We start from the raw sequence: 72089 nt of genomic DNA, 5'->3' as shown, positions 1-72089 counted from the left end.
CACTAGGGTCCTCTTGCTTCCATGAGGCCCAGCAATGTCACAGTAGTGTCCATGAATCCATGAGGACTCACAGTATCCCAATGGTCCCTTGATCTCACATGGTCCCACAGTGTCCCAATGGTCCCTTGGTCTCACAAGGCCCCACAGTGTCCCAATGGTCACTTCTTCTCACATGGCCCCACAGTGTAACAATGGTCCCTTGGTTCCATGGTTCCTGGTCTGGTGCATTCCCCTTTCCCCTTCTCAGGCCGCCCTGCCAGCTGAGAAATGCTCACTGGGCCAGGGCCTTGGCCAGCAGCCCCTGGGCTCAGCTCCTCTGGAGCTCATCACAGACACTGTCTGCTCCAGGCTCAACCCTTCATCCCCTGGGGAGATGCCAAAGCCTCCACAGGGAGCATTTCCCTTTGCTCAGGGGAATTTCTCACAGGTGCCTTGTAGTGACTCTTTGTGTCTGTGTGCACACAGGAGTGCCTGTGCTCAGGGAAAGGTGGCAGAAATGCTGCTCTCTGAGGGCTTTGATTGCCTTGGATAGCTGAGCCAGTCAGGCCTGGAAGTAAGGTTAAGTCATGTCACCCTGATTCTTAAGATTTTCTAAAGCCTTCTGAGTTTCCATTCTGTTGGAGAACCTTCCCACACAATTTCTGTCAACAACATATTGTTTACAATCTTTTATGGGGCTGGACAAACTTGATGTACTAGTGCTTTGTCCAATGTCTTTGGACAGGTGGCCCATTCACTCTCCAATCCAATGTCACCTTTGGGAAAGTATAAAAGTTGGAGTCGGAGAATAAACTTTTCTCTTTACCTTGAAAATAGCAGGTGGCTCGCGTCGTGCTTTCACGTGTCTTATAGCGACAAAGTCACAAGCTGTAAGCAAAGTTAAATGCTGCTAAGAGTTGTTCTTTTGCTAATTTGTGAAGCTTAATAGAAGTTATAAGCGAAGTTGAATATTGTTAAGTGTTATTCCACAGCTCTGTTTAGCTTTTAGGCTGTATTCCTTTTATCCTTGCCCTCACTGTCCTTTCGTCACACACACACACACACACAAACACACAGAGACACACAGACACCGGGACAGTTCTTGACTCCTTTTTGGTTTGATTGCCTGGATTTTGTTTGGTTTTGTTGTTGCTTTGTTTCCTTGGTGTGCCTGAAGTGTCCAGTCAGGAGCAGAGTGACTCTTGCCAAGGAACTCTGTGGTGCTGTCACTTAATATTAAAGCTGTTTTATGCTACTCCCCTGCTGGGGATTTTTAAAGTGCTCTCAAGCCCTCCTTCATAAGAGGGTGAAGGAGCCCTGGCCAAGCTCTGGCCCTGGGGGCACAGGGATGCTGCTAGGGGGTCCCTGTCTCCCTGTTCCAACTGTGACGGCCCTGAGCCCCTGTCCCCGTGTCAGGCTCTGGGCTTGATCTCCTCGAACATCCTCAGCGGGAGGCTGCAGCGCCAGGGGCAGGGGGACCCAGAGGGACACGGGATGCCACCGGGCACGAGCAGCTTTGGACTTCTCTGGGAGGAACTGTGAGTGGGAGCTGGCTTGAAGTGACCTCCCCAGTAAGGTCACAGAGCCCCTGAGATGTCACACTGCCTCCTGGGATGTCACAGCCCACCCTGAGATCTCACAAATCCCCCTTGTGATGTCACAGAGCCAGTGCTGCTCCATCACTCTGGGATGTCATACAGTTGCGCTGTGATGGCACAGAAGACTGGCATCACAAAGTCAGCCCGTGTCACAATCCTCTAGTGCAAGCAGGAATCATGACAGTTCATTTTCCCCATCTCAGAATTAGCAGAAGTAGATAGGCTTATCATGAGAAACCGAATGTGATAAACATCTTAGAAATGCAAGGCTCCAAGTTATTAATTTTTAATTTAATAAAAGTTATTAAGTGTACCAAATATAAACTTTGAGAAAAATTAAAAAAAGCCACTATAAAAAATGGTCATTGTGGAGCCCGGGATTGCCACCGGGTGAGACACAGGTTTGACAGCTGCAGCAGAGGGTCCTCTATGCTTCACACCGACCGTCCTGTCTGACCCATTTTTATACGATTTTCCTTGCCTGAGCCAGAGTCCCCTTTCTTCCTTTTCAAAGTGCATGTATTCATGTGGAGTTCTTTTCTCTGTGGCAAGTTGAACAATACGTGTCCGGAGAGTGATGAACACCTGTGTTTGCAGTCCCGGAATTCGGATTTGAGATGTACCTCCCTGATGGCTCTGACTATCTCGGTCTCGGATATTTATCGTGTATTTATCGTCCGGGTGTTTCTCGGACAACCTTGATGCATGATCCCTCTCTGGGCTGGCCACTTTCGTTCGCTTGTAAATAAAGTCCTCCCTCTCTCGTCCAGGTGGCTTTGACATGGTGTTGCAGTCGCTGTTGCTGGCTTGTGCGATTTAAAAACTTCTTATAAGAGTATAATTTAACAGCACATAACTATAAAAGAGACGACAATTTTATTTGCACGAATTATCCTATAGACATATAACAGTCCTAATGATTCCTTGAGGCCTTGCAGTGTCACAATGTTCTCCATGGTTCCACAGGCCCCACAGTGTCATGTGACTCCTCTGTTCCATGAGTCCTGCAATGTCACAATGGACCTTTGGACCAATGGACCATGGGGCTTTGCAGTGTCACAACGCTCTCCTTTGGCTCCACAGGGTCACAATGGAGCACTGATTACAGGCAGCCTCTCTGTGTTACCCTGGAGCTTTGTTTCCGTGGGGTCTCGCAGTGTCCCAATGGAGCCTTGGCTGGATGGGGCCTCACAGTGTCACAATGATGCCTACATTCCACTGAGGCACATGGCGTCACTAGGGTCCCCTTGCTTCCATGAGGCCCAGCAATGTCACAGTGGTGTCCATGAATCCATGAGGACTCACAGTATCCCAATGGTCCCTTGATCTCACATGGTCCCACAGTGTCCCAATGGTCCCTTGGTCTCACAAGGCCCCACAGTGTCCCAATGGTCACTTCTTCTCACATGGCCCCACAGTGTAACAATGGTCCCTTGGTTCCATGGTTCCTGGTCTGGTGCATTCCCCTTTCCCCTTCTCAGGCCGCCCTGCCAGCTGAGAAATGCTCACTGGGCCTGGGCCTTGGCCAGCAGCCCCTGGGCTCAGCTCCTCTGGAGCTCATCACAGACACTGTCTGCTCCAGGCTCAACCCTTCATCCCCTGGGGAGATGCCAAAGCCTCCACAGGGAGCATTTCCCTTTGCTCAGGGGAATTTCTCACAGGTGCCTTGTAGTGACTCTTTGTGTCTGTGTGCACACAGGAGTGCCTGTGCTCAGGGAAATGTGGCAGAAATGCTGCTCTCTGAGGGCTTTGATTGCCTTGGATAGCTGAGCCAGTCAGGCCTGCAAGTAAGGTTAAGTCATGTCACCCTGATTCTTAAGATTTTCTAAAGCCTTCTGAGTTTCCATTCTGTTGGAGAACCTTCCCACAGAATTTCTGTCAACAACATATTGTTTACAATCTTTTATGGGGCTGGACAAACTTGATGTACTAGTGCTTTGTCCAATGTCTTTGGACAGGTGGCCCATTCACTCTCCAATCCAATGTCACCTTTGGGAAAGTATAAAAGTTGGAGTCGGAGAATAAACTTTTCTCTTTACCTTGAAAATAGCAGGTGGCTCGCGTCGTGCTTTCACGTGTCTTATAGCGACAAAGTCACAAGCTGTAAGCAAAGTTAAATGCTGCTAAGAGTTGTTCTTTTGCTAATTTGTGAAGCTTAATAGAAGTTATAAGCGAAGTTGAATATTGTTAAGTGTTATTCCACAGCTCTCTTTAGCTTTTAGGCTGTATTCCTTTTATCCTTGCCCTCACTGTCCTTTCGTCACACACACACACACACACAAACACACAGAGACACACAGACACCGGGACAGTTCTTGACTCCTTTTTGGTTTGATTGCCTGGATTTTGTTTGGTTTTGTTGTTGCTTTGTTTCCTTGGTGTGCCTGAAGTGTCCAGTCAGGAGCAGAGTGACTCTTGCCAAGGAACTCTGTGGTGCTGTCACTTAATCTTAAAGCTGTTTTATGCTACTCCCCTGCTGGGGATTTTTAAAGTGCTCTCAAGCCCTCCTTCATAAGAGGGTGAAGGAGCCCTGGCCAAGCTCTGGCCCTGGGGGCACAGGGATGCTGCTAGGGGGTCCCTGTCTCCCTGTTCCAACTGTGACGGCCCTGAGCCCCTGTCCCCGTGTCAGGCTCTGGGCTTGATCTCCTCGAACATCCTCAGCGGGAGGCTGCAGCGCCAGGGGCAGGGGGACCCAGAGGGACACGGGATGCCACCGGGCACGAGCAGCTTTGGACTTCTCTGGGAGGAACTGTGAGTGGGAGCTGGCTTGAATTGACCTCCCCAGTAAGGTCACAGAGCCCCTGAGATGTCACACTGCCTCCTGGGATGTCACAGCCCACCCTGAGATCTCACAAATCCCCTTTGTGATGTCACAGAGCCAGTGCTGCTCTATCACTCTGGGATGTCATACAGTTGCGCTGTGATGGCACAGAAGACTCTGGCATCACAAAGTCAGCCCGTGTCACAATCCTTTAGTGCCAGCGGGAATCATGACAGTTCATTTTCCCCATCTCAGAATTAGCAGAAGTAGATAGGCTTATCATGAGAAACCGAATGTGATAAACATCTTAGAAATGCAAGGCTCCAAGTTATTAATTTTTAATTTAATAAAAGTTATTAAGTGTACCAAATATAAACTTTGAGAAAAATGAAAAAAAGCCACTATAAAAAAAGGTCAATGTGGAGCCCGGGATTGCCACCGGGTGAGACACAGGTTTGACAGCTGCAGCAGAGGGTCCTCTATGCTTCACACCGACCGTCCTGTCTGACCCATTTTTATACGATTTTCCTTGCCTGAGCCAGAGTCCCCTTTCTTCCTTTTCAAAGTGCATGTATTCATGTGGAGTTCTTTTCTCTGTGCCAAGTTGAACAATACGTGTCCGGAGAGTGATGAACACCTGTGTTTGCAGTCCCGGAATTCGGATTTGAGATGTACCTCCCTGATGGCTCTGACTATCTCGGTCTCGGATATTTATCGTGTATTTATCGTCCGGGTGTTTCTCGGACAACCTTGATGCATGATCCCTCTCTGGGCTGGCCACTTTCGTTCGCTTGTAAATAAAGTCCTCCCTCTCTCGTCCAGGTGGCTTTGACATGGTGTTGCAGTCGCTGTTGCTGGCTTGTGCGATTTAAAAACTTCTTATAAGAGTATAATTTAACAGCACATAACTATAAAATAGACGACAATTTTATTTGCACGAATTATCCTATAGACATATAACAGTCCTAATGATTCCTTGAGGCCTTGCAGTGTCACAATGATCTCCATGGTTCCACAGGCCCCACAGTGTCATATGACTCCTCTGTTCCATGAGTCCTGCAATGTCACAATGGACCTTTGGACCAATGGACCATGGGGCTTTGCAGTGTCACAACGCTCTCCTTTGGCTCCACAGGGTCACAATGGAGCACTGATTACAGGCAGCCTCTCTGTGTTACCCTGGAGCTTTGTTTCCGTGGGGTCTCGCAGTGTCCCAATGGAGCCTTGGCTGGATGGGGCCTCACAGTGTCACAATGATGCCTACATTCCACTGAGGCACACGGCATCACTAGGGTCCCCTTGCTTCCATGAGGCCCAGCAATGTCACAGTGGTGTCCATGAATCCATGAGGACTCACAGTATCCCAATGGTCCCTTGATCTCACATGGTCCCACAGTGTCCCAATGGTCCCTTGGTCTCACAAGGCCCCACAGTGTCCCAATGGTCACTTCTTCTCACATGGCCCCACAGTGTAACAATGGTCCCTTGGTTCCATGGTTCCTGGTCTGGTGCATTCCCCTTTCCCCTTCTCAGGCCGCCCTGCCAGCTGAGAAATGCTCACTGGGCCTGGGCCTTGGCCAGCAGCCCCTGGGCTCAGCTCCTCTGGAGCTCATCACAGACACTGTCTGCTCCAGGCTCAACCCTTCATCCCCTGGGGAGATGCCAAAGCCTCCACAGGGAGCATTTCCCTTTGCTCAGGGGAATTTCTCACAGGTGCCTTGTAGTGACTCTTTGTGTCTGTGTGCACACAGGAGTGCCTGTGCTCAGGGAAATGTGGCAGAAATGCTGCTCTCTGAGGGCTTTGATTGCCTTGGATAGCTGAGCCAGTCAGGCCTGGAAGTAAGGTTAAGTCATGTCACCCTGATTCTTAAGATTTTCTAAAGCCTTCTGAGTTTCCATTCTGTTGGAGAACCTTCCCACACAATTTCTGTCAACAACATATTGTTTACAATCTTTTATGGGGCTGGACAAACTTGATGTACTAGTGCTTTGTCCAATGTCTTTGGACAGGTGGCCCATTCACTCTCCAATCCAATGTCACCTTTGGGAAAGTATAAAAGTTGGAGTCGGAGAATAAACTTTTCTCTTTACCTTGAAAATAGCAGGTGGCTCGCGTCGTGCTTTCACGTGTCTTATAGCGACAAAGTCACAAGCTGTAAGCAAAGTTAAATGCTGCTAAGAGTTGTTCTTTTGCTAATTTGTGAAGCTTAATAGAAGTTTTAAGCGAAGTTGAATATTGTTAAGTGTTATTCCACAGCTCTCTTTAGCTTTTAGGCTGTATTCCTTTTATCCTTGCCCTCACTGTCCTTTCGTCACACACACACACACACACAAACACACAGAGACACACAGACACCGGGACAGTTCTTGACTCCTTTTTGGTTTGATTGCCTGGATTTTGTTTGGTTTTGTTGTTGCTTTGTTTCCTTGGTGTGCCTGAAGTGTCCAGTCAGGAGCAGAGTGACTCTTGCCAAGGAACTCTGTGGTGCTGTCACTTAATCTTAAAGCTGTTTTATGCTACTCCCCTGCTGGGGATTTTTAAAGTGCTCTCAAGCCCTCCTTCATAAGAGGGTGAAGGAGCCCTGGCCAAGCTCTGGCCCTGGGGGCACAGGGATGCTGCTAGGGGGTCCCTGTCTCCCTGTTCCAACTGTGACGGCCCTGAGCCCCTGTCCCCGTGTCAGGCTCTGGGCTTGATCTCCTCGAACATCCTCAGCGGGAGGCTGCAGCGCCAGGGGCAGGGGGACCCAGAGGGACACGGGATGCCACCGGGCACGAGCAGCTTTGGACTTCTCTGGGAGGAACTGTGAGTGGGAGCTGGCTTGAATTGACCTCCCCAGTAAGGTCACAGAGCCCCTGAGATGTCACACTGCCTCCTGGGATGTCACAGCCCACCCTGAGATCTCACAAATCCCCTTTGTGATGTCACAGAGCCAGTGCTGCTCTATCACTCTGGGATGTCATACAGTTGCGCTGTGATGGCACAGAAGACTCTGGCATCACAAAGTCAGCCCGTGTCACAATCCTTTAGTGCCAGCGGGAATCATGACAGTTCATTTTCCCCATCTCAGAATTAGCAGAAGTAGATAGGCTTATCATGAGAAACCGAATGTGATAAACATCTTAGAAATGCAAGGCTCCAAGTTATTAATTTTTAATTTAATAAAAGTTATTAAGTGTACCAAATATAAACTTTGAGAAAAATGAAAAAAAGCCACTATAAAAAAAGGTCAATGTGGAGCCCGGGATTGCCACCGGGTGAGACACAGGTTTGACAGCTGCAGCAGAGGGTCCTCTATGCTTCACACCGACCGTCCTGTCTGACCCATTTTTATACGATTTTCCTTGCCTGAGCCAGAGTCCCCTTTCTTCCTTTTCAAAGTGCATGTATTCATGTGGAGTTCTTTTCTCTGTGGCAAGTTGAACAATACGTGTCCGGAGAGTGATGAACACCTGTGTTTGCAGTCCCGGAATTCGGATTTGAGATGTACCTCCCTGATGGCTCTGACTATCTCGGTCTCGGATATTTATCGTGTATTTATCGTCCGGGTGTTTCTCGGACAACCTTGATGCATGATCCCTCTCTGGGCTGGCCACTTTCGTTCGCTTGTAAATAAAGTCCTCCCTCTCTCGTCCAGGTGGCTTTGACATGGTGTTGCAGTCGCTGTTGCTGGCTTGTGCGATTTAAAAACTTCTTATAAGAGTATAATTTAACAGCACATAACTATAAAATAGACGACAATTTTATTTGCACGAATTATCCTATAGACATATAACAGTCCTAATGATTCCTTGAGGCCTTGCAGTGTCACAATGTTCTCCATGGTTCCACAGGCCCCACAGTGTCATGTGACTCCTCTGTTCCATGAGTCCTGCAATGTCACAATGGACCTTTGGACCAATGGACCATGGGGCTTTGCAGTGTCACAACGCTCTCCTTTGGCTCCACAGGGTCACAATGGAGCACTGATTACAGGCAGCCTCTCTGTGTTACCCTGGAGCTTTGTTTCCGTGGGGTCTCGCAGTGTCCCAATGGAGCCTTGGCTGGATGGGGCCTCACAGTGTCACAATGATGCCTACATTCCACTGAGGCACACGGCATCACTAGGGTCCCCTTGCTTCCATGAGGCCCAGCAATGTCACAGTGGTGTCCATGAATCCATGAGGACTCACAGTATCCCAATGGTCCCTTGATCTCACATGGTCCCACAGTGTCCCAATGGTCCCTTGGTCTCACAAGGCCCCACAGTGTCCCAATGGTCACTTCTTCTCACATGGCCCCACAGTGTAACAATGGTCCCTTGGTTCCATGGTTCCTGGTCTGGTGCATTCCCCTTTCCCCTTCTCAGGCCGCCCTGCCAGCTGAGAAATGCTCACTGGGCCTGGGCCTTGGCCAGCAGCCCCTGGGCTCAGCTCCTCTGGAGCTCATCACAGACACTGTCTGCTCCAGGCTCAACCCTTCATCCCCTGGGGAGATGCCAAAGCCTCCACAGGGAGCATTTCCCTTTGCTCAGGGGAATTTCTCACAGGTGCCTTGTAGTGACTCTTTGTGTCTGTGTGCACACAGGAGTGCCTGTGCTCAGGGAAATGTGGCAGAAATGCTGCTCTCTGAGGGCTTTGATTGCCTTGGATAGCTGAGCCAGTCAGGCCTGCAAGTAAGGTTAAGTCATGTCACCCTGATTCTTAAGATTTTCTAAAGCCTTCTGAGTTTCCATTCTGTTGGAGAACCTTCCCACAGAATTTCTGTCAACAACATATTGTTTACAATCTTTTATGGGGCTGGACAAACTTGATGTACTAGTGCTTTGTCCAATGTCTTTGGACAGGTGGCCCATTCACTCTCCAATCCAATGTCACCTTTGGGAAAGTATAAAAGTTGGAGTCGGAGAATAAACTTTTCTCTTTACCTTGAAAATAGCAGGTGGCTCGCGTCGTGCTTTCACGTGTCTTATAGCGACAAAGTCACAAGCTGTAAGCAAAGTTAAATGCTGCTAAGAGTTGTTCTTTTGCTAATTTGTGAAGCTTAATAGAAGTTATAAGCGAAGTTGAATATTGTTAAGTGTTATTCCACAGCTCTCTTTAGCTTTTAGGCTGTATTCCTTTTATCCTTGCCCTCACTGTCCTTTCGTCACACACACACACACACACAAACACACAGAGACACACAGACACCGGGACAGTTCTTGACTCCTTTTTGGTTTGATTGCCTGGATTTTGTTTGGTTTTGTTGTTGCTTTGTTTCCTTGGTGTGCCTGAAGTGTCCAGTCAGGAGCAGAGTGACTCTTGCCAAGGAACTCTGTGGTGCTGTCACTTAATCTTAAAGCTGTTTTATGCTACTCCCCTGCTGGGGATTTTTAAAGTGCTCTCAAGCCCTCCTTCATAAGAGGGTGAAGGAGCCCTGGCCAAGCTCTGGCCCTGGGGGCACAGGGATGCTGCTAGGGGGTCCCTGTCTCCCTGTTCCAACTGTGACGGCCCTGAGCCCCTGTCCCCGTGTCAGGCTCTGGGCTTGATCTCCTCGAACATCCTCAGCGGGAGGCTGCAGCGCCAGGGGCAGGGGGACCCAGAGGGACACGGGATGCCACCGGGCACGAGCAGCTTTGGACTTCTCTGGGAGGAACTGTGAGTGGGAGCTGGCTTGAATTGACCTCCCCAGTAAGGTCACAGAGCCCCTGAGATGTCACACTGCCTCCTGGGATGTCACAGCCCACCCTGAGATCTCACAAATCCCCTTTGTGATGTCACAGAGCCAGTGCTGCTCTATCACTCTGGGATGTCATACAGTTGCGCTGTGATGGCACAGAAGACTCTGGCATCACAAAGTCAGCCCGTGTCACAATCCTTTAGTGCCAGCGGGAATCATGACAGTTCATTTTCCCCATCTCAGAATTAGCAGAAGTAGATAGGCTTATCATGAGAAACCGAATGTGATAAACATCTTAGAAATGCAAGGCTCCAAGTTATTAATTTTTAATTTAATAAAAGTTATTAAGTGTACCAAATATAAACTTTGAGAAAAATGAAAAAAAGCCACTATAAAAAAAGGTCAATGTGGAGCCCGGGATTGCCACCGGGTGAGACACAGGTTTGACAGCTGCAGCAGAGGGTCCTCTATGCTTCACACCGACCGTCCTGTCTGACCCATTTTTATACGATTTTCCTTGCCTGAGCCAGAGTCCCCTTTCTTCCTTTTCAAAGTGCATGTATTCATGTGGAGTTCTTTTCTCTGTGCCAAGTTGAACAATACGTGTCCGGAGAGTGATGAACACCTGTGTTTGCAGTCCCGGAATTCGGATTTGAGATGTACCTCCCTGATGGCTCTGACTATCTCGGTCTCGGATATTTATCGTGTATTTATCGTCCGGGTGTTTCTCGGACAACCTTGATGCATGATCCCTCTCTGGGCTGGCCACTTTCGTTCGCTTGTAAATAAAGTCCTCCCTCTCTCGTCCAGGTGGCTTTGACATGGTGTTGCAGTCGCTGTTGCTGGCTTGTGCGATTTAAAAACTTCTTATAAGAGTATAATTTAACAGCACATAACTATAAAATAGACGACAATTTTATTTGCACGAATTATCCTATAGACATATAACAGTCCTAATGATTCCTTGAGGCCTTGCAGTGTCACAATGATCTCCATGGTTCCACAGGCCCCACAGTGTCATATGACTCCTCTGTTCCATGAGTCCTGCAATGTCACAATGGACCTTTGGACCAATGGACCATGGGGCTTTGCAGTGTCACAACGCTCTCCTTTGGCTCCACAGGGTCACAATGGAGCACTGATTACAGGCAGCCTCTCTGTGTTACCCTGGAGCTTTGTTTCCGTGGGGTCTCGCAGTGTCCCAATGGAGCCTTGGCTGGATGGGGCCTCACAGTGTCACAATGATGCCTACATTCCACTGAGGCACACGGCATCACTAGGGTCCCCTTGCTTCCATGAGGCCCAGCAATGTCACAGTGGTGTCCATGAATCCATGAGGACTCACAGTATCCCAATGGTCCCTTGATCTCACATGGTCCCACAGTGTCCCAATGGTCCCTTGGTCTCACAAGGCCCCACAGTGTCCCAATGGTCACTTCTTCTCACATGGCCCCACAGTGTAACAATGGTCCCTTGGTTCCATGGTTCCTGGTCTGGTGCATTCCCCTTTCCCCTTCTCAGGCCGCCCTGCCAGCTGAGAAATGCTCACTGGGCCTGGGCCTTGGCCAGCAGCCCCTGGGCTCAGCTCCTCTGGAGCTCATCACAGACACTGTCTGCTCCAGGCTCAACCCTTCATCCCCTGGGGAGATGCCAAAGCCTCCACAGGGAGCATTTCCCTTTGCTCAGGGGAATTTCTCACAGGTGCCTTGTAGTGACTCTTTGTGTCTGTGTGCACACAGGAGTGCCTGTGCTCAGGGAAATGTGGCAGAAATGCTGCTCTCTGAGGGCTTTGATTGCCTTGGATAGCTGAGCCAGTCAGGCCTGGAAGTAAGGTTAAGTCATGTCACCCTGATTCTTAAGATTTTCTAAAGCCTTCTGAGTTTCCATTCTGTTGGAGAACCTTCCCACACAATTTCTGTCAACAACATATTGTTTACAATCTTTTATGGGGCTGGACAAACTTGATGTACTAGTGCTTTGTCCAATGTCTTTGGACAGGTGGCCCATTCACTCTCCAATCCAATGTCACCTTTGGGAAAGTATAAAAGTTGGAGTCGGAGAATAAACTTTTCTCTTTACCTTGAAAATAGCAGGTGGCTCGCGTCGTGCTTTCACGTGTCTTATAGCGACAAAGTCACAAGCTGTAAGCAAAGTTAAATGCTGCTAAGAGTTGTTCTTTTGCTAATTTGTGAAGCTTAATAGAAGTTTTAAGCGAAGTTGAATATTGTTAAGTGTTATTCCACAGCTCTCTTTAGCTTTTAGGCTGTATTCCTTTTATCCTTGCCCTCACTGTCCTTTCGTCACACACACACACACACACAAACACACAGAGACACACAGACACCGGGACAGTTCTTGACTCCTTTTTGGTTTGATTGCCTGGATTTTGTTTGGTTTTGTTGTTGCTTTGTTTCCTTGGTGTGCCTGAAGTGTCCAGTCAGGAGCAGAGTGACTCTTGCCAAGGAACTCTGTGGTGCTGTCACTTAATCTTAAAGCTGTTTTATGCTACTCCCCTGCTGGGGATTTTTAAAGTGCTCTCAAGCCCTCCTTCATAAGAGGGTGAAGGAGCCCTGGCCAAGCTCTGGCCCTGGGGGCACAGGGATGCTGCTAGGGGGTCCCTGTCTCCCTGTTCCAACTGTGACGGCCCTGAGCCCCTGTCCCCGTGTCAGGCTCTGGGCTTGATCTCCTCGAACATCCTCAGCGGGAGGCTGCAGCGCCAGGGGCAGGGGGACCCAGAGGGACACGGGATGCCACCGGGCACGAGCAGCTTTGGACTTCTCTGGGAGGAACTGTGAGTGGGAGCTGGCTTGAATTGACCTCCCCAGTAAGGTCACAGAGCCCCTGAGATGTCACACTGCCTCCTGGGATGTCACAGCCCACCCTGAGATCTCACAAATCCCCTTTGTGATGTCACAGAGCCAGTGCTGCTCTATCACTCTGGGATGTCATACAGTTGCGCTGTGATGGCACAGAAGACTCTGGCATCACAAAGTCAGCCCGTGTCACAATCCTTTAGTGCCAGCGGGAATCATGACAGTTCATTTTCCCCATCTCAGAATTAGCAGAAGTAGATAGGCTTATCATGAGAAACCGAATGTGATAAACATCTTAGAAATGCAAGGCTCCAAGTTATTAATTTTTAATTTAATAAAAGTTATTAAGTGTACCAAATATAAACTTTGAGAAAAATGAAAAAAAGCCACTATAAAAAAAGGTCAATGTGGAGCCCGGGATTGCCACCGGGTGAGACACAGGTTTGACAGCTGCAGCAGAGGGTCCTCTATGCTTCACACCGACCGTCCTGTCTGACCCATTTTTATACGATTTTCCTTGCCTGAGCCAGAGTCCCCTTTCTTCCTTTTCAAAGTGCATGTATTCATGTGGAGTTCTTTTCTCTGTGCCAAGTTGAACAATACGTGTCCGGAGAGTGATGAACACCTGTGTTTGCAGTCCCGGAATTCGGATTTGAGATGTACCTCCCTGATGGCTCTGACTATCTCGGTCTCGGATATTTATCGTGTATTTATCGTCCGGGTGTTTCTCGGACAACCTTGATGCATGATCCCTCTCTGGGCTGGCCACTTTCGTTCGCTTGTAAATAAAGTCCTCCCTCTCTCGTCCAGGTGGCTTTGACATGGTGTTGCAGTCGCTGTTGCTGGCTTGTGCGATTTAAAAACTTCTTATAAGAGTATAATTTAACAGCACATAACTATAAAATAGACGACAATTTTATTTGCACGAATTATCCTATAGACATATAACAGTCCTAATGATTCCTTGAGGCCTTGCAGTGTCACAATGATCTCCATGGTTCCACAGGCCCCACAGTGTCATATGACTCCTCTGTTCCATGAGTCCTGCAATGTCACAATGGACCTTTGGACCAATGGACCATGGGGCTTTGCAGTGTCACAACGCTCTCCTTTGGCTCCACAGGGTCACAATGGAGCACTGATTACAGGCAGCCTCTCTGTGTTACCCTGGAGCTTTGTTTCCGTGGGGTCTCGCAGTGTCCCAATGGAGCCTTGGCTGGATGGGGCCTCACAGTGTCACAATGATGCCTACATTCCACTGAGGCACACGGCGTCACTAGGGTCCCCTTGCTTCCATGAGGCCCAGCAATGTCACAGTGGTGTCCATGAATCCATGAGGACTCACAGTATCCCAATGGTCCCTTGATCTCACATGGTCCCACAGTGTCCCAATGGTCCCTTGGTCTCACAAGGCCCCACAGTGTCCCAGTGGTCACTTCTTCTCACATGGCCCCACAGTGTAACAATGGTCCCTTGGTTCCATGGTTCCTGGTCTGGTGCATTCCCCTCTCCCCTTCTCAGGCCGCCCTGCCAGCTGAGAAATGCTCACTGGGCCTGGGCCTTGGCCAGCAGCCCCTGGGCTCAGCTCCTCTGGAGCTCATCACAGACACTGTCTGCTCCAGGCTCAACCCTTCATCCCCTGGGGAGATGCCAAAGCCTCCACAGGGAACATTTCCCTTTGCTCAGGGGAATTTCTCACAGGTGCCTTGTAGTGACTCTTTGTGTCTGTGTGCACACAGGGGTGCCTGTGCTCAGGGAAATGTGGCAGAAATGCTGCTCTCTGAGGGCTTTGATTGCCTTGGATAGCTGAGCCAGTCAGGCCTGCAAGTAAGGTTAAGTCATGTCACCCTGATTCTTAAGATTTTCTAAAGCCTTCTGAGTTTCCATTCTGTTGGAGAACCTTCCCACACAATTTCTGTCAACAACATATTGTTTACAATCTTTTATGAGGCTGGACAAACTTGATGTACTAGTGCTTTGTCCAATGTCTTTGGACAGGTGGTCCATTCACTCTCCAATCCAATGTCACCTTTGGGAAAGTATAAAAGTTGGAGTCAGAGAATAAACTTTTCTCTTTACCTTGAAAATAGCAGGTGGCTCGCGTCGTGCTTTCACGTGTCTTATAGCGACAAAGTCACAAGCTGTAAGCAAAGTTAAATGCAGCTAAGAGTTGTTCTTTTGCTAATTTGTGAAGCTTAATAGAAGTTTTAAGCGAAGTTGAATATTGTTAAGTGTTATTCCACAGCTCTGTTTAGTTTTTAGGCTGTATTCCTTTTATCCTTGCCCTCACTGTCCTTTCGTCACACACACACACACACACACACACACACACACACACACACAAACACACAGAGACACACAGACACCGGGACAGTTCTTGACTCCTTTTTGGTTTCATTGCCTGGATTTTGTTTGGTTTTGTTGTTGCTTTGTTTCCTTGGTGTGCCTGAAGTGTCCAGTCAGGAGCAGAGTGACTCTTGCCAAGGAACTCTGTGGTGCTGTCACTTAATCTTAATGCTGTTTTATGCTACTCCCCTGCTGGGGATTTTTAAAGTGCTCTCAAGCCCTCCTTCATAAGAGGGTGAAGGAGCCCTGGCCAAGCTCTGGCCCTGGGGGCACAGGGATGCTGCTAGGGGGTCCCTGTCTCCCTGTTCCAACTGTGACGGCCCTGAGCCCCTGTCCCCATGTCAGGCTCTGGGCTTGATCTCCTCGAACATCCTCAGCGGGAGGCTGCAGCGCCAGGGGCAGGGGGACCCAGAGGGACACGGGATGCCACCGGGCACGAGCAGCTTTGGACTTCTCTGGGAGGAACTGTGAGTGGGAGCTGGCTTGAAGTGACCTCCACAGTAAGGTCACAGAGCCCCTGAGATGTCACACTGCCTCCTGGGATGTCACAGCCCACCCTGAGATCTCACAAATCCCCCTTGTGATGTCACAGAGCCAGTGCTGCTCTATCACTCTGGGATGTCATACAGTTGCGCTGTGATGGCACAGAAGACTCTGGCATCACAAAGTCAGCCCGTGTCACAATCCTTTAGTGCAAGCGGGAATCTTGACAGTTCATTTTCCCCATCTCAGAATTAGCAGAAGTAGATAGGCTTATCATGAGAAACCGAACGTGATAAACATCTTAGAAATGCAAGGCTCCAAGTTATTAATTTTTAATTTAATAAAAGTTATTAAGTGTACCAAATATAAACTTTGAGAAAAATTAAAAAAAGCCACTATAAAAAAAGGTCAATGTGGAGCCCGGGATTGCCACCGGGTGAGACACAGGTTTGACAGCTGCAGCAGAGGGTCCTCTATGCTTCACACCGACCGTCCTGTCTGACCCATTTTTATACGATTTTCCTTGCCTGAGCCAGAGTCCCCTTTCTTCCTTTTCAAAGTGCATGTATTCGTGTGGAGTTCTTTTCTCTGTGGCAAGTTGAACAATACGTGTCCGGAGAGTGATGAACACCTGTGTTTGCAGTCCCGGAATTCGGATTTGAGATGTACCTCCCTGATGGCTCTGACTATCTCGGTCTCGGATATTTATCGTGTATTTATCGTCCGGGTGTTTCTCGGACAACCTTGATGCATGATCCCTCTCTGGGCTGGCCACTTTCGTTCGCTTGTAAATAAAGTCCTCCCTCTCTCGTCCAGGTGGCTTTGACATGGTGTTGCAGTCGCTGTTGCTGGCTTGTGCGATTTAAAAACTTCTTATAAGAGTATAATTTAACAGCACATGACTAAAAAATAGACGACAATTTTATTTGCACGAATTATCCTATAGACATATAACAGTCCTAATGATTCCTTGAGGCCTTGCAGTGTCACAATGATCTCCATGGTTCCACAGGCCCCACAGTGTCATGTGACTCCTCTGTTCCATGAGTCCTGCAATGTCACAATGGACCTTTGGACCAATGGACCATGGGGCTTTGCAGTGTCACAACGCTCTCCTTTGGCTCCACAGGGTCACAATGGAGCACTGATTACAGGCAGCCTCTCTGTGTTACCCTGGAGCTTTGTTTCCGTGGGGTCTCGCAGTGTCCCAATGGAGCCTTGGCTGGATGGGGCCTCACAGTGTCACAATGATGCCTACATTCCACTGAGGCACACGGCGTCACTAGGGTCCTCTTGCTTCCATGAGGCCCAGCAATGTCACAGTAGTGTCCATGAATCCATGAGGACTCACAGTATCCCAATGGTCCCTTGATCTCACATGGTCCCACAGTGTCCCAATGGTCCCTTGGTCTCACAAGGCCCCACAGTGTCCCAATGGTCACTTCTTCTCACATGGCCCCACAGTGTAACAATGGTCCCTTGGTTCCATGGTTCCTGGTCTGGTGCATTCCCCTTTCCCCTTCTCAGGCCGCCCTGCCAGCTGAGAAATGCTCACTGGGCCAGGGCCTTGGCCAGCAGCCCCTGGGCTCAGCTCCTCTGGAGCTCATCACAGACACTGTCTGCTCCAGGCTCAACCCTTCATCCCCTGGGGAGATGCCAAAGCCTCCACAGGGAGCATTTCCCTTTGCTCAGGGGAATTTCTCACAGGTGCCTTGTAGTGACTCTTTGTGTCTGTGTGCACACAGGAGTGCCTGTGCTCAGGGAAAGGTGGCAGAAATGCTGCTCTCTGAGGGCTTTGATTGCCTTGGATAGCTGAGCCAGTCAGGCCTGGAAGTAAGGTTAAGTCATGTCACCCTGATTCTTAAGATTTTCTAAAGCCTTCTGAGTTTCCATTCTGTTGGAGAACCTTCCCACACAATTTCTGTCAACAACATATTGTTTACAATCTTTTATGGGGCTGGACAAACTTGATGTACTAGTGCTTTGTCCAATGTCTTTGGACAGGTGGCCCATTCACTCTCCAATCCAATGTCACCTTTGGGAAAGTATAAAAGTTGGAGTCGGAGAATAAACTTTTCTCTTTACCTTGAAAATAGCAGGTGGCTCGCGTCGTGCTTTCACGTGTCTTATAGCGACAAAGTCACAAGCTGTAAGCAAAGTTAAATGCTGCTAAGAGTTGTTCTTTTGCTAATTTGTGAAGCTTAATAGAAGTTATAAGCGAAGTTGAATATTGTTAAGTGTTATTCCACAGCTCTGTTTAGCTTTTAGGCTGTATTCCTTTTATCCTTGCCCTCACTGTCCTTTCGTCACACACACACACACACACAAACACACAGAGACACACAGACACCGGGACAGTTCTTGACTCCTTTTTGGTTTGATTGCCTGGATTTTGTTTGGTTTTGTTGTTGCTTTGTTTCCTTGGTGTGCCTGAAGTGTCCAGTCAGGAGCAGAGTGACTCTTGCCAAGGAACTCTGTGGTGCTGTCACTTAATATTAAAGCTGTTTTATGCTACTCCCCTGCTGGGGATTTTTAAAGTGCTCTCAAGCCCTCCTTCATAAGAGGGTGAAGGAGCCCTGGCCAAGCTCTGGCCCTGGGGGCACAGGGATGCTGCTAGGGGGTCCCTGTCTCCCTGTTCCAACTGTGACGGCCCTGAGCCCCTGTCCCCGTGTCAGGCTCTGGGCTTGATCTCCTCGAACATCCTCAGCGGGAGGCTGCAGCGCCAGGGGCAGGGGGACCCAGAGGGACACGGGATGCCACCGGGCACGAGCAGCTTTGGACTTCTCTGGGAGGAACTGTGAGTGGGAGCTGGCTTGAAGTGACCTCCACAGTAAGGTCACAGAGCCCCTGAGATGTCACACTGCCTCCTGGGATGTCACAGCCCACCCTGAGATCTCACAAATCCCCCTTGTGATGTCACAGAGCCAGTGCTGCTCCATCACTCTGGGATGTCATACAGTTGCGCTGTGATGGCACAGAAGACTGGCATCACAAAGTCAGCCCGTGTCACAATCCTCTAGTGCAAGCAGGAATCATGACAGTTCATTTTCCCCATCTCAGAATTAGCAGAAGTAGATAGGCTTATCATGAGAAACCGAATGTGATAAACATCTTAGAAATGCAAGGCTCCAAGTTATTAATTTTTAATTTAATAAAAGTTATTAAGTGTACCAAATATAAACTTTGAGAAAAATTAAAAAAAGCCACTATAAAAAATGGTCAATGTGGAGCCCGGGATTGCCACCGGGTGAGACACAGGTTTGACAGCTGCAGCAGAGGGTCCTCTATGCTTCACACCGACCGTCCTGTCTGACCCATTTTTATACGATTTTCCTTGCCTGAGCCAGAGTCCCCTTTCTTCCTTTTCAAAGTGCATGTATTCATGTGGAGTTCTTTTCTCTGTGGCAAGTTGAACAATACGTGTCCGGAGAGTGATGAACACCTGTGTTTGCAGTCCCGGAATTCGGATTTGAGATGTACCTCCCTGATGGCTCTGACTATCTCGGTCTCGGATATTTATCGTGTATTTATCGTCCGGGTGTTTCTCGGACAACCTTGATGCATGATCCCTCTCTGGGCTGGCCACTTTCGTTCGCTTGTAAATAAAGTCCTCCCTCTCTCGTCCAGGTGGCTTTGACATGGTGTTGCAGTCGCTGTTGCTGGCTTGTGCGATTTAAAAACTTCTTATAAGAGTATAATTTAACAGCACATAACTATAAAATAGACGACAATTTTATTTGCACGAATTATCCTATAGACATATAACAGTCCTAATGATTCCTTGAGGCCTTGCAGTGTCACAATGTTCTCCATGGTTCCACAGGCCCCACAGTGTCATGTGACTCCTCTGTTCCATGAGTCCTGCAATGTCACAATGGACCTTTGGACCAATGGACCATGGGGCTTTGCAGTGTCACAACGCTCTCCTTTGGCTCCACAGGGTCACAATGGAGCACTGATTACAGGCAGCCTCTCTGTGTTACCCTGGAGCTTTGTTTCCGTGGGGTCTCGCAGTGTCCCAATGGAGCCTTGGCTGGATGGGGCCTCACAGTGTCACAATGATGCCTACATTCCACTGAGGCACATGGCGTCACTAGGGTCCCCTTGCTTCCATGAGGCCCAGCAATGTCACAGTGGTGTCCATGAATCCATGAGGACTCACAGTATCCCAATGGTCCCTTGATCTCACATGGTCCCACAGTGTCCCAATGGTCCCTTGGTCTCACAAGGCCCCACAGTGTCCCAATGGTCACTTCTTCTCACATGGCCCCACAGTGTAACAATGGTCCCTTGGTTCCATGGTTCCTGGTCTGGTGCATTCCCCTTTCCCCTTCTCAGGCCGCCCTGCCAGCTGAGAAATGCTCACTGGGCCTGGGCCTTGGCCAGCAGCCCCTGGGCTCAGCTCCTCTGGAGCTCATCACAGACACTGTCTGCTCCAGGCTCAACCCTTCATCCCCTGGGGAGATGCCAAAGCCTCCACAGGGAGCATTTCCCTTTGCTCAGGGGAATTTCTCACAGGTGCCTTGTAGTGACTCTTTGTGTCTGTGTGCACACAGGAGTGCCTGTGCTCAGGGAAAGGTGGCAGAAATGCTGCTCTCTGAGGGCTTTGATTGCCTTGGATAGCTGAGCCAGTCAGGCCTGGAAGTAAGGTTAAGTCATGTCACCCTGATTCTTAAGATTTTCTAAAGCCTTCTGAGTTTCCATTCTGTTGGAGAACCTTCCCACACAATTTCTGTCAACAACATATTGTTTACAATCTTTTATGGGGCTGGACAAACTTGATGTACTAGTGCTTTGTCCAATGTCTTTGGACAGGTGGCCCATTCACTCTCCAATCCAATGTCACCTTTGGGAAAGTATAAAAGTTGGAGTCGGAGAATAAACTTTTCTCTTTACCTTGAAAATAGCAGGTGGCTCGCGTCGTGCTTTCATGTGTCTTATAGCGACAAAGTCACAAGCTGTAAGCAAAGTTAAATGCTGCTAAGAGTTGTTCTTTTGCTAATTTGTGAAGCTTAATAGAAGTTATAAGCGAAGTTGAATATTGTTAAGTGTTATTCCACAGCTCTCTTTAGCTTTTAGGCTGTATTCCTTTTATCCTTGCCCTCACTGTCCTTTCGTCACACACACACACACACACAAACACACAGAGACACACAGACACCGGGACAGTTCTTGACTCCTTTTTGGTTTCATTGCCTGGATTTTGTTTGGTTTTGTTGTTGCTTTGTTTCCTTGGTGTGCCTGAAGTGTCCAGTCAGGAGCAGAGTGACTCTTGCCAAGGAACTCTGTGGTGCTGTCACTTAATATTAAAGCTGTTTTATGCTACTCCCCTGCTGGGGATTTTTAAAGTGCTCTCAAGCCCTCCTTCATAAGAGGGTGAAGGAGCCCTGGCCAAGCTCTGGCCCTGGGGGCACAGGGATGCTGCTAGGGGGTCCCTGTCTCCCTGTTCCAACTGTGACGGCCCTGAGCCCCTGTCCCCGTGTCAGGCTCTGGGCTTGATCTCCTCGAACATCCTCAGCGGGAGGCTGCAGCGCCAGGGGCAGGGGGACCCAGAGGGACACGGGATGCCACCGGGCACGAGCAGCTTTGGACTTCTCTGGGAGGAACTGTGAGTGGGAGCTGGCTTGAATTGACCTCCCCAGTAAGGTCACAGAGCCCCTGAGATGTCACACTGCCTCCTGGGATGTCACAGCCCACCCTGAGATCTCACAAATCCCCCTTGTGATGTCACAGAGCCAGTGCTGCTCTATCACTCTGGGATGTCATACAGTTGCGCTGTGATGGCACAGAAGACTCTGGCATCACAAAGTCAGCCCGTGTCACAATCCTTTAGTGCAAGCGGGAATCATGACAGTTCATTTTCCCCATCTCAGAATTAGCAGAAGTAGATAGGCTTATCATGAGAAACCGAATGTGATAAACATCTTAGAAATGCAAGGCTGCAAGTTATTAATTTTTAATTTAATAAAAGTTATTAAGTGTACCAAATATAAACTTTGAGAAAAATGAAAAAAAGCCACTATAAAAAAAGTTCAATGTGGAGCCCGGGATTGCCACCGGGTGAGACACAGGTTTGACAGCTGCAGCAGAGGGTCCTCTATGCTTCACACCGACCGTCCTGTCTGACCCATTTTTATACGATTTTCCTTGCCTGAGCCAGAGTCCCCTTTCTTCCTTTTCAAAGTGCATGTATTCATGTGGAGTTCTTTTCTCTGTGGCAAGTTGAACAATACGTGTCCGGAGAGTGATGAACACCTGTGTTTGCAGTCCCGGAATTCGGATTTGAGATGTACCTCCTTGATGGCTCTGACTATCTCGGTCTCGGATATTTATCGTGTATTTATCGTCCGGGTGTTTCTCGGACAACCTTGATGCATGATCCCTCTCTGGGCTGGCCACTTTCGTTCGCTTGTAAATAAAGTCCTCCCTCTCTCGTCCAGGTGGCTTTGACATGGTGTTGCAGTCGCTGTTGCTGGCTTGTGCGATTTAAAAACTTCTTATAAGAGTATAATTTAACAGCACATAACTATAAAATAGACGACAATTTTATTTGCACGAATTATCCTATAGACATATAACAGTCCTAATGATTCCTTGAGGCCTTGCAGTGTCACAATGATCTCCATGGTTCCACAGGCCCCACAGTGTCATGTGACTCCTCTGTTCCATGAGTCCTGCAATGTCACAATGGACCTTTGGACCAATGGACCATGGGGCTTTGCAGTGTCACAACGCTCTCCTTTGGCTCCACAGGGTCACAATGGAGCACTGATTACAGGCAGCCTCTCTGTGTTACCCTGGAGCTTTGTTTCCGTGGGGTCTCGCAGTGTCCCAATGGAGCCTTGGCTGGATGGGGCCTCACAGTGTCACAATGATGCCTACATTCCACTGAGGCACACGGCATCACTAGGGTCCCCTTGCTTCCATGAGGCCCAGCAATGTCACAGTGGTGTCCATGAATCCATGAGGACTCACAGTATCCCAATGGTCCCTTGATCTCACATGGTCCCACAGTGTCCCAATGGTCCCTTGGTCTCACAAGGCCCCACAGTGTCCCAATGGTCACTTCTTCTCACATGGCCCCACAGTGTAACAATGGTCCCTTGGTTCCATGGTTCCTGGTCTGGTGCATTCCCCTTTCCCCTTCTCAGGCCGCCCTGCCAGCTGAGAAATGCTCACTGGGCCTGGGCCTTGGCCAGCAGCCCCTGGGCTCAGCTCCTCTGGAGCTCATCACAGACACTGTCTGCTCCAGGCTCAACCCTTCATCCCCTGGGGAGATGCCAAAGCCTCCACAGGGAGCATTTCCCTTTGCTCAGGGGAATTTCTCACAGGTGCCTTGTAGTGACTCTTTGTGTCTGTGTGCACACAGGAGTGCCTGTGCTCAGGGAAAGGTGGCAGAAATGCTGCTCTCTGAGGGCTTTGATTGCCTTGGATAGCTGAGCCAGTCAGGCCTGGAAGTAAGGTTAAGTCATGTCACCCTGATTCTTAAGATTTTCTAAAGCCTTCTGAGTTTCCATTCTGTTGGAGAACCTTCCCACACAATTTCTGTCAACAACATATTGTTTACAATCTTTTATGGGGCTGGACAAACTTGATGTACTAGTGCTTTGTCCAATGTCTTTGGACAGGTGGCCCATTCACTCTCCAATCCAATGTCACCTTTGGGAAAGTATAAAAGTTGGAGTCGGAGAATAAACTTTTCTCTTTACCTTGAAAATAGCAGGTGGCTCGCGTCGTGCTTTCACGTGTCTTATAGCGACAAAGTCACAAGCTGTAAGCAAAGTTAAATGCTGCTAAGAGTTGTTCTTTTGCTAATTTGTGAAGCTTAATAGAAGTTATAAGCGAAGTTGAATATTGTTAAGTGTTATTCCACAGCTCTCTTTAGCTTTTAGGCTGTATTCCTTTTATCCTTGCCCTCACTGTCCTTTCGTCACACACACACACACACACAAACACACAGAGACACACAGACACCGGGACAGTTCTTGACTCCTTTTTGGTTTGATTGCCTGGATTTTGTTTGGTTTTGTTGTTGCTTTGTTTCCTTGGTGTGCCTGAAGTGTCCAGTCAGGAGCAGAGTGACTCTTGCCAAGGAACTCTGTGGTGCTGTCACTTAATATTAAAGCTGTTTTATGCTACTCCCCTGCTGGGGATTTTTAAAGTGCTCTCAAGCCCTCCTTCATAAGAGGGTGAAGGAGCCCTGGCCAAGCTCTGGCCCTGGGGGCACAGGGATGCTGCTAGGGGGTCCCTGTCTCCCTGTTCCAACTGTGACGGCCCTGAGCCCCTGTCCCCGTGTCAGGCTCTGGGCTTGATCTCCTCGAACATCCTCAGCGGGAGGCTGCAGCGCCAGGGGCAGGGGGACCCAGAGGGACACGGGATGCCACCGGACACGAGCAGCTTTGGACTTCTCTGGGAGGAACTGTGAGTGGGAGCTGGCTTGAAGTGACCTCCACAGTAAGGTCACAGAGCCCCTGAGATGTCACACTGCCTCCTGGGATGTCACAGCCCACCCTGAGATCTCACAAATCCCCCTTGTGATGTCACAGAGCCAGTGCTGCTCCATCACTCTGGGATGTCATACAGTTGCGCTGTGATGGCACAGAAGACTCTGGCATCACAGTCAGCCCGTGTCACAATCCTTTAGTGCAAGCGGGAATCATGACAGTTCATTTTCCCCATCTCAGAATTAGCAGAAGTAGATAGGCTTATCATGAGAAACCGAATGTGATAAACATCTTAGAAATGCAAGGCTCCAAGTTATTAATTTTTAATTTAATAAAAGTTATTAAGTGTACCAAATATAAACTTTGAGAAAAATGAAAAAAAGCCACTATAAAAAAAGGTCAATGTGGAGCCCGGGATTGCCACCGGGTGAGACACAGGTTGGACAGCTGCAGCAGAGGGTCCTCTATGCTTCACACCGACCGTCCTGTCTGACCCATTTTTATACGATTTTCCTTGCCTGAGCCAGAGTCCCCTTTCTTCCTTTTCAAAGTGCATGTATTCATGTGGAGTTCTTTTCTCTGTGGCAAGTTGAACAATACGTGTCCGGAGAGTGATGAACACCTGTGTTTGCAGTCCCGGAATTCGGATTTGAGATGTACCTCCCTGATGGCTCTGACTATCTCGGTCTCGGATATTTATCGTGTATTTATCGTCCGGGTGTTTCTCGGACAACCTTGATGCATGATCCCTCTCTGGGCTGGCCACTTTCGTTCGCTTGTAAATAAAGTCCTCCCTCTCTCGTCCAGGTGGCTTTGACATGGTGTTGCAGTCGCTGTTGCTGGCTTGTGCAATTTAAAAACTTCTTATAAGAGTATAATTTAACAGCACATAACTATAAAAGAGACGACAATTTTATTTGCACGAATTATCCTATAGACATATAACAGTCCTAATGATTCCTTGAGGCCTTGCAGTGTCACAATGTTCTCCATGGTTCCACAGGCCCCACAGTGTCATGTGACTCCTCTGTTCCATGAGTCCTGCAATGTCACAATGGACCTTTGGACCAATGGACCATGGGGCTTTGCAGTGTCACAACGCTCTCCTTTGGCTCCACAGGGTCACAATGGAGCACTGATTACAGGCAGCCTCTCTGTGTTACCCTGGAGCTTTGTTTCCGTGGGGTCTCGCAGTGTCCCAATGGAGCCTTGGCTGGATGGGGCCTCACAGTGTCACAATGATGCCTACATTCCACTGAGGCACACGGCATCACTAGGGTCCCCTTGCTTCCATGAGGCCCAGCAATGTCACAGTGGTGTCCATGAATCCATGAGGACTCACAGTATCCCAATGGTCCCTTGATCTCACATGGTCCCACAGTGTCCCAATGGTCCCTTGGTCTCACAAGGCCCCACAGTGTCCCAATGGTCACTTCTTCTCACATGGCCCCACAGTGTAACAATGGTCCCTTGGTTCCATGGTTCCTGGTCTGGTGCATTCCCCTTTCCCCTTCTCAGGCCGCCCTGCCAGCTGAGAAATGCTCACTGGGCCTGGGCCTTGGCCAGCAGCCCCTGGGCTCAGCTCCTCTGGAGCTCATCACAGACACTGTCTGCTCCAGGCTCAACCCTTCATCCCCTGGGGAGATGCCAAAGCCTCCACAGGGAGCATTTCCCTTTGCTCAGGGGAATTTCTCACAGGTGCCTTGTAGTGACTCTTTGTGTCTGTGTGCACACAGGAGTGCCTGTGCTCAGGGAAAGGTGGCAGAAATGCTGCTCTCTGAGGGCTTTGATTGCCTTGGATAGCTGAGCCAGTCAGGCCTGGAAGTAAGGTTAAGTCATGTCACCCTGATTCTTAAGATTTTCTAAAGCCTTCTGAGTTTCCATTCTGTTGGAGAACCTTCCCACACAATTTCTGTCAACAACATATTGTTTACAATCTTTTATGGGGCTGGACAAACTTGATGTACTAGTGCTTTGTCCAATGTCTTTGGACAGGTGGCCCATTCACTCTCCAATCCAATGTCACCTTTGGGAAAGTATAAAAGTTGGAGTCGGAGAATAAACTTTTCTCTTTACCTTGAAAATAGCAGGTGGCTCGCGTCGTGCTTTCACGTGTCTTATAGCGACAAAGTCACAAGCTGTAAGCAAAGTTAAATGCTGCTAAGAGTTGTTCTTTTGCTAATTTGTGAAGCTTAATAGAAGTTATAAGCGAAGTTGAATATTGTTAAGTGTTATTCCACAGCTCTCTTTAGCTTTTAGGCTGTATTCCTTTTATCCTTGCCCTCACTGTCCTTTCGTCACACACACACACACACACAAACACACAGAGACACACAGACACCGGGACAGTTCTTGACTCCTTTTTGGTTTCATTGCCTGGATTTTGTTTGGTTTTGTTGTTGCTTTGTTTCCTTGGTGTGCCTGAAATGTCCAGTCAGGAGCAGAGTGACTCTTGCCAAGGAACTCTGTGGTGCTGTCACTTAATATTAAAGCTGTTTTATGCTACTCCCCTGCTGGGGATTTTTAAAGTGCTCTCAAGCCCTCCTTCATAAGAGGGTGAAGGAGCCCTGGCCAAGCTCTGGCCCTGGGGGCACAGGGATGCTGCTAGGGGGTCCCTGTCTCCCTGTTCCAACTGTGACGGCCCTGAGCCCCTGTCCCCGTGTCAGGCTCTGGGCTTGATCTCCTCGAACATCCTCAGCGGGAGGCTGCAGCGCCAGGGGCAGGGGGACCCAGAGGGACACGGGATGCCACCGGGCACGAGCAGCTTTGGACTTCTCTGGGAGGAACTGTGAGTGGGAGCTGGCTTGAAGTGACCTCCACAGTAAGGTCACAGAGCCCCTGAGATGTCACACTGCCTCCTGGGATGTCACAGCCCACCCTGAGATCTCACAAATCCCCCTTGTGATGTCACAGAGCCAGTGCTGCTCTATCACTCTGGGATGTCATACAGTTGCGCTGTGATGGCACAGAAGACTCTGGCATCACAAAGTCAGCCCGTGTCACAATCCTTTAGTGCAAGCGGGAATCATGACAGTTCATTTTCCCCATCTCAGAATTAGCAGAAGTAGATAGGCTTATCATGAGAAACCGAATGTGATAAACATCTTAGAAATGCAAGGCTCCAAGTTATTAATTTTTAATTTAATAAAAGTTATTAAGTGTACCAAATATAAACTTTGAGAAAAATGAAAAAAAGCCACTATAAAAAAAGGTCAATGTGGAGCCCGGGATTGCCACCGGGTGAGACACAGGTTTGACAGCTGCAGCAGAGGGTCCTCTATGCTTCACACCGACCGTCCTGTCTGACCCATTTTTATACGATTTTCCTTGCCTGAGCCAGAGTCCCCTTTCTTCCTTTTCAAAGTGCATGTATTCATGTGGAGTTCTTTTCTCTGTGGCAAGTTGAACAATACGTGTCCGGAGAGTGATGAACACCTGTGTTTGCAGTCCCGGAATTCGGATTTGAGATGTACCTCCTTGATGGCTCTGACTATCTCGGTCTCGGATATTTATCGTGTATTTATCGTCCGGGTGTTTCTCGGACAACCTTGATGCATGATCCCTCTCTGGGCTGGCCACTTTCGTTCGCTTGTAAATAAAGTCCTCCCTCTCTCGTCCAGGTGGCTTTGACATGGTGTTGCAGTCGCTGTTGCTGGCTTGTGCGATTTAAAAACTTCTTATAAGAGTATAATTTAACAGCACATAACTATAAAATAGACGACAATTTTATTTGCACGAATTATCCTATAGACATATAACAGTCCTAATGATTCCTTGAGGCCTTGCAGTGTCACAATGTTCTCCATGGTTCCACAGGCCCCACAGTGTCATGTGACTCCTCTGTTCCATGAGTCCTGCAATGTCACAATGGACCTTTGGACCAATGGACCATGGGGCTTTGCAGTGTCACAACGCTCTCCTTTGGCTCCACAGGGTCACAATGGAGCACTGATTACAGGCAGCCTCTCTGTGTTACCCTGGAGCTTTGTTTCCGTGGGGTCTCGCAGTGTCCCAATGGAGCCTTGGCTGGATGGGGCCTCACAGTGTCACAATGATGCCTACATTCCACTGAGGCACACGGCATCACTAGGGTCCCCTTGCTTCCATGAGGCCCAGCAATGTCACAGTGGTGTCCATGAATCCATGAGGACTCACAGTATCCCAATGGTCCCTTGATCTCACATGGTCCCACAGTGTCCCAATGGTCCCTTGGTCTCACAAGGCCCCACAGTGTCCCAATGGTCACTTCTTCTCACATGGCCCCACAGTGTAACAATGGTCCCTTGGTTCCATGGTTCCTGGTCTGGTGCATTCCCCTTTCCCCTTCTCAGGCCGCCCTGCCAGCTGAGAAATGCTCACTGGGCCTGGGCCTTGGCCAGCAGCCCCTGGGCTCAGCTCCTCTGGAGCTCATCACAGACACTGTCTGCTCCAGGCTCAACCCTTCATCCCCTGGGGAGATGCCAAAGCCTCCACAGGGAGCATTTCCCTTTGCTCAGGGGAATTTCTCACAGGTGCCTTGTAGTGACTCTTTGTGTCTGTGTGCACACAGGAGTGCCTGTGCTCAGGGAAAGGTGGCAGAAATGCTGCTCTCTGAGGGCTTTGATTGCCTTGGATAGCTGAGCCAGTCAGGCCTGGAAGTAAGGTTAAGTCATGTCACCCTGATTCTTAAGATTTTCTAAAGCCTTCTGAGTTTCCATTCTGTTGGAGAACCTTCCCACACAATTTCTGTCAACAACATATTGTTTACAATCTTTTATGGGGCTGGACAAACTTGATGTACTAGTGCTTTGTCCAATGTCTTTGGACAGGTGGCCCATTCACTCTCCAATCCAATGTCACCTTTGGGAAAGTATAAAAGTTGGAGTCGGAGAATAAACTTTTCTCTTTACCTTGAAAATAGCAGGTGGCTCGCGTCGTGCTTTCACGTGTCTTATAGCGACAAAGTCACAAGCTGTAAGCAAAGTTAAATGCTGCTAAGAGTTGTTCTTTTGCTAATTTGTGAAGCTTAATAGAAGTTATAAGCGAAGTTGAATATTGTTAAGTGTTATTCCACAGCTCTCTTTAGCTTTTAGGCTGTATTCCTTTTATCCTTGCCCTCACTGTCCTTTCGTCACACACACACACACACACACACACACACACACACAAACACACAGAGACACACAGACACCGGGACAGTTCTTGACTCCTTTTTGGTTTGATTGCCTGGATTTTGTTTGGTTTTGTTGTTGCTTTGTTTCCTTGGTGTGCCTGAAGTGTCCAGTCAGGAGCAGAGTGACTCTTGCCAAGGAACTCTGTGGTGCTGTCACTTAATCTTAAAGCTGTTTTATGCTACTCCCCTGCTGGGGATTTTTAAAGTGCTCTCAAGCCCTCCTTCATAAGAGGGTGAAGGAGCCCTGGCCAAGCTCTGGTCCTGGGGGCACAGGGATGCTGCTAGGGGGTCCCTGTCTCCCTGTTCCAACTGTGACGGCCCTGAGCCCCTGTCCCCGTGTCAGGCTCTGGGCTTGATCTCCTCGAACATCCTCAGCGGGAGGCTGCAGCGCCAGGGGCAGGGGGACCCAGAGGGACACGGGATGCCACCGGGCACGAGCAGCTTTGGACTTCTCTGGGAGGAACTGTGAGTGGGAGCTGGCTTGAAGTGACCTCCACAGTAAGGTCACAGAGCCCCTGAGATGTCACACTGCCTCCTGGGATGTCACAGCCCACCCTGAGATCTCACAAATCCCCCTTGTGATGTCACAGAGCCAGTGCTGCTCTATCACTCTGGGATGTCATACAGTTGCGCTGTGATGGCACAGAAGACTCTGGCATCACAAAGTCAGCCCGTGTCACAATCCTTTAGTGCAAGCGGGAATCATGACAGTTCATTTTCCCCATCTCAGAATTAGCAGAAGTAGATAGGCTTATCATGAGAAACCGAATGTGATAAACATCTTAGAAATGCAAGGCTCCAAGTTATTAATTTTTAATTTAATAAAAGTTATTAAGTGTACCAAATATAAACTTTGAGAAAAATGAAAAAAAGCCACTATAAAAAAAGGTCAATGTGGAGCCCGGGATTGCCACCGGGTGAGACACAGGTTTGACAGCTGCAGCAGAGGGTCCTCTATGCTTCACACCGACCGTCCTGTCTGACCCATTTTTATACGATTTTCCTTGCCTGAGCCAGAGTCCCCTTTCTTCCTTTTCAAAGTGCATGTATTCATGTGGAGTTCTTTTCTCTGTGGCAAGTTGAACAATACGTGTCCGGAGAGTGATGAACACCTGTGTTTGCAGTCCCGGAATTCGGATTTGAGATGTACCTCCCTGATGGCTCTGACTATCTCGGTCTCGGATATTTATCGTGTATTTATCGTCCGGGTGTTTCTCGGACAACCTTGATGCATGATCCCTCTCTGGGCTGGCCACTTTCGTTCGCTTGTAAATAAAGTCCTCCCTCTCTCGTCCAGGTGGCTTTGACATGGTGTTGCAGTCGCTGTTGCTGGCTTGTGCGATTTAAAAACTTCTTATAAGAGTATAATTTAACAGCACATAACTATAAAAGAGACGACAATTTTATTTGCACGAATTATCCTATAGACATATAACAGTCCTAATGATTCCTTGAGGCCTTGCAGTGTCACAATGTTCTCCATGGTTCCACAGGCCCCACAGTGTCATGTGACTCCTCTGTTCCATGAGTCCTGCAATGTCACAATGGACCTTTGGACCAATGGACCATGGGGCTTTGCAGTGTCACAACGCTCTCCTTTGGCTCCACAGGGTCACAATGGAGCACTGATTACAGGCAGCCTCTCTGTGTTACCCTGGAGCTTTGTTTCCGTGGGGTCTCGCAGTGTCCCAATGGAGCCTTGGCTGGATGGGGCCTCACAGTGTCACAATGATGCCTACATTCCACTGAGGCACACGGCATCACTAGGGTCCCCTTGCTTCCATGAGGCCCAGCAATGTCACAGTGGTGTCCATGAATCCATGAGGACTCACAGTATCCCAATGGTCCCTTGATCTCACATGGTCCCACAGTGTCCCAATGGTCCCTTGGTCTCACAAGGCCCCACAGTGTCCCAATGGTCACTTCTTCTCACATGGCCCCACAGTGTAACAATGGTCCCTTGGTTCCATGGTTCCTGGTCTGGTGCATTCCCCTTTCCCCTTCTCAGGCCGCCCTGCCAGCTGAGAAATGCTCACTGGGCCTGGGCCTTGGCCAGCAGCCCCTGGGCTCAGCTCCTCTGGAGCTCATCACAGACACTGTCTGCTCCAGGCTCAACCCTTCATCCCCTGGGGAGATGCCAAAGCCTCCACAGGGAGCATTTCCCTTTGCTCAGGGGAATTTCTCACAGGTGCCTTGTAGTGACTCTTTGTGTCTGTGTGCACACAGGAGTGCCTGTGCTCAGGGAAAGGTGGCAGAAATGCTGCTCTCTGAGGGCTTTGATTGCCTTGGATAGCTGAGCCAGTCAGGCCTGGAAGTAAGGTTAAGTCATGTCACCCTGATTCTTAAGATTTTCTAAAGCCTTCTGAGTTTCCATTCTGTTGGAGAACCTTCCCACACAATTTCTGTCAACAACATATTGTTTACAATCTTTTATGGGGCTGGACAAACTTGATGTACTAGTGCTTTGTCCAATGTCTTTGGACAGGTGGCCCATTCACTCTCCAATCCAATGTCACCTTTGGGAAAGTATAAAAGTTGGAGTCGGAGAATAAACTTTTCTCTTTACCTTGAAAATAGCAGGTGGCTCGCGTCGTGCTTTCACGTGTCTTATAGCGACAAAGTCACAAGCTGTAAGCAAAGTTAAATGCTGCTAAGAGTTGTTCTTTTGCTAATTTGTGAAGCTTAATAGAAGTTATAAGCGAAGTTGAATATTGTTAAGTGTTATTCCACAGCTCTCTTTAGCTTTTAGGCTGTATTCCTTTTATCCTTGCCCTCACTGTCCTTTCGTCACACACACACACACACACACACACACACACACACACACACACAAACACACAGAGACACACAGACACCGGGACAGTTCTTGACTCCTTTTTGGTTTGATTGCCTGGATTTTGTTTGGTTTTGTTGTTGCTTTGTTTCCTTGGTGTGCCTGAAGTGTCCAGTCAGGAGCAGAGTGACTCTTGCCAAGGAACTCTGTGGTGCTGTCACTTAATATTAAAGCTGTTTTATGCTACTCCCCTGCTGGGGATTTTTAAAGTGCTCTCAAGCCCTCCTTCATAAGAGGGTGAAGGAGCCCTGGCCAAGCTCTGGCCCTGGGGGCACAGGGATGCTGCTAGGGGGTCCCTGTCTCCCTGTTCCAACTGTGACGGCCCTGAGCCCCTGTCCCCGTGTCAGGCTCTGGGCTTGACCTCCTCGAACATCCTCAGCGGGAGGCTGCAGCGCCAGGGGCAGGGGGACCCAGAGGGACACGGGATGCCACCGGGCACGAGCAGCTTTGGACTTCTCTGGGAGGAACTGTGAGTGGGAGCTGGCTTGAAGTGACCTCCACAGTAAGGTCACAGAGCCCCTGAGATGTCACACTGCCTCCTGGGATGTCACAGCCCACCCTGAGATCTCACAAATCCCCCTTGTGATGTCACAGAGCCAGTGCTGCTCTATCACTCTGGGATGTCATACAGTTGCGCTGTGATGGCACAGAAGACTCTGGCATCACAAAGTCAGCCCGTGTCACAATCCTTTAGTGCAAGCGGGAATCATGACAGTTCATTTTCCCCATCTCAGAATTAGCAGAAGTAGATAGGCTTATCATGAGAAACCGAATGTGATAAACATCTTAGAAATGCAAGGCTCCAAGTTATTAATTTTTAATTTAATAAAAGTTATTAAGTGTACCAAATATAAACTTTGAGAAAAATGAAAAAAAGCCACTATAAAAAAAGGTCAATGTGGAGCCCGGGATTGCCACCGGGTGAGACACAGGTTGGACAGCTGCAGCAGAGGGTCCTCTATGCTTCACACCGACCGTCCTGTCTGACCCATTTTTATACGATTTTCCTTGCCTGAGCCAGAGTCCCCTTTCTTCCTTTTCAAAGTGCATGTATTCATGTGGAGTTCTTTTCTCTGTGGCAAGTTGAACAATACGTGTCCGGAGAGTGATGAACACCTGTGTTTGCAGTCCCGGAATTCGGATTTGAGATGTACCTCCCTGATGGCTCTGACTATCTCGGTCTCGGATATTTATCGTGTATTTATCGTCCGGGTGTTTCTCGGACAACCTTGATGCATGATCCCTCTCTGGGCTGGCCACTTTCGTTCGCTTGTAAATAAAGTCCTCCCTCTCTCGTCCAGGTGGCTTTGACATGGTGTTGCAGTCGCTGTTGCTGGCTTGTGCGATTTAAAAACTTCTTATAAGAGTATAATTTAACAGCACATAACTATAAAATAGACGACAATTTTATTTGCACGAATTATCCTATAGACATATAACAGTCCTAATGATTCCTTGAGGCCTTGCAGTGTCACAATGTTCTCCATGGTTCCACAGGCCCCACAGTGTCATGTGACTCCTCTGTTCCATGAGTCCTGCAATGTCACAATGGACCTTTGGACCAATGGACCATGGGGCTTTGCAGTGTCACAACGCTCTCCTTTGGCTCCACAGGGTCACAATGGAGCACTGATTACAGGCAGCCTCTCTGTGTTACCCTGGAGCTTTGTTTCCGTGGGGTCTCGCAGTGTCCCAATGGAGCCTTGGCTGGATGGGGCCTCACAGTGTCACAATGATGCCTACATTCCACTGAGGCACACGGCATCACTAGGGTCCCCTTGCTTCCATGAGGCCCAGCAATGTCACAGTGGTGTCCATGAATCCATGAGGACTCACAGTATCCCAATGGTCCCTTGATCTCACATGGTCCCACAGTGTCCCAATGGTCCCTTGGTCTCACAAGGCCCCACAGTGTCCCAATGGTCACTTCTTCTCACATGGCCCCACAGTGTAACAATGGTCCCTTGGTTCCATGGTTCCTGGTCTGGTGCATTCCCCTTTCCCCTTCTCAGGCCGCCCTGCCAGCTGAGAAATGCTCACTGGGCCTGGGCCTTGGCCAGCAGCCCCTGGGCTCAGCTCCTCTGGAGCTCATCACAGACACTGTCTGCTCCAGGCTCAACCCTTCATCCCCTGGGGAGATGCCAAAGCCTCCACAGGGAGCATTTCCCTTTGCTCAGGGGAATTTCTCACAGGTGCCTTGTAGTGACTCTTTGTGTCTGTGTGCACACAGGAGTGCCTGTGCTCAGGGAAAGGTGGCAGAAATGCTGCTCTCTGAGGGCTTTGATTGCCTTGGATAGCTGAGCCAGTCAGGCCTGGAAGTAAGGTTAAGTCATGTCACCCTGATTCTTAAGATTTTCTAAAGCCTTCTGAGTTTCCATTCTGTTGGAGAACCTTCCCACACAATTTCTGTCAACAACATATTGTTTACAATCTTTTATGGGGCTGGACAAACTTGATGTACTAGTGCTTTGTCCAATGTCTTTGGACAGGTGGCCCATTCACTCTCCAATCCAATGTCACCTTTGGGAAAGTATAAAAGTTGGAGTCAGAGAATAAACTTTTCTCTTTACCTTGAAAATAGCAGGTGGCTCGCGTCGTGCTTTCACGTGTCTTATAGCGACAAAGTCACAAGCTGTAAGCAAAGTTAAATGCTGCTAAGAGTTGTTCTTTTGCTAATTTGTGAAGCTTAATAGAAGTTATAAGCGAAGTTGAATATTATTAAGTGTTATTCCACAGCTCTCTTTAGCTTTTAGGCTGTATTCCTTTTATCCTTGCCCTCACTGTCCTTTCGTCACACACACACACACACACAAACACACAGAGACACACAGACACCGGGACAGTTCTTGACTCCTTTTTGGTTTGATTGCCTGGATTTTGTTTGGTTTTGTTGTTGCTTTGTTTCCTTGGTGTGCCTGAAGTGCCCAGTCAGGAGCAGAGTGACTCTTGCCAAGGAACTCTGTGGTGCTGTCACTTAATATTAAAGCTGTTTTATGCTACTCCCCTGCTGGGGATTTTTAAAGTGCTCTCAAGCCCTCCTTCATAAGAGGGTGAAGGAGCCCTGGCCAAGCTCTGGCCCTGGGGGCACAGGGATGCTGCTAGGGGGTCCCTGTCTCCCTGTTCCAACTGTGACGGCCCTGAGCCCCTGTCCCCATGTCAGGCTCTGGGCTTGATCTCCTCGAACATCCTCAGCGGGAGGCTGCAGCGCCAGGGGCAGGGGGACCCAGAGGGACACGGGATGCCACCGGGCACGAGCAGCTTTGGACTTCTCTGGGAGGAACTGTGAGTGGGAGCTGGCTTGAAGTGACCTCCCCAGTAAGGTCACAGAGCCCCTGAGATGGCACACTGCCTCCTGGGATGTCACAGCCCACCCTGAGATCTCACAAATCTCCCTTGTGATGTCACAGAGCCAGTGCTGCTCTATCACTCTGGGATGTCATACAGTTGCGCTGTGATGGCACAGAAGACTCTGGCATCACAAAGTCAGCCCGTGTCACAATCCTTTAGTGCAAGCGGGAATCATGACAGTTCATTTTCCCCATCTCAGAATTAGCAGAAGTAGATAGGCTTATCATGAGAAACCGAATGTGATAAACATCTTAGAAATGCAAGGCTCCAAGTTATTAATTTTTAATTTAATAAAAGTTGTTAAGTGTACCAAATATAAACTTTGAGAAAAATGAAAAAAAGCCACTATAAAAAAAGTTCAATGTGGAGCCCGGGATTGCCACCGGGTGAGACACAGGTTTGACAGCTGCAGCAGAGGGTCCTCTATGCTTCACACCGACCGTCCTGTCTGACCCATTTTTATACGATTTTCCTTGCCTGAGCCAGAGTCCCCTTTCTTCCTTTTCAAAGTGCATGTATTCATGTGGAGTTCTTTTCTCTGTGGCAAGTTGAACAATACGTGTCCGGAGAGTGATGAACACCTGTGTTTGCAGTCCCGGAATTCGGATTTGAGATGTACCTCCCTGATGGCTCTGACTATCTCGGTCTCGGATATTTATCGTGTATTTATCGTCCGGGTGTTTCTCGGACAACCTTGATGCATGATCCCTCTCTGGGCTGGCCACTTTCGTTCGCTTGTAAATAAAGTCCTCCCTCTCTCGTCCAGGTGGCTTTGACATGGTGTTGCAGTCGCTGTTGCTGGCTTGTGCGATTTAAAAACTTCTTATAAGAGTATAATTTAACAGCACATAACTATAAAATAGACGACAATTTTATTTGCACGAATTATCCTATAGACATATAACAGTCCTAATGATTCCTTGAGGCCTTGCAGTGTCACAATGTTCTCCATGGTTCCACAGGCCCCACAGTGTCATGTGACTCCTCTGTTCCATGAGTCCTGCAATGTCACAATGGACCTTTGGACCAATGGACCATGGGGCTTTGCAGTGTCACAACGCTCTCCTTTGGCTCCACAGGGTCACAATGGAGCACTGATTACAGGCAGCCTCTCTGTGTTACCCTGGAGCTTTGTTTCCGTGGGGTCTCGCAGTGTCCCAATGGAGCCTTGGCTGGATGGGGCCTCACAGTGTCACAATGATGCCTACATTCCACTGAGGCACACGGCATCACTAGGGTCCCCTTGCTTCCATGAGGCCCAGCAATGTCACAGTGGTGTCCATGAATCCATGAGGACTCACAGTATCCCAATGGTCCCTTGATCTCACATGGTCCCACAGTGTCCCAATGGTCCCTTGGTCTCACAAGGCCCCACAGTGTCCCAATGGTCACTTCTTCTCACATGGCCCCACAGTGTAACAATGGTCCCTTGGTTCCATGGTTCCTGGTCTGGTGCATTCCCCTTTCCCCTTCTCAGGCCGCCCTGCCAGCTGAGAAATGCTCACTGGGCCTGGGCCTTGGCCAGCAGCCCCTGGGCTCAGCTCCTCTGGAGCTCATCACAGACACTGTCTGCTCCAGGCTCAACCCTTCATCCCCTGGGGAGATGCCAAAGCCTCCACAGGGAGCATTTCCCTTTGCTCAGGGGAATTTCTCACAGGTGCCTTGTAGTGACTCTTTGTGTCTGTGTGCACACAGGAGTGCCTGTGCTCAGGGAAAGGTGGCAGAAATGCTGCTCTCTGAGGGCTTTGATTGCCTTGGATAGCTGAGCCAGTCAGGCCTGGAAGTAAGGTTAAGTCATGTCACCCTGATTCTTAAGATTTTCTAAAGCCTTCTGAGTTTCCATTCTGTTGGAGAACCTTCCCACACAATTTCTGTCAACAACATATTGTTTACAATCTTTTATGGGGCTGGACAAACTTGATGTACTAGTGCTTTGTCCAATGTCTTTGGACAGGTGGCCCATTCACTCTCCAATCCAATGTCACCTTTGGGAAAGTATAAAAGTTGGAGTCGGAGAATAAACTTTTCTCTTTACCTTGAAAATAGCAGGTGGCTCGCGTCGTGCTTTCACGTGTCTTATAGCGACAAAGTCACAAGCTGTAAGCAAAGTTAAATGCTGCTAAGAGTTGTTCTTTTGCTAATTTGTGAAGCTTAATAGAAGTTATAAGCGAAGTTGAATATTGTTAAGTGTTATTCCACAGCTCTGTTTAGCTTTTAGGCTGTATTCCTTTTATCCTTGCCCTCACTGTCCTTTCGTCACACACACACACACACACACACACACACACACACACACACAAACACACAGAGACACACAGACACCGGGACAGTTCTTGACTCCTTTTTGGTTTGATTGCCTGGATTTTGTTTGGTTTTGTTGTTGCTTTGTTTCCTTGGTGTGCCTGAAGTGTCCAGTCAGGAGCAGAGTGACTCTTGCCAAGGAACTCTGTGGTGCTGTCACTTAATATTAAAGCTGTTTTATGCTACTCCCCTGCTGGGGATTTTTAAAGTGCTCTCAAGCCCTCCTTCATAAGAGGGTGAAGGAGCCCTGGCCAAGCTCTGGCCCTGGGGGCACAGGGATGCTGCTAGGGGGTCCCTGTCTCCCTGTTCCAACTGTGACGGCCCTGAGCCCCTGTCCCCGTGTCAGGCTCTGGGCTTGATCTCCTCGAACATCCTCAGCGGGAGGCTGCAGCGCCAGGGGCAGGGGGACCCAGAGGGACACGGGATGCCACCGGGCACGAGCAGCTTTGGACTTCTCTGGGAGGAACTGTGAGTGGGAGCTGGCTTGAAGTGACCTCCCCAGTAAGGTCACAGAGCCCCTGAGATGTCACACTGCCTCCTGGGATGTCACAGCCCACCCTGAGATCTCACAAATCCCCCTTGTGATGTCACAGAGACAGTGCTGCTCTATCACTCTGGGATGTCATACAGTTGCGCTGTGATGGCACAGAAGACTCTGGCATCACAAAGTCAGCCCGTGTCACAATCCTTTAGTGCAAGCGGGAATCATGACAGTTCATTTTCCCCATCTCAGAATTAGCAGAAGTAGATAGGCTTATCATGAGAAACCGAATGTGATAAACATCTTAGAAATGCAAGGCTCCAAGTTATTAATTTTTAATTTAATAAAAGTTATTAAGTGTACCAAATATAAACTTTGAGAAAAATGAAAAAAAGCCACTATAAAAAAAGGTCAATGTGGAGCCCGGGATTGCCACCGGGTGAGACACAGGTTTGACAGCTGCAGCAGAGGGTCCTCTATGCTTCACACCGACCGTCCTGTCTGACCCATTTTTATACGATTTTCCTTGCCTGAGCCAGAGTCCCCTTTCTTCCTTTTCAAAGTGCATGTATTCATGTGGAGTTCTTTTCTCTGTGGCAAGTTGAACAATACGTGTCCGGAGAGTGATGAACACCTGTGTTTGCAGTCCCGGAATTCGGATTTGAGATGTACCTCCCTGATGGCTCTGACTATCTCGGTCTCGGATATTTATCGTGTATTTATCGTCCGGGTGTTTCTCGGACAACCTTGATGCATGATCCCTCTCTGGGCTGGCCACTTTCGTTCGCTTGTAAATAAAGTCCTCCCTCTCTCGTCCAGGTGGCTTTGACATGGTGTTGCAGTCGCTGTTGCTGGCTTGTGCGATTTAAAAACTTCTTATAAGAGTATAATTTAACAGCACATAACTATAAAATAGACGACAATTTTATTTGCACGAATTATCCTATAGACATATAACAGTCCTAATGATTCCTTGAGGCCTTGCAGTGTCACAATGTTCTCCATGGTTCCACAGGCCCCACAGTGTCATGTGACTCCTCTGTTCCATGAGTCCTGCAATGTCACAATGGACCTTTGGACCAATGGACCATGGGGCTTTGCAGTGTCACAACGCTCTCCTTTGGCTCCACAGGGTCACAATGGAGCACTGATTACAGGCAGCCTCTCTGTGTTACCCTGGAGCTTTGTTTCCGTGGGGTCTCGCAGTGTCCCAATGGAGCCTTGGCTGGATGGGGCCTCACAGTGTCACAATGATGCCTACATTCCACTGAGGCACACGGCATCACTAGGGTCCCCTTGCTTCCATGAGGCCCAGCAATGTCACAGTGGTGTCCATGAATCCATGAGGACTCACAGTATCCCAATGGTCCCTTGATCTCACATGGTCCCACAGTGTCCCAATGGTCCCTTGGTCTCACAAGGCCCCACAGTGTCCCAATGGTCACTTCTTCTCACATGGCCCCACAGTGTAACAATGGTCCCTTGGTTCCATGGTTCCTGGTCTGGTGCATTCCCCTTTCCCCTTCTCAGGCCGCCCTGCCAGCTGAGAAATGCTCACTGGGCCTGGGCCTTGGCCAGCAGCCCCTGGGCTCAGCTCCTCTGGAGCTCATCACAGACACTGTCTGCTCCAGGCTCAACCCTTCATCCCCTGGGGAGATGCCAAAGCCTCCACAGGGAGCATTTCCCTTTGCTCAGGGGAATTTCTCACAGGTGCCTTGTAGTGACTCTTTGTGTCTGTGTGCACACAGGAGTGCCTGTGCTCAGGGAAAGGTGGCAGAAATGCTGCTCTCTGAGGGCTTTGATTGCCTTGGATAGCTGAGCCAGTCAGGCCTGGAAGTAAGGTTAAGTCATGTCACCCTGATTCTTAAGATTTTCTAAAGCCTTCTGAGTTTCCATTCTGTTGGAGAACCTTCCCACACAATTTCTGTCAACAACATATTGTTTACAATCTTTTATGGGGCTGGACAAACTTGATGTACTAGTGCTTTGTCCAATGTCTTTGGACAGGTGGCCCATTCACTCTCCAATCCAATGTCACCTTTGGGAAAGTATAAAAGTTGGAGTCGGAGAATAAACTTTTCTCTTTACCTTGAAAATAGCAGGTGGCTCGCGTCGTGCTTTCACGTGTCTTATAGCGACAAAGTCACAAGCTGTAAGCAAAGTTAAATGCTGCTAAGAGTTGTTCTTTTGCTAATTTGTGAAGCTTAATAGAAGTTATAAGCGAAGTTGAATATTGTTAAGTGTTATTCCACAGCTCTCTTTAGCTTTTAGGCTGTATTCCTTTTATCCTTGCCCTCACTGTCCTTTCGTCACACACACACACACACACACACACACACACACACACACACAAACACACAGAGACACACAGACACCGGGACAGTTCTTGACTCCTTTTTGGTTTGATTGCCTGGATTTTGTTTGGTTTTGTTGTTGCTTTGTTTCCTTGGTGTGCCTGAAGTGTCCAGTCAGGAGCAGAGTGACTCTTGCCAAGGAACTCTGTGGTGCTGTCACTTAATATTAAAGCTGTTTTATGCTACTCCCCTGCTGGGGATTTTTAAAGTGCTCTCAAGCCCTCCTTCATAAGAGGGTGAAGGAGCCCTGGCCAAGCTCTGGCCCTGGGGGCACAGGGATGCTGCTAGGGGGTCCCTGTCTCCCTGTTCCAACTGTGACGGCCCTGAGCCCCTGTCCCCGTGTCAGGCTCTGGGCTTGACCTCCTCGAACATCCTCAGCGGGAGGCTGCAGCGCCAGGGGCAGGGGGACCCAGAGGGACACGGGATGCCACCGGGCACGAGCAGCTTTGGACTTCTCTGGGAGGAACTGTGAGTGGGAGCTGGCTTGAAGTGACCTCCACAGTAAGGTCACAGAGCCCCTGAGATGTCACACTGCCTCCTGGGATGTCACAGCCCACCCTGAGATCTCACAAATCCCCCTTGTGATGTCACAGAGACAGTGCTGCTCTATCACTCTGGGATGTCATACAGTTGCGCTGTGATGGCACAGAAGACTCTGGCATCACAAAGTCAGCCCGTGTCACAATCCTTTAGTGCCAGCGGGAATCATGACAGTTCATTTTCCCCATCTCAGAATTAGCAGAAGTAGATAGGCTTATCATGAGAAACCGAATGTGATAAACATCTTAGAAATGCAAGGCTCCAAGTTATTAATTTTTAATTTAATAAAAGTTATTAAGTGTACCAAATATAAACTTTGAGAAAAATGAAAAAAAGCCACTATAAAAAAAGGTCAATGTGGAGCCCGGGATTGCCACCGGGTGAGACACAGGTTTGACAGCTGCAGCAGAGGGTCCTCTATGCTTCACACCGACCGTCCTGTCTGACCCATTTTTATACGATTTTCCTTGCCTGAGCCAGAGTCCCCTTTCTTCCTTTTCAAAGTGCATGTATTCATGTGGAGTTCTTTTCTCTGTGGCAAGTTGAACAATACGTGTCCGGAGAGTGATGAACACCTGTGTTTGCAGTCCCGGAATTCGGATTTGAGATGTACCTCCCTGATGGCTCTGACTATCTCGGTCTCGGATATTTATCGTGTATTTATCGTCCGGGTGTTTCTCGGACAACCTTGATGCATGATCCCTCTCTGGGCTGGCCACTTTCGTTCGCTTGTAAATAAAGTCCTCCCTCTCTCGTCCAGGTGGCTTTGACATGGTGTTGCAGTCGCTGTTGCTGGCTTGTGCGATTTAAAAACTTCTTATAAGAGTATAATTTAACAGCACATAACTATAAAAGAGACGACAATTTTATTTGCACGAATTATCCTATAGACATATAACAGTCCTAATGATTCCTTGAGGCCTTGCAGTGTCACAATGTTCTCCATGGTTCCACAGGCCCCACAGTGTCATGTGACTCCTCTGTTCCATGAGTCCTGCAATGTCACAATGGACCTTTGGACCAATGGACCATGGGGCTTTGCAGTGTCACAACGCTCTCCTTTGGCTCCACAGGGTGACAATGGAGCACTGATTACAGGCAGCCTCTCTGTGTTACCCTGGAGCTTTGTTTCCGTGGGGTCTCGCAGTGTCCCAATGGAGCCTTGGCTGGATGGGGCCTCACAGTGTCACAATGATGCCTACATTCCACTGAGGCACACGGCGTCACTAGGGTCCCCTTGCTTCCATGAGGCCCAGCAATGTCACAGTGGTGTCCATGAATCCATGAGGACTCACAGTATCCCAATGGTCCCTTGATCTCACATGGTCCCACAGTGTCCCAATGGTCCCTTGGTCTCACAAGGCCCCACAGTGTCCCAATGGTCACTTCTTCTCACATGGCCCCACAGTGTAACAATGGTCCCTTGGTTCCATGGTTCCTGGTCTGGTGCATTCCCCTTTCCCCTTCTCAGGCCGCCCTGCCAGCTGAGAAATGCTCACTGGGCCTGGGCCTTGGCCAGCAGCCCCTGGGCTCAGCTCCTCTGGAGCTCATCACAGACACTGTCTGCTCCAGGCTCAACCCTTCATCCCCTGGGGAGATGCCAAAGCCTGCACAGGGAGCATTTCCCTTTGCTCAGGGGAATTTCTCACAGGTGCCTTGTAGTGACTCTTTGTGTCTGTGTGCACACAGGAGTGCCTGTGCTCAGGGAAAGGTGGCAGAAATGCTGCTCTCTGAGGGCTTTGATTGCCTTGGATAGCTGAGCCAGTCAGGCCTGGAAGTAAGGTTAAGTCATGTCACCCTGATTCTTAAGATTTTCTAAAGCCTTCTGAGTTTCCATTCTGTTGGAGAACCTTCCCACACAATTTCTGTCAACAACATATTGTTTACAATCTTTTATGGGGCTGGACAAACTTGATGTACTAGTGCTTTGTCCAATGTCTTTGGACAGGTGGCCCATTCACTCTCCAATCCAATGTCACCTTTGGGAAAGTATAAAAGTTGGAGTCGGAGAATAAACTTTTCTCTTTACCTTGAAAATAGCAGGTGGCTCGCGTCGTGCTTTCACGTGTCTTATAGCGACAAAGTCACAAGCTGTAAGCAAAGTTAAATGCTGCTAAGAGTTGTTCTTTTGCTAATTTGTGAAGCTTAATAGAAGTTATAAGCGAAGTTGAATATTGTTAAGTGTTATTCCACAGCTCTCTTTAGCTTTTAGGCTGTATTCCTTTTATCCTTGCCCTCACTGTCCTTTCGTCACACACACACACACACACACACACACACACACACACACAAACACACAGAGACACACAGACACCGGGACAGTTCTTGACTCCTTTTTGGTTTGATTGCCTGGATTTTGTTTGGTTTTGTTGTTGCTTTGTTTCCTTGGTGTGCCTGAAGTGTCCAGTCAGGAGCAGAGTGACTCTTGCCAAGGAACTCTGTGGTGCTGTCACTTAATCTTAAAGCTGTTTTATGCTACTCCCCTGCTGGGGATTTTTAAAGTGCTCTCAAGCCCTCCTTCATAAGAGGGTGAAGGAGCCCTGGCCAAGCTCTGGCCCTGGGGGCACAGGGATGCTGCTAGGGGGTCCCTGTCTCCCTGTTCCAACTGTGACGGCCCTGAGCCCCTGTCCCCGTGTCAGGCTCTGGGCTTGATCTCCTCGAACATCCTCAGCGGGAGGCTGCAGCGCCAGGGGCAGGGGGACCCAGAGGGACACGGGATGCCACCGGGCACGAGCAGCTTTGGACTTCTCTGGGAGGAACTGTGAGTGGGAGCTGGCTTGAATTGACCTCCCCAGTAAGGTCACAGAGCCCCTGAGATGTCACACTGCCTCCTGGGATGTCACAGCCCACCCTGAGATCTCACAAATCCCCCTTGTGATGTCACAGAGCCAGTGCTGCTCTATCACTCTGGGATGTCATACAGTTGCGCTGTGATGGCACAGAAGACTCTGGCATCACAAAGTCAGCCCGTGTCACAATCCTTTAGTGCCAGCGGGAATCATGACAGTTCATTTTCCCCATCTCAGAATTAGCAGAAGTAGATAGGCTTATCATGAGAAACCGAATGTGATAAACATCTTAGAAATGCAAGGCTCCAAGTTATTAATTTTTAATTTAATAAAAGTTATTAAGTGTACCAAATATAAACTTTGAGAAAAATGAAAAAAAGCCACTATAAAAAAAGTTCAATGTGGAGCCCGGGATTGCCACCGGGTGAGACACAGGTTTGAAAGCTGCAGCAGAGGGTCCTCTATGCTTCACACCGACCGTCCTGTCTGACCCATTTTTATACGATTTTCCTTGCCTGAGCCAGAGTCCCCTTTCTTCCTTTTCAAAGTGCATGTATTCATGTGGAGTTCTTTTCTCTGTGGCAAGTTGAACAATACGTGTCCGGAGAGTGATGAACACCTGTGTTTGCAGTCCCGGAATTCGGATTTGAGATGTACCTCCCTGATGGCTCTGACTATCTCGGTCTCGGATATTTATCGTGTATTTATCGTCCGGGTGTTTCTCGGACAACCTTGATGCATGATCCCTCTCTGGGCTGGCCACTTTCGTTCGCTTGTAAATAAAGTCCTCCCTCTCTCGTCCAGGTGGCTTTGACATGGTGTTGCAGTCGCTGTTGCTGGCTTGTGCGATTTAAAAACTTCTTATAAGAGTATAATTTAACAGCACATAACTATAAAATAGACGACAATTTTATTTGCACGAATTATCCTATAGACATATAACAGTCCTAATGATTCCTTGAGGCCTTGCAGTGTCACAATGTTCTCCATGGTTCCACAGGCCCCACAGTGTCATGTGACTCCTCTGTTCCATGAGTCCTGCAATGTCACAATGGACCTTTGGACCAATGGACCATGGGGCTTTGCAGTGTCACAACGCTCTCCTTTGGCTCCACAGGGTCACAATGGAGCACTGATTACAGGCAGCCTCTCTGTGTTACCCTGGAGCTTTGTTTCCGTGGGGTCTCGCAGTGTCCCAATGGAGCCTTGGCTGGATGGGGCCTCACAGTGTCACAATGATGCCTACATTCCACTGAGGCACACGGCATCACTAGGGTCCCCTTGCTTCCATGAGGCCCAGCAATGTCACAGTGGTGTCCATGAATCCATGAGGACTCACAGTATCCCAATGGTCCCTTGATCTCACATGGTCCCACAGTGTCCCAATGGTCCCTTGGTCTCACAAGGCCCCACAGTGTCCCAATGGTCACTTCTTCTCACATGGCCCCACAGTGTAACAATGGTCCCTTGGTTCCATGGTTCCTGGTCTGGTGCATTCCCCTTTCCCCTTCTCAGGCCGCCCTGCCAGCTGAGAAATGCTCACTGGGCCTGGGCCTTGGCCAGCAGCCCCTGGGCTCAGCTCCTCTGGAGCTCATCACAGACACTGTCTGCTCCAGGCTCAACCCTTCATCCCCTGGGGAGATGCCAAAGCCTCCACAGGGAGCATTTCCCTTTGCTCAGGGGAATTTCTCACAGGTGCCTTGTAGTGACTCTTTGTGTCTGTGTGCACACAGGAGTGCCTGTGCTCAGGGAAAGGTGGCAGAAATGCTGCTCTCTGAGGGCTTTGATTGCCTTGGATAGCTGAGCCAGTCAGGCCTGGAAGTAAGGTTAAGTCATGTCACCCTGATTCTTAAGATTTTCTAAAGCCTTCTGAGTTTCCATTCTGTTGGAGAACCTTCCCACACAATTTCTGTCAACAACATATTGTTTACAATCTTTTATGGGGCTGGACAAACTTGATGTACTAGTGCTTTGTCCAATGTCTTTGGACAGGTGGCCCATTCACTCTCCAATCCAATGTCACCTTTGGGAAAGTATAAAAGTTGGAGTCGGAGAATAAACTTTTCTCTTTACCTTGAAAATAGCAGGTGGCTCGCGTCGTGCTTTCACGTGTCTTATAGCGACAAAGTCACAAGCTGTAAGCAAAGTTAAATGCTGCTAAGAGTTGTTCTTTTGCTAATTTGTGAAGCTTAATAGAAGTTATAAGCGAAGTTGAATATTGTTAAGTGTTATTCCACAGCTCTCTTTAGCTTTTAGGCTGTATTCCTTTTATCCTTGCCCTCACTGTCCTTTCGTCACACACACACACACACACAAACACACAGAGACACACAGACACCGGGACAGTTCTTGACTCCTTTTTGGTTTGATTGCCTGGATTTTGTTTGGTTTTGTTGTTGCTTTGTTTCCTTGGTGTGCCTGAAGTGTCCAGTCAGGAGCAGAGTGACTCTTGCCAAGGAACTCTGTGGTGCTGTCACTTAATCTTAAAGCTGTTTTATGCTACTCCCCTGCTGGGGATTTTTAAAGTGCTCTCAAGCCCTCCTTCATAAGAGGGTGAAGGAGCCCTGGCCAAGCTCTGGCCCTGGGGGCACAGGGATGCTGCTAGGGGGTCCCTGTCTCCCTGTTCCAACTGTGACGGCCCTGAGCCCCTGTCCCCGTGTCAGGCTCTGGGCTTGATCTCCTCGAACATCCTCAGCGGGAGGCTGCAGCGCCAGGGGCAGGGGGACCCAGAGGGACACGGGATGCCACCGGGCACGAGCAGCTTTGGACTTCTCTGGGAGGAACTGTGAGTGGGAGCTGGCTTGAAGTGACCTCCCCAGTAAGGTCACAGAGCCCCTGAGATGTCACACTGCCTCCTGGGATGTCACAGCCCACCCTGAGATCTCACAAATCCCCCTTGTGATGTCACAGAGCCAGTGCTGCTCCATCACTCTGGGATGTCATACAGTTGCGCTGTGATGGCACAGAAGACTCTGGCATCACAGTCAGCCCGTGTCACAATCCTTTAGTGCAAGCGGGAATCATGACAGTTCATTTTCCCCATCTCGGAATTAGCAGAAGTAGATAGGCTTATCATGAGAAACCGAATGTGATAAACATCTTAGAAATGCAAGGCTCCAAGTTATTAATTTTTAATTTAATAAAAGTTATTAAGTGTACCAAATATAAACTTTGAGAAAAATGAAAAAAAGCCACTATAAAAAAAGGTCAATGTGGAGCCCGGGATTGCCACCGGGTGAGACACAGGTTGGACAGCTGCAGCAGAGGGTCCTCTATGCTTCACACCGACCGTCCTGTCTGACCCATTTTTATACGATTTTCCTTGCCTGAGCCAGAGTCCCCTTTCTTCCTTTTCAAAGTGCATGTATTCATGTGGAGTTCTTTTCTCTGTGGCAAGTTGAACAATACGTGTCCGGAGAGTGATGAACACCTGTGTTTGCAGTCCCGGAATTCGGATTTGAGATGTACCTCCCTGATGGCTCTGACTATCTCGGTCTCGGATATTTATCGTGTATTTATCGTCCGGGTGTTTCTCGGACAACCTTGATGCATGATCCCTCTCTGGGCTGGCCACTTTCGTTCGCTTGTAAATAAAGTCCTCCCTCTCTCGTCCAGGTGGCTTTGACATGGTGTTGCAGTCGCTGTTGCTGGCTTGTGCAATTTAAAAACTTCTTATAAGAGTATAATTTAACAGCACATAACTATAAAAGAGACGACAATTTTATTTGCACGAATTATCCTATAGACATATAACAGTCCTAATGATTCCTTGAGGCCTTGCAGTGTCACAATGTTCTCCATGGTTCCACAGGCCCCACAGTGTCATGTGACTCCTCTGTTCCATGAGTCCTGCAATGTCACAATGGACCTTTGGACCAATGGACCATGGGGCTTTGCAGTGTCACAACGCTCTCCTTTGGCTCCACAGGGTCACAATGGAGCACTGATTACAGGCAGCCTCTCTGTGTTACCCTGGAGCTTTGTTTCCGTGGGGTCTCGCAGTGTCCCAATGGAGCCTTGGCTGGATGGGGCCTCACAGTGTCACAATGATGCCTACATTCCACTGAGGCACACGGCGTCACTAGGGTCCCCTTGCTTCCATGAGGCCCAGCAATGTCACAGTGGTGTCCATGAATCCATGAGGACTCACAGTATCCCAATGGTCCCTTGATCTCACATGGTCCCACAGTGTCCCAATGGTCCCTTGGTCTCACAAGGCCCCACAGTGTCCCAATGGTCACTTCTTCTCACATGGCCCCACAGTGTAACAATGGTCCCTTGGTTCCATGGTTCCTGGTCTGGTGCATTCCCCTTTTCCCTTCTCAGGCCGCCCTGCCAGCTGAGAAATGCTCACTGGGCCTGGGCCTTGGCCAGCAGCCCCTGGGCTCAGCTCCTCTGGAGCTCATCACAGACACTGTCTGCTCCAGGCTCAACCCTTCATCCCCTGGGGAGATGCCAAAGCCTCCACAGGGAGCATTTCCCTTTGCTCAGGGGAATTTCTCACAGGTGCCTTGTAGTGACTCTTTGTGTCTGTGTGCACACAGGAGTGCCTGTGCTCAGGGAAAGGTGGCAGAAATGCTGCTCTCTGAGGGCTTTGATTGCCTTGGATAGCTGAGCCAGTCAGGCCTGGAAGTAAGGTTAAGTCATGTCACCCTGATTCTTAAGATTTTCTAAAGCCTTCTGAGTTTCCATTCTGTTGGAGAACCTTCCCACACAATTTCTGTCAACAACATATTGTTTACAATCTTTTATGGGGCTGGACAAACTTGATGTACTAGTGCTTTGTCCAATGTCTTTGGACAGGTGGCCCATTCACTCTCCAATCCAATGTCACCTTTGGGAAAGTATAAAAGTTGGAGTCGGAGAATAAACTTTTCTCTTTACCTTGAAAATAGCAGGTGGCTCGCGTCGTGCTTTCACGTGTCTTATAGCGACAAAGTCACAAGCTGTAAGCAAAGTTAAATGCTGCTAAGAGTTGTTCTTTTGCTAATTTGTGAAGCTTAATAGAAGTTATAAGCGAAGTTGAATATTGTTAAGTGTTATTCCACAGCTCTCTTTAGCTTTTAGGCTGTATTCCTTTTATCCTTGCCCTCACTGTCCTTTCGTCACACACACACACACACACACACACACACACACACACACACAAACACACAGAGACACACAGACACCGGGACAGTTCTTGACTCCTTTTTGGTTTGATTGCCTGGATTTTGTTTGGTTTTGTTGTTGCTTTGTTTCCTTGGTGTGCCTGAAGTGTCCAGTCAGGAGCAGAGTGACTCTTGCCAAGGAACTCTGTGGTGCTGTCACTTAATATTAAAGCTGTTTTATGCTACTCCCCTGCTGGGGATTTTTAAAGTGCTCTCAAGCCCTCCTTCATAAGAGGGTGAAGGAGCCCTGGCCAAGCTCTGGCCCTGGGGGCACAGGGATGCTGCTAGGGGGTCCCTGTCTCCCTGTTCCAACTGTGACGGCCCTGAGCCCCTGTCCCCGTGTCAGGCTCTGGGCTTGACCTCCTCGAACATCCTCAGCGGGAGGCTGCAGCGCCAGGGGCAGGGGGACCCAGAGGGACACGGGATGCCACCGGGCACGAGCAGCTTTGGACTTCTCTGGGAGGAACTGTGAGTGGGAGCTGGCTTGAAGTGACCTCCACAGTAAGGTCACAGAGCCCCTGAGATGTCACACTGCCTCCTGGGATGTCACAGCCCACCCTGAGATCTCACAAATCCCCCTTGTGATGTCACAGAGCCAGTGCTGCTCTATCACTCTGGGATGTCATACAGTTGCGCTGTGATGGCACAGAAGACTCTGGCATCACAAAGTCAGCCCGTGTCACAATCCTTTAGTGCAAGCGGGAATCATGACAGTTCATTTTCCCCATCTCAGAATTAGCAGAAGTAGATAGGCTTATCATGAGAAACCGAATGTGATAAACATCTTAGAAATGCAAGGCTCCAAGTTATTAATTTTTAATTTAATAAAAGTTATTAAGTGTACCAAATATAAACTTTGAGAAAAATGAAAAAAAGCCACTATAAAAAAAGGTCAATGTGGAGCCCGGGATTGCCACCGGGTGAGACACAGGTTTGACAGCTGCAGCAGAGGGTCCTCTATGCTTCACACCGACCGTCCTGTCTGACCCATTTTTATACGATTTTCCTTGCCTGAGCCAGAGTCCCCTTTCTTCCTTTTCAAAGTGCATGTATTCATGTGGAGTTCTTTTCTCTGTGGCAAGTTGAACAATACGTGTCCGGAGAGTGATGAACACCTGTGTTTGCAGTCCCGGAATTCGGATTTGAGATGTACCTCCCTGATGGCTCTGACTATCTCGGTCTCGGATATTTATCGTGTATTTATCGTCCGGGTGTTTCTCGGACAACCTTGATGCATGATCCCTCTCTGGGCTGGCCACTTTCGTTCGCTTGTAAATAAAGTCCTCCCTCTCTCGTCCAGGTGGCTTTGACATGGTGTTGCAGTCGCTGTTGCTGGCTTGTGCGATTTAAAAACTTCTTATAAGAGTATAATTTAACAGCACATAACTATAAAATAGACGACAATTTTATTTGCACGAATTATCCTATAGACATATAACAGTCCTAATGATTCCTTGAGGCCTTGCAGTGTCACAATGTTCTCCATGGTTCCACAGGCCCCACAGTGTCATGTGACTCCTCTGTTCCATGAGTCCTGCAATGTCACAATGGACCTTTGGACCAATGGACCATGGGGCTTTGCAGTGTCACAACGCTCTCCTTTGGCTCCACAGGGTCACAATGGAGCACTGATTACAGGCAGCCTCTCTGTGTTACCCTGGAGCTTTGTTTCCGTGGGGTCTCGCAGTGTCCCAATGGAGCCTTGGCTGGATGGGGCCTCACAGTGTCACAATGATGCCTACATTCCACTGAGGCACACGGCGTCACTAGGGTCCCCTTGCTTCCATGAGGCCCAGCAATGTCACAGTGGTGTCCATGAATCCATGAGGACTCACAGTATCCCAATGGTCCCTTGATCTCACATGGTCCCACAGTGTCCCAATGGTCCCTTGGTCTCACAAGGCCCCACAGTGTCCCAATGGTCACTTCTTCTCACATGGCCCCACAGTGTAACAATGGTCCCTTGGTTCCATGGTTCCTGGTCTGGTGCATTCCCCTTTCCCCTTCTCAGGCCGCCCTGCCAGCTGAGAAATGCTCACTGGGCCTGGGCCTTGGCCAGCAGCCCCTGGGCTCAGCTCCTCTGGAGCTCATCACAGACACTGTCTGCTCCAGGCTCAACCCTTCATCCCCTGGGGAGATGCCAAAGCCTGCACAGGGAGCATTTCCCTTTGCTCAGGGGAATTTCTCACAGGTGCCTTGTAGTGACTCTTTGTGTCTGTGTGCACACAGGAGTGCCTGTGCTCAGGGAAAGGTGGCAGAAATGCTGCTCTCTGAGGGCTTTGATTGCCTTGGATAGCTGAGCCAGTCAGGCCTGGAAGTAAGGTTAAGTCATGTCACCCTGATTCTTAAGATTTTCTAAAGCCTTCTGAGTTTCCATTCTGTTGGAGAACCTTCCCACACAATTTCTGTCAACAACATATTGTTTACAATCTTTTATGGGGCTGGACAAACTTGATGTACTAGTGCTTTGTCCAATGTCTTTGGACAGGTGGCCCATTCACTCTCCAATCCAATGTCACCTTTGGGAAAGTATAAAAGTTGGAGTCAGAGAATAAACTTTTCTCTTTACCTTGAAAATAGCAGGTGGCTCGCGTCGTGCTTTCACGTGTCTTATAGCGACAAAGTCACAAGCTGTAAGCAAAGTTAAATGCTGCTAAGAGTTGTTCTTTTGCTAATTTGTGAAGCTTAATAGAAGTTATAAGCGAAGTTGAATATTATTAAGTGTTATTCCACAGCTCTCTTTAGCTTTTAGGCTGTATTCCTTTTATCCTTGCCCTCACTGTCCTTTCGTCACACACACACACACACACAAACACACAGAGACACACAGACACCGGGACAGTTCTTGACTCCTTTTTGGTTTGATTGCCTGGATTTTGTTTGGTTTTGTTGTTGCTTTGTTTCCTTGGTGTGCCTGAAGTGCCCAGTCAGGAGCAGAGTGACTCTTGCCAAGGAACTCTGTGGTGCTGTCACTTAATATTAAAGCTGTTTTATGCTACTCCCCTGCTGGGGATTTTTAAAGTGCTCTCAAGCCCTCCTTCATAAGAGGGTGAAGGAGCCCTGGCCAAGCTCTGGCCCTGGGGGCACAGGGATGCTGCTAGGGGGTCCCTGTCTCCCTGTTCCAACTGTTACGGCCCTGAGCCCCTGTCCCCATGTCAGGCTCTGGGCTTGATCTCCTCGAACATCCTCAGCGGGAGGCTGCAGCGCCAGGGGCAGGGGGACCCAGAGGGACACGGGATGCCACCGGGCACGAGCAGCTTTGGACTTCTCTGGGAGGAACTGTGAGTGGGAGCTGGCTTGAAGTGACCTCCCCAGTAAGGTCACAGAGCCCCTGAGATGTCACACTGCCTCCTGGGATGTCACAGCCCACCCTGAGATCTCACAAATCCCCCTTGTGATGTCACAGAGCCAGTGCTGCTCTATCACTCTGGGATGTCATACAGTTGCGCTGTGATGGCACAGAAGACTCTGGCATCACAAAGTCAGCCCGTGTCACAATCCTCTAGTGCAAGCGGGAATCATGACAGTTCATTTTCCCCATCTCAGAATTAGCAGAAGTAGATAGGCTTATCATGAGAAACCGAATGTGATAAACATCTTAGAAATGCAAGGCTCCAAGTTATTAATTTTTAATTTAATAAAAGTTATTAAGTGTACCAAATATAAACTTTGAGAAAAATGAAAAAAAGCCACTATAAAAAAAGGTCAATGTGGAGCCCGGGATTGCCACCGGGTGAGACACAGGTTGGACAGCTGCAGCAGAGGGTCCTCTATGCTTCACACCGACCGTCCTGTCTGACCCATTTTTATACGATTTTCCTTGCCTGAGCCAGAGTCCCCTTTCTTCCTTTTCAAAGTGCATGTATTCATGTGGAGTTCTTTTCTCTGTGGCAAGTTGAACAATACGTGTCCGGAGAGTGATGAACACCTGTGTTTGCAGTCCCGGAATTCGGATTTGAGATGTACCTCCCTGATGGCTCTGACTATCTCGGTCTCGGATATTTATCGTGTATTTATCGTCCGGGTGTTTCTCGGACAACCTTGATGCATGATCCCTCTCTGGGCTGGCCACTTTCGTTCGCTTGTAAATAAAGTCCTCCCTCTCTCGTCCAGGTGGCTTTCACATGGTGTTGCAGTCGCTGTTGCTGGCTTGTGCAATTTAAAAACTTCTTATAAGAGTATAATTTAACAGCACATAACTATAAAATAGACGACAATTTTATTTGCACGAATTATCCTATAGACATATAACAGTCCTAATGATTCCTTGAGGCCTTGCAGTGTCACAATGTTCTCCATGGTTCCACAGGCCCCACAGTGTCATGTGACTCCTCTGTTCCATGAGTCCTGCAATGTCACAATGGACCTTTGGACCAATGGACCATGGGGCTTTGCAGTGTCACAACGCTCTCCTTTGGCTCCACAGGGTCACAATGGAGCACTGATTACAGGCAGCCTCTCTGTGTTACCCTGGAGCTTTGTTTCCGTGGGGTCTCGCAGTGTCCCAATGGAGCCTTGGCTGGATGGGGCCTCACAGTGTCACAATGATGCCTACATTCCACTGAGGCACACGGCGTCACTAGGGTCCCCTTGCTTCCATGAGGCCCAGCAATGTCACAGTGGTGTCCATGAATCCATGAGGACTCACAGTATCCCAATGGTCCCTTGATCTCACATGGTCCCACAGTGTCCCAATGGTCCCTTGGTCTCACAAGGCCCCACAGTGTCCCAATGGTCACTTCTTCTCACATGGCCCCACAGTGTAACAATGGTCCCTTGGTTCCATGGTTCCTGGTCTGGTGCATTCCCCTTTCCCCTTCTCAGGCCGCCCTGCCAGCTGAGAAATGCTCACTGGGCCAGGGCCTTGGCCAGCAGCCCCTGGGCTCAGCTCCTCTGGAGCTCATCACAGACACTGTCTGCTCCAGGCTCAACCCTTCATCCCCTGGGGAGATGCCAAAGCCTCCACAGGGAACATTTCCCTTTGCTCAGGGGAATTTCTCACAGGTGCCTTGTAGTGACTCTTTGTGTCTGTGTGCACACAGGAGTGCCTGTGCTCAGGGAAAGGTGGCAGAAATGCTGCTCTCTGAGGGCTTTGATTGCCTTGGATAGCTGAGCCAGTCAGGCCTGGAAGTAAGGTTAAGTCATGTCACCCTGATTCTTAAGATTTTCTAAAGCCTTCTGAGTTTCCATTCTGTTGGAGAACCTTCCCACACAATTTCTGTCAACAACATATTGTTTACAATCTTTTATGGGGCTGGACAAACTTGATGTACTAGTGCTTTGTCCAATGTCTTTGGACAGGTGGCCCATTCACTCTCCAATCTAATGTCACCTTTGGGAAAGTATAAAAGTTGGAGTCAGAGAATAAACTTTTCTCTTTACCTTGAAAATAGCAGGAGGCTCGCGTTGTGCTTTCACGTGTCTTATAGCGACAAAGTCACAAGCTGTAAGCAAAGTTAAATGCTGCTAAGAGTTGTTCTTTTGCTAATTTGTGAAGCTTAATAGAAGTTATAAGCGAAGTTGAATATTGTTAAGTGTTATTCCACAGCTCTGTTTAGTTTTTAGGCTGTATTCCTTTTATCCTTGCCCTCACTGTCCTTTCGTCACACACACACACACACCCACACACACACACACACACAAACACACAGAGACACACAGACACCGGGACAGTTCTTGACTCCTTTTTGGTTTGATTGCCTGGATTTTGTTTGGTTTTGTTGTTGCTTTGTTTCCTTGGTGTGCCTGAAGTGTCCAGTCAGGAGCAGAGTGACTCTTGCCAAGGAACTCTGTGGTGCTGTCACTTAATCTTAAAGCTGTTTTATGCTACTCCCCTGCTGGGGATTTTTAAAGTGCTCTCAAGCCCTCCTTCATAAGAGGGTGAAGGAGCCCTGGCCAAGCTCTGGCCCTGGGGGCACAGGGATGCTGCTAGGGGGTCCCTGTCTCCCTGTTCCAACTGTGACGGCCCTGAGCCCCTGTCCCCGTGTCAGGCTCTGGGCTTGACCTCCTCGAACATCCTCAGCGGGAGGCTGCAGCGCCAGGGGCAGGGGGACCCAGAGGGACACGGGATGCCACCGGGCACGAGCAGCTTTGGACTTCTCTGGGAGGAACTGTGAGTGGGAGCTGGCTTGAAGTGACCTCCACAGTAAGGTCACAGAGCCCCTGAGATGTCACACTGCCTCCTGGGATGTCACAGCCCACCCTGAGATCTCACAAATCCCCCTTGTGATGTCACAGAGACAGTGCTGCTCTATCACTCTGGGATGTCATACAGTTGCGCTGTGATGGCACAGAAGACTCTGGCATCACAAAGTCAGCCCGTGTCACAATCCTTTAGTGCAAGCGGGAATCATGACAGTTCATTTTCCCCATCTCAGAATTAGCAGAAGTAGATAGGCTTATCATGAGAAACCAAATGTGATAAACATCTTAGAAATGCAAGGCTCCAAGTTATTAATTTTTAATTTAATAAAAGTTATTAAGTGTACCAAATATAAACTTTGAGAAAAATGAAAAAAAGCCACTATAAAAAAAGGTCAATGTGGAGCCCGGGATTGCCACCGGGTGAGACACAGGTTGGACAGCTGCAGCAGAGGGTCCTCTATGCTTCACACCGACCGTCCTGTCTGACCCATTTTTATACGATTTTCCTTGCCTGAGCCAGAGTCCCCTTTCTTCCTTTTCAAAGTGCATGTATTCATGTGGAGTTCTTTTCTCTGTGGCAAGTTGAACAATACGTGTCCGGAGAGTGATGAACACCTGTGTTTGCAGTCCCGGAATTCGGATTTGAGATGTACCTCCCTGATGGCTCTGACTATCTCGGTCTCGGATATTTATCGTGTATTTATCGTCCGGGTGTTTCTCGGACAACCTTGATGCATGATCCCTCTCTGGGCTGGCCACTTTCGTTCGCTTGTAAATAAAGTCCTCCCTCTCTCGTCCAGGTGGCTTTGACATGGTGTTGCAGTCGCTGTTGCTGGCTTGTGCGATTTAAAAACTTCTTATAAGAGTATAATTTAACAGCACATAACTATAAAATAGACGACAATTTTATTTGCACGAATTATCCTATAGACATATAACAGTCCTAATGATTCCTTGAGGCCTTGCAGTGTCACAATGTTCTCCATGGTTCCACAGGCCCCACAGTGTCATGTGACTCCTCTGTTCCATGAGTCCTGCAATGTCACAATGGACCTTTGGACCAATGGACCATGGGGCTTTGCAGTGTCACAACGCTCTCCTTTGGCTCCACAGGGTCACAATGGAGCACTGATTACAGGCAGCCTCTCTGTGTTACCCTGGAGCTTTGTTTCCGTGGGGTCTCGCAGTGTCCCAATGGAGCCTTGGCTGGATGGGGCCTCACAGTGTCACAATGATGCCTACATTCCACTGAGGCACACGGCATCACTAGGGTCCCCTTGCTTCCATGAGGCCCAGCAATGTCACAGTGGTGTCCATGAATCCATGAGGACTCACAGTATCCCAATGGTCCCTTGATCTCACATGGTCCCACAGTGTCCCAATGGTCCCTTGGTCTCACAAGGCCCCACAGTGTCCCAATGGTCACTTCTTCTCACATGGCCCCACAGTGTAACAATGGTCCCTTGGTTCCATGGTTCCTGGTCTGGTGCATTCCCCTTTCCCCTTCTCAGGCCGCCCTGCCAGCTGAGAAATGCTCACTGGGCCTGGGCCTTGGCCAGCAGCCCCTGGGCTCAGCTCCTCTGGAGCTCATCACAGACACTGTCTGCTCCAGGCTCAACCCTTCATCCCCTGGGGAGATGCCAAAGCCTCCACAGGGAGCATTTCCCTTTGCTCAGGGGAATTTCTCACAGGTGCCTTGTAGTGACTCTTTGTGTCTGTGTGCACACAGGAGTGCCTGTGCTCAGGGAAAGGTGGCAGAAATGCTGCTCTCTGAGGGCTTTGATTGCCTTGGATAGCTGAGCCAGTCAGGCCTGGAAGTAAGGTTAAGTCATGTCACCCTGATTCTTAAGATTTTCTAAAGCCTTCTGAGTTTCCATTCTGTTGGAGAACCTTCCCACACAATTTCTGTCAACAACATATTGTTTACAATCTTTTATGGGGCTGGACAAACTTGATGTACTAGTGCTTTGTCCAATGTCTTTGGACAGGTGGCCCATTCACTCTCCAATCCAATGTCACCTTTGGGAAAGTATAAAAGTTGGAGTCAGAGAATAAACTTTTCTCTTTACCTTGAAAATAGCAGGTGGCTCGCGTCGTGCTTTCACGTGTCTTATAGCGACAAAGTCACAAGCTGTAAGCAAAGTTAAATGCTGCTAAGAGTTGTTCTTTTGCTAATTTGTGAAGCTTAATAGAAGTTATAAGCGAAGTTGAATATTATTAAGTGTTATTCCACAGCTCTCTTTAGCTTTTAGGCTGTATTCCTTTTATCCTTGCCCTCACTGTCCTTTCGTCACACACACACACACACACAAACACACAGAGACACACAGACACCGGGACAGTTCTTGACTCCTTTTTGGTTTGATTGCCTGGATTTTGTTTGGTTTTGTTGTTGCTTTGTTTCCTTGGTGTGCCTGAAGTGCCCAGTCAGGAGCAGAGTGACTCTTGCCAAGGAACTCTGTGGTGCTGTCACTTAATATTAAAGCTGTTTTATGCTACTCCCCTGCTGGGGATTTTTAAAGTGCTCTCAAGCCCTCCTTCATAAGAGGGTGAAGGAGCCCTGGCCAAGCTCTGGCCCTGGGGGCACAGGGATGCTGCTAGGGGGTCCCTGTCTCCCTGTTCCAACTGTTACGGCCCTGAGCCCCTGTCCCCGTGTCAGGCTCTGGGCTTGATCTCCTCGAACATCCTCAGCGGGAGGCTGCAGCGCCAGGGGCAGGGGGACCCAGAGGGACACGGGATGCCACCGGGCACGAGCAGCTTTGGACTTCTCTGGGAGGAACTGTGAGTGGGAGCTGGCTTGAAGTGACCTCCCCAGTAAGGTCACAGAGCCCCTGAGATGTCACACTGCCTCCTGGGATGTCACAGCCCACCCTGAGATCTCACAAATCCCCCTTGTGATGTCACAGAGCCAGTGCTGCTCCATCACTCTGGGATGTCATACAGTTGCGCTGTGATGGCACAGAAGACTCTGGCATCACAAAGTCAGCCCGTGTCACAATCCTCTAGTGCAAGCGGGAATCATGACAGTTCATTTTCCCCATCTCAGAATTAGCAGAAGTAGATAGGCTTATCATGAGAAACCGAATGTGATAAACATCTTAGAAATGCAAGGCTCCAAGTTATTAATTTTTAATTTAATAAAAGTTATTAAGTGTACCAAATATAAACTTTGAGAAAAATGAAAAAAAGCCACTATAAAAAAAGGTCAATGTGGAGCCCGGGATTGCCACCGGGTGAGACACAGGTTGGACAGCTGCAGCAGAGGGTCCTCTATGCTTCACACCGACCGTCCTGTCTGACCCATTTTTATACGATTTTCCTTGCCTGAGCCAGAGTCCCCTTTCTTCCTTTTCAAAGTGCATGTATTCATGTGGAGTTCTTTTCTCTGTGGCAAGTTGAACAATACGTGTCCGGAGAGTGATGAACACCTGTGTTTGCAGTCCCGGAATTCGGATTTGAGATGTACCTCCCTGATGGCTCTGACTATCTCGGTCTCGGATATTTATCGTGTATTTATCGTCCGGGTGTTTCTCGGACAACCTTGATGCATGATCCCTCTCTGGGCTGGCCACTTTCGTTCGCTTGTAAATAAAGTCCTCCCTCTCTCGTCCAGGTGGCTTTCACATGGTGTTGCAGTCGCTGTTGCTGGCTTGTGCAATTTAAAAACTTCTTATAAGAGTATAATTTAACAGCACATAACTATAAAATAGACGACAATTTTATTTGCACGAATTATCCTATAGACATATAACAGTCCTAATGATTCCTTGAGGCCTTGCAGTGTCACAATGTTCTCCATGGTTCCACAGGCCCCACAGTGTCATGTGACTCCTCTGTTCCATGAGTCCTGCAATGTCACAATGGACCTTTGGACCAATGGACCATGGGGCTTTGCAGTGTCACAACGCTCTCCTTTGGCTCCACAGGGTCACAATGGAGCACTGATTACAGGCAGCCTCTCTGTGTTACCCTGGAGCTTTGTTTCCGTGGGGTCTCGCAGTGTCCCAATGGAGCCTTGGCTGGATGGGGCCTCACAGTGTCACAATGATGCCTACATTCCACTGAGGCACACGGCGTCACTAGGGTCCCCTTGCTTCCATGAGGCCCAGCAATGTCACAGTGGTGTCCATGAATCCATGAGGACTCACAGTATCCCAATGGTCCCTTGATCTCACATGGTCCCACAGTGTCCCAATGGTCCCTTGGTCTCACAAGGCCCCACAGTGTCCCAATGGTCACTTCTTCTCACATGGCCCCACAGTGTAACAATGGTCCCTTGGTTCCATGGTTCCTGGTCTGGTGCATTCCCCTTTCCCCTTCTCAGGCCGCCCTGCCAGCTGAGAAATGCTCACTGGGCCAGGGCCTTGGCCAGCAGCCCCTGGGCTCAGCTCCTCTGGAGCTCATCACAGACACTGTCTGCTCCAGGCTCAACCCTTCATCCCCTGGGGAGATGCCAAAGCCTCCACAGGGAACATTTCCCTTTGCTCAGGGGAATTTCTCACAGGTGCCTTGTAGTGACTCTTTGTGTCTGTGTGCACACAGGAGTGCCTGTGCTCAGGGAAATGTGGCAGAAATGCTGCTCTCTGAGGGCTTTGATTGCCTTGGATAGCTGAGCCAGTCAGGCCTGGAAGTAAGGTTAAGTCATGTCACCCTGATTCTTAAGATTTTCTAAAGCCTTCTGAGTTTCCATTCTGTTGGAGAACCTTCCCACACAATTTCTGTCAACAACATATTGTTTACAATCTTTTATGGGGCTGGACAAACTTGATGTACTAGTGCTTTGTCCAATGTCTTTGGACAGGTGGCCCATTCACTCTCCAATCTAATGTCACCTTTGGGAAAGTATAAAAGTTGGAGTCAGAGAATAAACTTTTCTCTTTACCTTGAAAATAGCAGGAGGCTCGCGTCGTGCTTTCACGTGTCTTATAGCGACAAAGTCACAAGCTGTAAGCAAAGTTAAATGCTGCTAAGAGTTGTTCTTTTGCTAATTTGTGAAGCTTAATAGAAGTTATAAGCGAAGTTGAATATTGTTAAGTGTTATTCCACAGCTCTGTTTAGTTTTTAGGCTGTATTCCTTTTATCCTTGCCCTCACTGTCCTTTCGTCACACACACACACACACCCACACACACACACACACACAAACACACAGAGACACACAGACACCGGGACAGTTCTTGACTCCTTTTTGGTTTGATTGCCTGGATTTTGTTTGGTTTTGTTGTTGCTTTGTTTCCTTGGTGTGCCTGAAGTGTCCAGTCAGGAGCAGAGTGACTCTTGCCAAGGAACTCTGTGGTGCTGTCACTTAATCTTAAAGCTGTTTTATGCTACTCCCCTGCTGGGGATTTTTAAAGTGCTCTCAAGCCCTCCTTCATAAGAGGGTGAAGGAGCCCTGGCCAAGCTCTGGCCCTGGGGGCACAGGGATGCTGCTAGGGGGTCCCTGTCTCCCTGTTCCAACTGTGACGGCCCTGAGCCCCTGTCCCCGTGTCAGGCTCTGGGCTTGACCTCCTCGAACATCCTCAGCGGGAGGCTGCAGCGCCAGGGGCAGGGGGACCCAGAGGGACACGGGATGCCACCGGGCACGAGCAGCTTTGGACTTCTCTGGGAGGAACTGTGAGTGGGAGCTGGCTTGAAGTGACCTCCCCAGTAAGGTCACAGAGCCCCTGAGATGTCACACTGCCTCCTGGGATGTCACAGCCCACCCTGAGATCTCACAAATCCCCCTTGTGATGTCACAGAGCCAGTGCTGCTCCATCACTCTGGGATGTCATACAGTTGCGCTGTGATGGCACAGAAGACTCTGGCATCACAAAGTCAGCCCGTGTCACAATCCTTTAGTGCAAGCGGGAATCATGACAGTTCATTTTCCCCATCTCAGAATTAGCAGAAGTAGATAGGCTTATCATGAGAAACCAAATGTGATAAACATCTTAGAAATGCAAGGCTCCAAGTTATTAATTTTTAATTTAATAAAAGTTATTAAGTGTACCAAATATAAACTTTGAGAAAAATGAAAAAAAGCCACTATAAAAAAAGGTCAATGTGGAGCCCGGGATTGCCACCGGGTGAGACACAGGTTGGACAGCTGCAGCAGAGGGTCCTCTATGCTTCACACCGACCGTCCTGTCTGACCCATTTTTATACGATTTTCCTTGCCTGAGCCAGAGTCCCCTTTCTTCCTTTTCAAAGTGCATGTATTCATGTGGAGTTCTTTTCTCTGTGGCAAGTTGAACAATACGTGTCCGGAGAGTGATGAACACCTGTGTTTGCAGTCCCGGAATTCGGATTTGAGATGTACCTCCCTGATGGCTCTGACTATCTCGGTCTCGGATATTTATCGTGTATTTATCGTCCGGGTGTTTCTCGGACAACCTTGATGCATGATCCCTCTCTGGGCTGGCCACTTTCGTTCGCTTGTAAATAAAGTCCTCCCTCTCTCGTCCAGGTGGCTTTCACATGGTGTTGCAGTCGCTGTTGCTGGCTTGTGCGATTTTAAAACTTCTTATAAGAGTATAATTTAACAGCACATAACTATAAAAGAGACGACAATTTTATTTGCACGAATTATCCTATAGACATATAACAGTCCTAATGATTCCTTGAGGCCTTGCAGTGTCACAATGTTCTCCATGGTTCCACAGGCCCCACAGTGTCATGTGACTCCTCTGTTCCATGAGTCCTGCAATGTCACAATGGACCTTTGGACCAATGGACCATGGGGCTTTGCAGTGTCACAACGGTCTCCTTTGGCTCCACAGGGTCACAATGGAGCACTGATTACAGGCAGCCTCTCTGTGTTACCCTGGAGCTTTGTTTCCGTGGGGTCTCGCAGTGTCCCAATGGAGCCTTGGCTGGATGGGGCCTCACAGTGTCACAATGATGCCTACATTCCACTAAGGCACACGGCGTCACTAGGGTCCCCTTGCTTCCATGAGGCCCAGCAATGTCACAGTGGTGTCCATGAATCCATGAGGACTCACAGTAACCCAATGGTCCCTTGATCTCACATGGTCCCACAGTGTCCCAATGGTCCCTTGGTCTCACAAGGCCCCACAGTGTCCCAGTGGTCACTTCTTCTCACATGGCCCCACAGTGTAACAATGGTCCCTTGGTTCCATGGTTCCTGGTCTGGTGCATTCCCCTTTCCCCTTCTCAGGCCGCCCTGCCAGCTGAGAAATGCTCACTGGGCCAGGGCCTTGGCCAGCAGCCCCTGGGCTCAGCTCCTCTGGAGCTCATCACAGACACTGTCTGCTCCAGACTCAACCCTTCATCCCCTGGGGAGATGCCAAAGTCTCCACAGGGAACATTTCCCTTTGCTCAGGGGAATTTCTCACAGGTGCCTTGTAGTGACTCTTTGTGTCTGTGTGCACACAGGAGTGCCTGTGCTCAGGGAAATGTGGCAGAAATGCTGCTCTCTGAGGGCTTTGATTGCCTTGGATAGCTGAGCCAGTCAGGCCTGGAAGTAAGGTTAAGTCATGTCACCCTGATTCTTAAGATTTTCTAAAGCCTTCTGAGTTTCCATTCTGTTGGAGAACCTTCCCACACAATTTCTGTCAACAACATATTGTTTACAATCTTTTATGGGGCTGGACAAACTTGATGTACTAGTGCTTTGTCCAATGTCTTTGGACAGGTGGCCCATTCACTCTCCAATCCAATGTCACCTTTGGGAAAGTATAAAAGTTGGAGTCAGAGAATAAACTTTTCTCTTTACCTTGAAAATAGCAGGTGGCTCGCGTCGTGCTTTCACGTGTCTTATAGCGACAAAGTCACAAGCTGTAAGCAAAGTTAAATGCTGCTAAGAGTTGTTCTTTTGCTAATTTTTGAAGCTTAATAGAAGTTATAAGCGAAGTTGAATATTGTTAAGTGTTATTCCACAGCTGTGTTTAGCTTTTAGGCTGTATTCCTTTTATCCTTGCCCTCACTGTCCTTTCGTCACACACACACACACACACAAACACACAGAGACACACAGACACCGGGACAGTTCTTGACTCCTTTTTGGTTTGATTGCCTGGATTTTGTTTGGTTTTGTTGTTGCTTTGTTTCCTTGGTGTGCCTGAAGTGTCCAGTCAGGAGCAGAGTGACTCTTGCCAAGGAACTCTGTGGTGCTGTCACTTAATATTAAAGCTGTTTTATGCTACTCCCCTGCTGGGGATTTTTAAAGTGCTCTCAAGCCCTCCTTCATAAGAGGGTGAAGGAGCCCTGGCCAAGCTCTGGCCCTGGGGGCACAGGGATGCTGCTAGGGGGTCCCTGTCTCCCTGTTCCAACTGTGACGGCCCTGAGCCCCTGTCCCCGTGTCAGGCTCTGGGCTTGATCTCCTCGAACATCCTCAGCGGGAGGCTGCAGCGCCAGGGGCAGGGGGACCCAGAGGGACACGGGATGCCACCGGGCACGAGCAGCTTTGGACTTCTCTGGGAGGAACTGTGAGTGGGAGCTGGCTTGAAGTGACCTCCCCAGTAAGGTCACAGAGCCCCTGAGATGGCACACTGCCTCCTGGGATGTCACAGCCCACCCTGAGATCTCACAAATCTCCCTTGTGATGTCACAGAGCCAGTGCTGCTCTATCACTCTGGGATGTCATACAGTTGCGCTGTGATGGCACAGAAGACTCTGGCATCACAAAGTCAGCCCGTGTCACAATCCTTTAGTGCAAGCGGGAATCATGACAGTTCATTTTCCCCATCTCAGAATTAGCAGAAGTAGATAGGCTTATCATGAGAAACCGAATGTGATAAACATCTTAGAAATGCAAGGCTCCAAGTTATTAATTTTTAATTTAATAAAAGTTATTAAGTGTACCAAATATAAACTTTGAGAAAAATGAAAAAAAGCCACTATAAAAAAAGGTCAATGTGGAGCCCGGGATTGCCACCGGGTGAGACACAGGTTGGACAGCTGCAGCAGAGGGTCCTCTATGCTTCACACCGACCGTCCTGTCTGACCCATTTTTATACGATTTTCCTTGCCTGAGCCAGAGTCCCCTTTCTTCCTTTTCAAAGTGCATGTATTCATGTGGAGTTCTTTTCTCTGTGGCAAGTTGAACAATACGTGTCCGGAGAGTGATGAACACCTGTGTTTGCAGTCCCGGAATTCGGATTTGAGATGTACCTCCCTGATGGCTCTGACTATCTCGGTCTTGGATATTTGTCGTGTATTTATCGTCCGGGTGTTTCTCGGACAACCTTGATGCATGATCCCTCTCTGGGCTGGCCACTTTCGTTCGCTTGTAAATAAAGTCCTCCCTCTCTTGTCCAGGTGGCTTTCACATGGTGTTGCAGTCGCTGTTGCTGGCTTGTGCGATTTAAAAACTTCTTATAAGAGTATAATTTAACAGCACATAACTATAAAATAGACGACAATTTTATTTGCACGAATTATCCTATAGACATATAACAGTCCTAATGATTCCTTGAGGCCTTGCAGTGTCACAATGTTCTCCATGGTTCCACAGGCCCCAGTGTCATGTGACTCCTCTGTTCCATGAGTCCTGCAATGTCACAATGGACCTTTGGACCAATGGACCATGGGGCTTTGCAGTGTCACAACGCTCTCCTTTGGCTCCACAGGGTCACAATGGAGCACTGATTACAGGCAGCCTCTCTGTGTTACCCTGGAGCTTTGTTTCCGTGGGGTCTCGCAGTGTCCCAATGGAGCCTTGGCTGGATGGGGCCTCACAGTGTCACAATGATGCCTACATTCCACTAAGGCACACGGCGTCACTAGGGTCCCCTTGCTTCCATGAGGCCCAGCAATGTCACAGTGGTGTCCATGAATCCATGAGGACTCACAGTATCCCAATGGTCTCTTGATCTCACATGGTCCCACAGTGTCCCAATGGTCCCTTGGTCTCACAAGGCCCCACAGTGTCCCAATGGTCACTTCTTCTCACATGGCCCCACAGTGTAACAATGGTCCCTTGGTTCCATGGTTCCTGGTCTGGTGCATTCCCCTTTCCCCTTCTCAGGCCGCCCTGCCAGCTGAGAAATGCTCACTGGGCCAGGGCCTTGGCCAGCAGCCCCTGGGCTCAGCTCCTCTGGAGCTCATCACAGACACTGTCTGCTCCAGGCTCAACCCTTCATCCCCTGGGGAGATGCCAAAGCCTCCACAGGGAACATTTCCCTTTGCTCAGGGGAATTTCTCACAGGTGCCTTGTAGTGACTCTTTGTGTCTGTGTGCACACAGGAGTGCCTGTGCTCAGGGAAATGTGGCAGAAATGCTGCTCTCTGAGGGCTTTGATTGCCTTGGATAGCTGAGCCAGTCAGGCCTGGAAGTAAGGTTAAGTCATGTCACCCTGATTCTTAAGATTTTCTAAAGCCTTCTGAGTTTCCATTCTGTTGGAGAACCTTCCCACACAATTTCTGTCAACAACATATTGTTTACAATCTTTTATGGGGCTGGACAAACTTGATGTACTAGTGCTTTGTCCAATGTCTTTGGACAGGTGGCCCATTCACTCTCCAATCCAATGTCACCTTTGGGAAAGTATAAAAGTTGGAGTCAGAGAATAAACTTTTCTCTTTACCTTGAAAATAGCAGGTGGCTCGCGTCGTGCTTTCACGTGTCTTATAGCGACAAAGTCACAAGCTGTAAGCAAAGTTAAATGCTGCTAAGAGTTGTTCTTTTGCTAATTTGTGAAGCTTAATAGAAGTTATAAGCAAAGTTGAATATTGTTAAGTGTTATTCCACAGCTCTGTTTAGCTTTTAGGCTGTATTCCTTTTATCCTTGCCCTCACTGTCCTTTCGTCACACACACACACACACACACACACACACACACACAAAAACACACAGAGAAACACAGACACCGGGACAGTTCTTGACTCCTTTTTGGTTTCATTGCCTGGATTTTGTTTGGTTTTGTTGTTGCTTTGTTTCCTTGGTGTGCCTGAAGTGTCCAGTCAGGAGCAGAGTGACTCTTGCCAAGGAACTCTGTGGTGCTGTCACTTAATCTTAAAGCTGTTTTATGCTACTCCCCTGCTGGGGATTTTTAAAGTGCTCTCAAGCCCTCCTTCATAAGAGGGTGAAGGAGCCCTGGCCAAGCTCTGGCCCTGGGGGCACAGGGATGCTGCTAGGGGGTCCCTGTCTCCCTGTTCCAACTGTGACGGCCCTGAGCCCCTGTCCCCGTGTCAGGCTCTGGGCTTGATCTCCTCGAACATCCTCAGCGGGAGGCTGCAGCGCCAGGGGCAGGGGGACCCAGAGGGACACGGGATGCCACCGGGCACGAGCAGCTTTGGACTTCTCTGGGAGGAACTGTGAGTGGGAGCTGGCTTGAAGTGACCTCCCCAGTAAGGTCACAGAGCCCCTGAGATGTCACACTGCCTCCTGGGATGTCACAGCCCACCCTGAGATCTCACAAATCCCCCTTGTGATGTCACAGAGCCAGTGCTGCTCCATCACTCTGGGATGTCATACAGTTGCGCTGTGATGGCACAGAAGACTCTGGCATCACAAAGTCAGCCCGTGTCACAATCCTTTAGTGCAAGCGGGAATCATGACAGTTCATTTTCCCCATCTCAGAATTAGCAGAAGTAGATAGGCTTATCATGAGAAACCGAATGTGATAAACATCTTAGAAATGCAAGGCTCCAAGTTATTAATTTTTAATTTAATAAAAGTTATTAAGTGTACCAAATATAAACTTTGAGAAAAATGAAAAAAAGCCACTATAAAAAAAGGTCAATGTGGAGCCCGGGATTGCCACCGGGTGAGACACAGGTTGGACAGCTGCAGCAGAGGGTCCTCTATGCTTCACACCGACCGTCCTGTCTGACCCATTTTTATACGATTTTCCTTGCCTGAGCCAGAGTCCCCTTTCTTCCTTTTCAAAGTGCATGTATTCATGTGGAGTTCTTTTCTCTGTGGCAAGTTGAACAATACGTGTCCGGAGAGTGATGAACACCTGTGTTTGCAGTCCCGGAATTCGGATTTGAGATGTACCTCCCTGATGGCTCTGACTATCTCGGTCTCGGATATTTATCGTGTATTTATCGTCCGGGTGTTTCTCGGACAACCTTGATGCATGATCCCTCTCTGGGCTGGCCACTTTCGTTCGCTTGTAAATAAAGTCCTCCCTCTCTCGTCCAGGTGGCTTTCACATGGTGTTGCAGTCGCTGTTGCTGGCTTGTGCGATTTTAAAACTTCTTATAAGAGTATAATTTAACAGCACATAACTATAAAAGAGACGACAATTTTATTTGCACGAATTATCCTATAGACATATAACAGTCCTAATGATTCCTTGAGGCCTTGCAGTGTCACAATGTTCTCCATGGTTCCACAGGCCCCACAGTGTCATGTGACTCCTCTGTTCCATGAGTCCTGCAATGTCACAATGGACCTTTGGACCAATGGACCATGGGGCTTTGCAGTGTCACAACGCTCTCCTTTGGCTCCACAGGGTCACAATGGAGCACTGATTACAGGCAGCCTCTCTGTGTTACCCTGGAGCTTTGTTTCCGTGGGGTCTCGCAGTGTCCCAATGGAGCCTTGGCTGGATGGGGCCTCACAGTGTCACAATGATGCCTACATTCCACTGAGGCACACGGCGTCACTAGGGTCCCCTTGCTTCCATGAGGCCCAGCAATGTCACAGTGGTGTCCATGAATCCATGAGGACTCACAGTATCCCAATGGTCCCTTGATCTCACATGGTCCCACAGTGTCCCAATGGTCCCTTGGTCTCACAAGGCCCCACAGTGTCCCAATGGTCACTTCTTCTCACATGGCCCCACAGTGTAACAATGGTCCCTTGGTTCCATGGTTCCTGGTCTGGTGCATTCCCCTTTCCCCTTCTCAGGCCGCCCTGCCAGCTGAGAAATGCTCACTGGGCCTGGGCCTTGGCCAGCAGCCCCTGGGCTCAGCTCCTCTGGAGCTCATCACAGACACTGTCTGCTCCAGGCTCAACCCTTCATCCCCTGGGGAGATGCCAAAGCCTCCACAGGGAACATTTCCCTTTGCTCAGGGGAATTTCTCACAGGTGCCTTGTAGTGACTCTTTGTGTCTGTGTGCACACAGGAGTGCCTGTGCTCAGGGAAATGTGGCAGAAATGCTGCTCTCTGAGGGCTTTGATTGCCTTGGATAGCTGAGCCAGTCAGGCCTGGAAGTAAGGTTAAGTCATGTCACCCTGATTCTTAAGATTTTCTAAAGCCTTCTGAGTTTCCATTCTGTTGGAGAACCTTCCCACACAATTTCTGTCAACAACATATTGTTTACAATCTTTTATGGGGCTGGACAAACTTGATGTACTAGTGCTTTGTCCAATGTCTTTGGACAGGTGGCCCATTCACTCTCCAATCTAATGTCACCTTTGGGAAAGTATAAAAGTTGGAGTCAGAGAATAAACTTTTCTCTTTACCTTGAAAATAGCAGGAGGCTCGCGTCGTGCTTTCACGTGTCTTATAGCGACAAAGTCACAAGCTGTAAGCAAAGTTAAATGCTGCTAAGAGTTGTTCTTTTGCTAATTTGTGAAGCTTAATAGAAGTTATAAGCAAAGTTGAATATTGTTAAGTGTTATTCCACAGCTCTGTTTAGTTTTTAGGCTGTATTCCTTTTATCCTTGCCCTCACTGTCCTTTCGTCACACACACACACACACACACACACACACACACACAAAAACACACAGAGAAACACAGACACCGGGACAGTTCTTGACTCCTTTTTGGTTTCATTGCCTGGATTTTGTTTGGTTTTGTTGTTGCTTTGTTTCCTTGGTGTGCCTGAAGTGTCCAGTCAGGAGCAGAGTGACTCTTGCCAAGGAACTCTGTGGTGCTGTCACTTAATCTTAAAGCTGTTTTATGCTACTCCCCTGCTGGGGATTTTTAAAGTGCTCTCAAGCCCTCCTTCATAAGAGGGTGAAGGAGCCCTGGCCAAGCTCTGGCCCTGGGGGCACAGGGATGCTGCTAGGGGGTCCCTGTCTCCCTGTTCCAACTGTGACGGCCCTGAGCCCCTGTCCCCGTGTCAGGCTCTGGGCTTGATCTCCTCGAACATCCTCAGCGGGAGGCTGCAGCGCCAGGGGCAGGGGGACCCAGAGGGACACGGGATGCCACCGGGCACGAGCAGCTTTGGACTTCTCTGGGAGGAACTGTGAGTGGGAGCTGGCTTGAAGTGACCTCCCCAGTAAGGTCACAGAGCCCCTGAGATGTCACACTGCCTCCTGGGATGTCACAGCCCACCCTGAGATCTCACAAATCCCCCTTGTGATGTCACAGAGCCAGTGCTGCTCCATCACTCTGGGATGTCATACAGTTGCGCTGTGATGGCACAGAAGACTCTGGCATCACAAAGTCAGCCCGTGTCACAATCCTTTAGTGCCAGCGGGAATCATGACAGTTCATTTTCCCCATCTCAGAATTAGCAGAAGTAGATAGGCTTATCATGAGAAACCAAATGTGATAAACATCTTAGAAATGCAAGGCTCCAAGTTATTAATTTTTAATTTAATAAAAGTTATTAAGTGTACCAAATATAAACTTTGAGAAAAATGAAAAAAAGCCACTATAAAAAAAGGTCAATGTGGAGCCCGGGATTGCCACCGGGTGAGACACAGGTTGGACAGCTGCAGCAGAGGGTCCTCTATGCTTCACACCGACCGTCCTGTCTGACCCATTTTTATACGATTTTCCTTGCCTGAGCCAGAGTCCCCTTTCTTCCTTTTCAAAGTGCATGTATTCATGTGGAGTTCTTTTCTCTGTGGCAAGTTGAACAATACGTGTCCGGAGAGTGATGAACACCTGTGTTTGCAGTCCCGGAATTCGGATTTGAGATGTACCTCCCTGATGGCTCTGACTATCTCGGTCTCGGATATTTATCGTGTATTTATCGTCCGGGTGTTTCTCGGACAACCTTGATGCATGATCCCTCTCTGGGCTGGCCACTTTCGTTCGCTTGTAAATAAAGTCCTCCCTCTCTCGTCCAGGTGGCTTTGACATGGTGTTGCAGTCGCTGTTGCTGGCTTGTGCGATTTTAAAACTTCTTATAAGAGTATAATTTAACAGCACATAACTATAAAAGAGACGACAATTTTATTTGCACGAATTATCCTATAGACATATAACAGTCCTAATGATTCCTTGAGGCCTTGCAGTGTCACAATGTTCTCCATGGTTCCACAGGCCCCACAGTGTCATGTGACTCCTCTGTTCCATGAGTCCTGCAATGTCACAATGGACCTTTGGACCAATGGAGCATGGGGCTTTGCAGTGTCACAACGCTCTCCTTTGGCTCCACAGGGTCACAATGGAGCACTGATTACAGGCAGCCTCTCTGTGTTACCCTGGAGCTTTGTTTCCGTGGGGTCTCGCAGTGTCCCAATGGAGCCTTGGCTGGATGGGGCCTCACAGTGTCACAATGATGCCTACATTCCACTAAGGCACACGGCGTCACTAGGGTCCCCTTGCTTCCATGAGGCCCAGCAATGTCACAGTGGTGTCCATGAATCCATGAGGACTCACAGTATCCCAATGGTCTCTTGATCTCACATGGTCCCACAGTGTCCCAATGGTCCCTTGGTCTCACAAGGCCCCACAGTGTCCCAGTGGTCACTTCTTCTCACATGGCCCCACAGTGTAACAATGGTCCCTTGGTTCCATGGTTCCTGGTCTGGTGCATTCCCCTTTCCCCTTCTCAGGCCGCCCTGCCAGCTGAGAAATGCTCACTGGGCCAGGGCCTTGGCCAGCAGCCCCTGGGCTCAGCTCCTCTGGAGCTCATCACAGACACTGTCTGCTCCAGACTCAACCCTTCATCCCCTGGGGAGATGCCAAAGTCTCCACAGGGAACATTTCCCTTTGCTCAGGGGAATTTCTCACAGGTGCCTTGTAGTGACTCTTTGTGTCTGTGTGCACACAGGAGTGCCTGTGCTCAGGGAAATGTGGCAGAAATGCTGCTCTCTGAGGGCTTTGATTGCCTTGGATAGCTGAGCCAGTCAGGCCTGGAAGTAAGGTTAAGTCATGTCACCCTGATTCTTAAGATTTTCTAAAGCCTTCTGAGTTTCCATTCTGTTGGAGAACCTTCCCACACAATTTCTGTCAACAACATATTGTTTACAATCTTTTATGGGGCTGGACAAACTTGATGTACTAGTGCTTTGTCCAATGTCTTTGGACAGGTGGCCCATTCACTCTCCAATCCAATGTCACCTTTGGGAAAGTATAAAAGTTGGAGTCAGAGAATAAACTTTTCTCTTTACCTTGAAAATAGCAGGTGGCTCGCGTCGTGCTTTCACGTGTCTTATAGCGACAAAGTCACAAGCTGTAAGCAAAGTTAAATGCTGCTAAGAGTTGTTCTTTTGCTAATTTTTGAAGCTTAATAGAAGTTATAAGCGAAGTTGAATATTGTTAAGTGTTATTCCACAGCTGTGTTTAGCTTTTAGGCTGTATTCCTTTTATCCTTGCCCTCACTGTCCTTTCGTCACACACACACACACACACAAACACACAGAGACACACAGACACCGGGACAGTTCCTGACTCCTTTTTGGTTTGATTGCCTGGATTTTGTTTGGTTTTGTTGTTGCTTTGTTTCCTTGGTGTGCCTGAAGTGTCCAGTCAGGAGCAGAGTGACTCTTGCCAAGGAACTCTGTGGTGCTGTCACTTAATCTTAAAGCTGTTTTATGCTACTCCCCTGCTGGGGATTTTTAAAGTGCTCTCAAGCCCTCCTTCATAAGAGGGTGAAGGAGCCCTGGCCAAGCTCTGGCCCTGGGGGCACAGGGATGCTGCTAGGGGGTCCCTGTCTCCCTGTTCCAACTGTGACGGCCCTGAGCCCCTGTCCCCATGTCAGGCTCTGGGCTTGATCTCCTCGAACATCCTCAGCGGGAGGCTGCAGCGCCAGGGGCAGGGGGACCCAGAGGGACACGGGATGCCACCGGGCACGAGCAGCTTTGGACTTCTCTGGGAGGAACTGTGAGTGGGAGCTGGCTTGAAGTGACCTCCCCAGTAA

Source organism: Lonchura striata, chromosome 37, assembly GCF_050655825.1.
Source record: "Lonchura striata isolate lonStrDom1 chromosome 37, ASM5065582v1, whole genome shotgun sequence".
Taxonomy (NCBI): Eukaryota; Metazoa; Chordata; class Aves; order Passeriformes; family Estrildidae; genus Lonchura; species Lonchura striata.
This window is presented reverse-complemented; position numbering follows the sequence as displayed.